The sequence below is a fragment of the Macaca mulatta genome, chromosome 1 (genome assembly GCF_049350105.2).
Source record: "Macaca mulatta isolate MMU2019108-1 chromosome 1, T2T-MMU8v2.0, whole genome shotgun sequence".
Classification (NCBI taxonomy): domain Eukaryota; kingdom Metazoa; phylum Chordata; class Mammalia; order Primates; family Cercopithecidae; genus Macaca; species Macaca mulatta.
The window spans coordinates 120,916,282-120,977,229 of NC_133406.1; the positions used below are offsets into that span (position 1 = coordinate 120,916,282).

General features: G+C 41.3%; 2 protein-coding genes across 5 annotated transcripts; both read right to left on the reverse strand.

The window, feature by feature from the left end:
- Positions 1–6,574: 6,574 nt before the first annotated feature.
- On the reverse strand, positions 6,575–14,519 carry HSD3B2 (hydroxy-delta-5-steroid dehydrogenase, 3 beta- and steroid delta-isomerase 2). The gene is made up of 4 exons (XM_002801725.4): positions 14,396–14,519; positions 14,037–14,267; positions 9,923–10,087; positions 6,575–7,801 (listed from the first exon to the last, which is right to left on the reverse strand). Exons 2-4 carry the CDS (start codon positions 14,179–14,181, stop codon positions 6,990–6,992), a joined length of 1,122 nt encoding a protein of 373 aa, XP_002801771.4. The 5' UTR covers positions 14,182–14,267; positions 14,396–14,519; the 3' UTR covers positions 6,575–6,989.
- Positions 14,520–31,938: 17,419 nt separating this feature from the next.
- Positions 31,939–59,056, reverse strand: HAO2 (hydroxyacid oxidase 2). 4 transcript variants are annotated; one of them, XM_015149239.3, is made up of 8 exons: positions 58,908–59,056; positions 46,606–46,744; positions 44,756–44,907; positions 42,775–43,052; positions 40,992–41,201; positions 33,807–33,965; positions 33,386–33,455; positions 31,939–32,285 (listed from the first exon to the last, which is right to left on the reverse strand). In XM_015149239.3, the coding sequence occupies exons 1-8, from the start codon at positions 58,918–58,920 to the stop codon at positions 32,230–32,232; spliced, it is 1,077 nt and encodes a 358-aa protein (XP_015004725.2). In that variant the 5' UTR covers positions 58,921–59,056; the 3' UTR covers positions 31,939–32,229. The 4 variants fall into 4 exon arrangements, with proteins under 4 accessions (XP_015004725.2, XP_015004729.2, XP_015004715.2 ...); XM_015149243.3 differs by lacking the exon at positions 58,908–59,056 and adding an exon at positions 47,200–47,323; XM_015149229.3 differs by lacking the exon at positions 58,908–59,056 and adding an exon at positions 47,101–47,319.
- Between the last annotated feature and the right edge of the window lie 1,892 nt (positions 59,057–60,948).

A 60,948-nucleotide genomic window follows, 5' to 3' on the forward strand; every position in this document is an offset into this window, starting at 1 on the left:
TCCGGAGTAGCTGGGACTACACGCACCCGCCACCTCGCCTGGCTAGTTTTTTGTATTTTTTAGTAGAGACGGGGTTTCACCGTGTTAGCCAGGATGGTCTCCATCTCCTGACCGCGTGATCCGCCCATCTCGGCCTCCCAATAAAAAAAGAAAAAAAAAAAAAAAGAGCTTAAAACTGTTTTGACAAAGGCATGACTATTCCTTTGATAAATCCCAACTTATTTAGAAACCCCATTCCTTAAAGTAATAAAAGATTTAACATGGTGGGTGTGTCTAATAAAACAGTCCCATGTTTAAGTTCAGACCTACCCCTTACCTTTTCGTCGGCTTCAGCTTCCCCTCCACAGGCTCTAAGCATGACACGCTCAATACGTCCCATATGTTCTTATATGCCCTCGGGCCCCTGTCAATCATCTGGGCCATGATCTCCTCAACATCCATAATGCTCATATCCTTTTTTTTTTTTTAATCAAAAGGTGAACTCTTTTTAGAATTGGAGCCAGGTGAGCAAAAATACCAAATTAAAAAACGTCCTGACAATGTACCACAATTTTGCATTAGTAATGTTAAAATGTCAGCTTGTGACTGGGAAAATAAAATGGAGGCAGGGGAAGAAATATTAAGGGAGAAGAGTAAACATCGGAATAAAGAGCAGGAAGCAATAAAACTCCTTTTAGCTTCCTCAATCTTCCTGCTAACACCAGAAGCGGAGTACTTGTTCAAGATGTCCCCTCCCACTTATGGCCTCAGTCTAATACAGGTATGGGAAAAATACCCTCAACCACTTTAATAAAGGTCGAGGTAAACCCAAAGAAACCCCTATCCAACTTTAAACAATATCCTCCATGACAGGAAGCCATAGACGGAATTGCCCCTATCATACAAGATTATCTGGAAAAAAAAAAAAAAAAGCTCATTATTCCCTGCATAAGCCCCTGCAACAGCCATTGGATGCTTTCCTGTAAAACATCCAAGCAGGAGAGGATAAAGATTTGTGCGTGACTTGGGGGCAATTAACAATATTGTAATACCCAGGCACTCAGTAGTTCCCGAACCACATACCCTTCTATCAGCAGTAGCCACTACCAGCCAGTATTTCTCAGCTGTGGATTTCCACCGTGCCTTTTTTTTTTTTTTTTTTTTTAGTATTCCTGCAGATCCAGACAGCCAGCATTTGTTTGCCTTTACTTGGAAAAAATGGCAATATATGTGGACTACAATGCCCCAAGCGTATACAGAAAGTCCCACTTACTTTTCCCAAATATTAAAAGCTGATTAAGAGGATTTAATTTTTCCCCAGGGCTCAACCTTCACCCAGTACATGGAGGACCTTCTCCTTTGTTCAGGCATACTATCTTCCTCCCAGGAAGATAGTCTGTATTTACTCAAACAGCCACCAAAGGACACAAAGTGTCCAAAGACAAATTTCAGCTATGCTTACCACACATTAAGTATTTGGGGCATATTATCTCAAAGGACGGAGTATTAACCCTGACAGAGTGAGAGGAATTTTAGCTTTTCCAATGCCCATCACTATGAAGCAACTTAGAGGATTTTTGGGCCTGCCAACCTGTTGTAGAAACTGGATACCAAATTTCTCCCTTATGGCGTAACCTCTGTATGCATACCTAAAAAATGAACAACCTGATCCCATCATGTGGACTTCAGAGGGACAATCAGCTGTACAACAAATAAAGGAAATTCTAACTAATGCCCCAGCATTAGGATACCCAAACTATTGCCTTTCTCCCTTTTCGTACACGAAACTGGAGGTACTGCATGCAGGATACTGATCCCAGAAACATGGTGATCATCAGAGACCTATAGGCTATTATAGCCAATAGCTGGACCCTGTGGCTTGAGGGCTGCCTCCTGTGTGAGAGCAATAGCAGCCATGGCCCTTCTGTACAACTCTGTTGAAGAAATAATTATGGGTTCCCCCATTACCATTTTTGTGCCACATTCTCTTAAGACCCTTCTCAACTCTCATCATACTCAACATCTGTCAACTGGTTAGCCTCTTATGAAATTTTGCTTTTATCATTTCCCAATATTACTATTTCCCTCTGTAATAATCTGAATGCAACTACTTCCTTGACAGGCTCTTCCAATAAAACCCCTAATGACTATGTTCTGATGATTGACCAACTTCTCACCCCCAGAACAGACTTATAAGAGACCCCACTGGATAATACTGAGATAGAATCAGATACAGATGGGTGTTATTTAAGAGGGGAGGAAGGAAATTTTAGAGGAGGATATGCTGTGGTTTCCGTAGCAGAGGTAATTGAAGCCAGTCTTCTTCCCCAAGCCAGATCAGCTCAAGTGGCCGAATTGATTTCCCTGATCCAAGTTTGTCAATTGGCAAAAGACAAGGCTGCAAACATTTACACTGACAGCCACTATGCTTTTGGGGTTGCTCATGACTTTGGGATGCTATGGAAAGAGAGAGGATATTGAACCTCCTCAGGAAAACCCATAAAATAATGGACACCAATTATGAGAGCTGTTAGAAGCTATTTTAAAACCCAAATGTTTGGCAATTATAAAAATCCCAGGTCACTCAAAATTAGACGCCACAGAAAGTCAGGTAACCAATTGGCTGACACTACAGCTAAAAGAGCAGCATCCAAGCCACAAGCCCCAGTACAAGAAATGGCCATAAAACCCCAAAACACTTAGAAACATGTTGAAAGAAACCCAGAGCATAGCTCCTACAAGAGAGAAATCTACTTGGAAACAGGCAGGGGAATACTTGTCTCCCAAAACTGAAATATGATGTGGACCTAATAATAAATCCACTATTCTAATTGGATGTCAGGTGCCCCTTATGGAATATGTTCATAATCTAAGCCATTGGAATCCAGATAAAATAATATCCTAATGTAAACAATATTACTGGAAACCATCCTTCACAGTGGCACAAAAAGTTTACTCTTGTTATTTGTCCCAAATGTAACCCACGAAAGCCCCTCCATGGGGCCCAGGGTCATTTTTCCTTTCTCACTGGACCTCTTGACGTATGGCACCTTGATTTTATCCAGCTGCCATCATCTCAAGGTTACAGGTATGTTTTAGTAATAGTCTGCATGTTTTCCCATTGGGTTGAATCTTTTCCCTGCAGGCAAGCAACAGCCATGGCAGTTGGAAAAATCCTACTAGAAAAAAGTATCCCACTGTGGGGAGTCCCTGGTGAACTTCACAATGACAGGGGAACTCACTTTACTGGCCAGGTTATTCAAAGCATTTGTAAAATTTGGCCCATATTTCAACATTTCCATTGTGCCTACCATCCCCAATCCTCAGGCCTGGTGGAAAGGACCAATGGAATAATTAAAACCCAATCCGCTAAGTTCACAGAAGCATTTTTCCTCCCCTGGTCCAAAGCACTCCTGCTTACACTCTGATCAGCCCCTTTTGGAAAACATCAATTGTCCCCTTAAGAAATTATAGTGGGAAGGCCCATGTGTACGGGAACAAACATAACGAATCCAACTTTTCTCAAGGGAGATAGATTGCAATAATGTGAGGGACTTTTTTTCATCCACCTTAAAAAATGCCAAGATTTGGTAAGGAATTCCTTTCATAGTGTGCTCCCTGAAGATAAGATGCCTGGTCACAATCTGCAACTCAGAAATTTTGTCTATTGGAAAAGACATCTAATAAATAATTCCTTTCAACCCTGATGGAAGGGCCCATACCAGGTACTATTGACTAATCCATGTGCCACAAAATTAGAGGGTATAGACTTTTGGATTCACATCACTCATTTTAAAAAGGCACAATCTCCTGAGCGGACTGTAACTTCCACCAAAGACCTTCACCTCCAGTTCACTAAACATTGACCTTCAACCCAAAATTAGAAGCAGATGACAGCTATTGTGGACTGCTTAAACCCAAGATACAGGACCAGGCCTGTATACAAAGAAATGTCTATGTTCATTGTACAATAACCATTACAATGATTGTCCTAGATATACTGGCAACTACTGTCTTATGCAGAACAGGGCACTTGCTTTTGTCTAATTTAACTAACATCTGTTAGTAACTAAAATGAATTTCACAACCTTGCTATTATTAATTATATATCCCTACGTCTTCTTGCTACTGATGCCCATGAAACAAACCTATTTCTACAATAGGCTCAGGATTATGCAGACAGATTACAGAAGGACACCTGCTGGATATGTGGGCTCATGCCTCTCTCCAGTGGCTCTGGCCTGCCATGGTGAGTATCCCCCTTCCAAGGTCAGGACTAGATACAATACCAAAAATGTATTGCATCACAGAAACAGTCTGGTATTCTTAGTGCTACCATAACAAAATACAATATATATATATAGTTGGCCCATTAAAAACACTCTTAAGAGTGAGGGACATAGGAAAAGTTTTTCAGTGGAAAAGACCAGCTCATTTGCTCTCACTTTAGCATCTCCCAAACTGAAAGAGAAGGTGGTAACCATGCCTCAAACAATGACCCATTTTCAGAATGGAATAATACAAATTTGGGATGGATTTATATGGCTCACCCATTCGTTGGCCAACTTAACAAAACAGTACGAGAGATATGGGGTGGATACCTGGAGAACATTGAGACCACATTATCATATTATAAGACGCTGACTGGCATGCCAACAATTGGGTGCAGCAACCAGATATTTATTGGCTAGCTCCAAATGGGACATATTGGCTATGTGGCACTAACTTATGGCCATAGTTACCTCCAAGGTGGTTGGGATGATGTTCCCGAGGTTATGCTTGGGCACAAGGACAAGTAATTCAGACCCTGCCAAAACCAGCAAACCTTTTTCATTTACACTCTCATTGGATGTGTTCAGTATTCCAATGGCATGATCATTTAGCTTCAATCTTTATACCACAGATAGGTATTGAAGATGTTATATGGCATAGAGAGGCCTTTATGAATTACACCCAAAAGGCCCTGAATGATAGCTGCATGTGTATCCCCTTGCTAAACAATGAGGTTATGCTTATGAGGAAAGCTGTGCTGCAAAATCATGACTTTAGATACTCATGACAGCACAAGAGGGGACCTGTGTCATCATAAAAACTAAATGTTGTGTGTATATTCCAGATGAATCAAAGAACATAATGCAACATATGACTGATATGAAAACCCAGGTAACCAACATGTCAGATCCAAAACCCTCACTAATCGATTGGTTGAGTGGTTGGCTTGGATCCTGGGGAACATGGTGGTAGAAACTATTGTTTATAATAGGAATAATAGTAATAATTTGTGTTCCATCCTGTTTTTGCTTACAATGTTGTTGTGGTATGTGCTTACATATAAGTCAACATGCAACTAAAAGGCCTAAAGAATTGCTCTAATTGAGGAGGCAGTGATATACTCTGACCCAGCTTCCAGGTTTGCTTTACTTTTGTTGCTGTAAATCTGGCCTATGTCCCTATGTATTTTCTTTTTTTTTTCTCTCTCTCTTTCTGGTTTCCTCTCATGTTCCCTTCTTCCATTTTTTTTTTTTTTTTTTTTGTATCTTCATGGGACAAGACTTCCCAGGAATAAGCCTTCCTAGCAAGGTGAGACATAACCTCCCAGGAACGAGCCTTCCTAGTGACGTGGGACCTGAACTTCTAGGAATAAACCATCCTAGCCATGAGAAACCAGCAAAAAAAAAAAAAAAAGAAAAAAGAAAAAGAAAAAGAAAAAGCAACCAGAGGCCAGGAACGCATATTTCTTTCAAAATGCAATACTTTGAAAGAGTTTAGAGAAAAAAAGGGGGAAAATGTGAAAAAAAATTAAATTATGGGACCCCAAACTCATTTAGCCAAAGGGAAAAATCAAGCTGGGAACTGGGTAATGCAAACCTGCCTACCCCTTTTGGTGCCTAAATAAGATGGCTACAAGATAAAAAGCTACACGCTTCACCCATATTTTGCCCACAAGGAATTTCCTAGTGAGCTGTTAAAACTTCACCACAGCAATGCAAATTGATAGCTTATCACTACAGGTGCAGTCACCCCAGACATGAATGCCTATCTGATTGTTCCCCTACCCCATCTTGTCTGTGTTATTTTATGTACAATGCAGATTCCCTGCATTTTCCCTCTGCCCCTACTGTTCATGTCATCTTATGTAAACAATGCAGATTCACTGAGCCGAAGGCATGAATGCCTATTTTTTTCCTACTATCCCCTTACATAAAAACTGTGTGCTTCTCAATATCCCTCTCTTTTCCCCCTTTGAATTGGAGCCCTCCAAATCATCTTTGGAGAAAGGAATAGGCCTGTCTCCTGGGCACATCTTCAAATAAATCTCCTAAAATGATTGAGACTTGTCATTTTCCTCAATTGACAGGTTTCTGATGAGTATTAAATGAGATAATATAAGTCATATGTAGGTCATTTCATACATGCCTAAAACATAGTAGAGCTTATTCAGTATTCATCTGCCCTTTCTGTACCTCCCACTACTCTGCCCACTCCGCAACCCCGGTTTCATGCTACTCTTCTAAGTTGGAGACGGTGATAGTTGCAAATGAAAGGAAAAGGATGAAAGTATGTATTAACAGAAACCATGCCTCTCTCCAGGTTAAGCATTAAAACATTTATTGCTCTTTACATTGAACTGTGTGAAGTAATAGGAGATTAAAGAGAAAAGAAATGCTTTCTCATTTAAGAGGGGAAATGGAGCTCAATTAGCTCCATTAGTCAAAAGAGAACCTCAAGTTAAAAGTGACCACAGTCATTCAGAATCAGCCACTGAGATTGGGTAACAGCAAATCATATTGTCTGTCCTCTGGCGTATGATTAGGACAGAAAGCTTCTGGTTGGGCCAGTGACTGTGCAGATTTTGATGACATGAAGAAGACAATAAGTTGGGCATTGTGTGAAAGGGAGGCAGCAGAACCTGGGCTTGTGCCCTTGTCACCTTCTGTATGAAGCCAGGAGGGTGGAGCTTGATGACATCTCCTATCAACACCCACATGCACATCTCTGTCATCCTTAAATCACTGAGTCTTGGACTTCAGGGTCTCCTTGTGCCGGTCCACAAGGGAACCAACCCACTCCACAGTTTTCTGCTTGGCTTCCTCCCAGCTGTAGAGCGGCTTATATGCCAGATCTCGCTGAGCCTTCTTATAAGAGAAGGTGAACACGCTATTTGACAATGTCACCGTGTGGCGGTTGAAGGGCGGTTGATAGGAGTAAACTGGGCTGAGTAGGAAGCTCACTACTTCCAGCAGGAAGCCAATCCAGTACATCAGGGCTAAAGGAAGGCTCCATCTGGAATCAAGGCAGAGGCCAAACTCTTTGCTCAGGATGTAATTAAGGTTATCATAGCTTTGGTGAGGTGTGTCATCTGAGATGTAATAGAACTGTCCTTGGACACTTGGGGCCTTCTTGGGGTCCCGCAGGGCCCTCAAGGCCAGAATGTGAGCCCAGGCCACGTTGCCAACATAGACTGGGTTGACAGTGGAGAACTTGCCAACACTTGACAGGATCCCATTGTTGTTCAGGGCCTCATTTATACTGGCAGAAAGGAATGGGCCTCCTTCCCCATAGATATACATGGGTCTTAAGGCACAAGTGTACAAGGTGCCACCATTTTTCAGAGTCCACCCATTGGCTGCCAGCACAGCCTTCTCAGCAAGCTTTTTGCTGTATGGGTATGGAGCAGGCCATGTGTTCTCCAGAGGCTCTTGTTCATGGCCATTCTGGATGATTTCCTTGTAGGAGTTGGGCCCGGCTACCTCTAGGGTACTGGTGTAGATGAAGACTGGCACACTGGCTTGGACACAGGCCTCCAACAGGAGCTGGGTACCTGCCCAGGAAGAGCATGATGTCAGTGTCAGGAAATATCCCAAAGAAGCTCCAACCACATGCACAGATCCATGTGCCCCACTCCCCACTCCCAAGTGCAGTGGTTATAACAGACTCAGGGTGCATTCTTCTGTGGCTCTGACTGAGATTGGGTCATGATACAGCCATAGGAAAAACACAAAAATAAAAAGAAACTGACATTTGGGTTCTAGAAAGCAAGAATTTCTAAACTTTTGGGTTTCATAGACCTATGTTTGTGTGGTGTGTGTGTGTGTGTATATATATATATATATACGCATATATACATATACGCATATATATATATACTTTAATTTTGGAAAAGGACCTAGGGTAATCACTTTATATTTTGCCAAGTAAGAATATTGAAAAAGTATGATTTGTCATCAATAAAATTAAAGACAGATCATTTAAAGTCTAAAAATCAGGAGACTATACTCTGAGAATATGAACAGTCCCAGTCAGTCCTTAGGCAAGAAAGGACAGTGAAAGAATTTGCATTACACACACAAACTCACAGTTGAATATAGGCAATATACATTCTTAGATATACATAGAATTGATGGTATTTTTCTCATTTTGCAATGGATTAATAAAACTTTGTTACAAAGACCATCTCTGGAGTCATTGAGCAAAGAGTGGGCTGTGGGGAGATGCTGGAAACCCACACTCTTTTTCCTGATTGTGCGTTCCCTGGGAAAGCAGCTTCCAATTCTGGCAATGACTCTGTTTACCCAGTTATGTAAAGTGGGGGTGATAAACCTTCCTTTAAACCCTGCCCTGGCATTTGCTGTGGAGCCTGGTGGAGGACTGTGGAGAGGAGTGTGCCCTCTTCTGGTAACACCTGCACTGGGAGGACCTGTCAGCGTGCCCTGAGCTGTGTGGAAGCAAAGCTCATGGAGGTATCTGGAGTGCTTTCCCTTGAAGAAGGAAGAGATTTCCTAGGCAAATGATCATTTTTTATTTACTTATTTTTGTATTCTTAGCCATTTTTAAAGTCTCTGTGCAATTTGATTTTCTGGAGAGACAGCCTCATGAAATGGCCATCATTGTGAAGCATTTTCTAAGCCTGGGAGTGATAATGGTTTTAAGAAACAGATGCCTCTAACACTCCCCCTGTCATTTCTTATCCCCTGTTTTTGGGAGCTGTGGAAAGTCAACATTAAAACAAAAAACTCTTTACTCTTAGCACACTCCTTGAACTGTAGTGGTACTTAGGGGTATGGCTATGTAGAAACTGGTAAGGGTTTTTTTTTTTTTTTTTTTTTTTTTAGGTAGTGCTGGAGACTCAAAAGCAATTAGTTGCTTTATAAGAATTTGAGTAGACTGAATGTGGAGGGCCAGGCCAGCGGTGGGGTGCTGTGGTTTGAAGAGAACTGGGCTCTGGGAGTCAGAGGGTGAGACTGCATGGCAAGATTCCTTAAAAAAATGTGGATCAAATGAGGGTGCACTTTGGGCACCTGGCTGGAAATGGCTCTGTAATAGTAGGCCCTGTGCTGAGCTGAAGAGATTGTATTCTTGATACTGGGAAACTCTTATTGTTAAGAAAATATTGTGGGGAGGCATGTGCTGGATAATTCTGTCCTGACAGACCTCTGTGAACCAGCTTCGCTAGTTCTCTCGAGAGGACTTCTTCTTTGAGGTGGGCAGGAGGGCTCTGAATGTTCTCATCAGCCTGCACACAAGGTTCAAAATGATGACTACGGTGGCACCTGGAAGGTCTGATTCTGGCCCAGGGAGCCAAGGAGTAGCTGGATATCATGAGTTTGAAGTTGGAGTTTAGTTGACTTTTGATTGGGGCCACAGTAGAAAGAGCTTCCACAGCCTTTGGAGTCACACAAGAGTGACTTTAAAGTCTAACGCTCCTACTTACTTACTTAACTGTGGGGCCTTGGAAAAGTTACTTGCTGTCTCTCAGCCCTAGTTTTCTCATCTAAAAAACTGAGGATACCAGCCTTGAACTCCCCAGTCAGTAGTGATCAGCAAAGGCACTTGGCCCAGAGCTCAGCAGGTGTTCAATGGAGTGACTTCTCTTCCCTTTCTTGTCCTTCTTTCTGAACCTCATTTAACCAACTTGCTTTATCTCCTCCCCAGGCTACCGTACCTTTCACATTGACGTTCATGATGGACTCTCTGTGAGTGACACCAAAGACATCAATGATACAGGCGGTGTGGATGACGACCGAGACGTCCTGGCAGGCTCTCTTCAGGAATGGCTCATCCAGAATGTCTCCTTCCAGTACAGTCAGCTTGGTCTTATTCTGGAGCTCTGTGTGAACACAGGTCAGGTTATTGGAAAGCTTTCTGGATCTGGTTGGGAAGTTTTCTGATAAAGGTGATGTTTCATAGGTGTTCAAGGATGGTTAGAGTGGGGGTGTTAGAGTGGAGGGTGTACATTCCATAAAAGGAACAAGCAAACAAAAGCACAGAAATCAGCATGTGTAGCAGTTTATTGGGAAAGAGCAAACATCTGTTTCTACCCCATCTTATTCCAGAAAAGTAATGTGAGAAGTGAACTGTCACACGTCCCTGGAATATAAGCATTGCTAGAGTCATGGGAGACTCACCAAATTTTTTATGGAGAATAGAGTGATTGTGGAGAGTTGGGTATAAGAGGGAAAGTTTGAATTTAATTCTGTAGGTAATGAGGAATCATATATAGAATTATGATTTTGGGTCTCCAGCACCATGTCAAAGAAAAACCCTTATTTATGTTGGAATCAGTAGAGAAACAGGCTGGGCGCAGTGGCTCATGCCTGTAATTCCAGCTCTTTGGGACTCTGAGGTGGTGAATCACTTGATTTCTGGAGGTGGGGGTCAGGTTGCAAAACGTGGCAAAACTCTGTCTTTACTAAAATTACAAAAATTAGCCTGGCATGATGGCACATGCCTATAGTCCCAGGTAATCACAAACCTGAAGCGGGAGGATGGATGGAGTCCGGGAGGCAGAGGTTGCAGTGAATTGAGATCATGCCACTGCACACCAGACTCGGTGGCACAGAAAGACCCTGTCTCAAAATATTAATAATAATAATAATACAAGAGAAACAGACGCAGAGTGGTGGCATAGGAAGTTTACCTTGACTTGAGGATATAAAACGGACTGGTATAGGGTATATGAGAAATCCAGGTGATCAAGAGATTAATCAGAATGTCTGTGCCAAAGTTTAGACGAGGGCTGGAGGCAGGGTCCAGCAGTGGAAGCAGAGGAGGGGAGAGATACACCAGGTTTGAATTTCAGACCTTACCTTGAAGGTCCTGATACCTACTGGATCTGGGCTGAGAGGAAAAGGAGACAAAATCACCCCTATGGTTTCCTGCTTGGGCAATTGGGAGGAGAGTGGAGCCATTACTCAGGAACTGCAGATGGGCTTAAATGATGAATTTCATTGAGAAATTTTTATCAGTTATCATAAAAAGCAGATAGCAATGCGGAAAATGAGTTAGCCACTGATGAACTAACATCTCAGCTGTCTAGTGTCTAGCCAAGGGCAGCAGATATAACATCCATATCTTCAGGCTCCTCTGAAATCTCCAGGCAGTAACGCTGCCAGTAAAGTTGTCACCTGGAATTAGCCCCAAAATGAACACCATGCTACATGGAGCTCAGATAAATACTCTACTCTCATTTGTGCTTTATAATCTGCATACAGCCCACAGCTTGCTTCTTTCCTTTTACAGCTATCTTGTGAGGTAGCTATTCTGAGTCCTACTTTATTGGTGAGGAAACTTAGGCTCAGAGAGGTTAAGGGACAGATCTAAAGTCAATTTTCTAGTGAAGGCTCAAATCTGCCCATCCCACCTGCCATTTTTAGACCCTGTACCCCAGGTGCAGGAATAGCTGTTTAGAATCCACTTTTCTGAGAGAGTAAGAATAAGCCAGTTTAACTGAAATTGCCAACAAAGGTCAAAGAACAGTGAGAACAAAATTCGGAATGAAAAATTATAGGCTGGAGAAATTCCTTCCTGGGGTACAGGCAGGACCATTTGCTGTCCTGATGCTTCTGCCATGTTTTGTCTACTCCCAGCCCCTTCCCACTGTCAGGCAACTCCAAGAAGGCCCTGCAATGGTGGAGTCAGGGAAGAGGCTGCTGGGAAGGAGGTGGATGTGAGCCCGAGACCGGAATTTTCTCTGGTTGTATTTCCACCTCTACCTTTTCTACTCCCTTTCTCTGCTTCTCCTTTACTGCCGACTTTAGACAGACTGGCTCAAAGGAATTACCATCTCAAAGCGGAAGAAGTCCAAAGCTGATAGAAAATGACTCTTCCCCAGTGAGTCCCCAGGGATCTAGAGAGACCAGAAAAGGGAACTTTTTTGATGGAGCCGTAGCTCCCTCCTTCTCCAAGGCACTGTGGACTTGGCAAGCGTTTCATGTAGACTAAATGCAGTTGCTTTTGTGGTGTGTGTTGGGCTGGAGGGAGGCTCAGAGAAGCTGCTAGACAAACTACTGCTTAAGGGCACCGACGCTGCACTAGACTGCCTGGGTTCAAATCCAGCTTCGCCATAATCTAACTGTAGGACCTTGGACAAGTTGGTTAACCTCTCTGTGCTTGTCTCCTCACCTATAAAAAAGGAGGATAATAATATTACTGATCTCATAGGGTTGTTATGAGGAGTAATGAGTCTGCACATACAAAACGTTTAGCACAGTGCCTGGGCACAGAAAGAACACTGAAAGGATTCTCTGTTTTTATCTTCATACAGACCTCTGCCCATCCATTATATCCCCTGCATTTTCACCATAGGAAAACTGTTCCTCTAGGCTGAGCATTGCTTTTTCCTGGTATCAGATGTTAGATTGCAAATATTGCTGAGACATAAGGAGTACAAACATTTAATATTTGTCATTGGTTAATATTTGTTTTTCAAAGACACCATTAGAACAGAGAGTGGTGGAAACTGGACATTTGAAGAGGTCAGGGAAGAGTGAAAGAAGAATAGAGTGTCAAGGGCAGCTTCTGTGTGAACAGGGAAGGACCTTCTAGGCAGCCAGAACCTGCATGAAGACACATAGTTCACCCAGTCCCCTGGATAGACGGTTAGAGTGGGGGTGTTAGAGTGGAGGGTGTACATTCCATAAAAGGAACAAGTAAACAAAAGCACAGAAATCAGAATGTGTAGCAGTTTATTGGGAAAGAGCAAACATCTGGAAGGAGGACAGGGAATTGGTTTGGGGCACACAGAGAGGCAAAGGGAGAGACTGAAAACCTACTTTGCCAAGGATTAGCCCCAGGGTCAAGTGATGAAGCCTCTGGAATGAAGCTCCGGTCTGAGCTCTGCTACACATTAATTAGCTGTTTTTGGCAAGTTACTTTATATTTCCAGAACTTGATGGGTTCATTGTCCAGTTGGAGGTGACCCCTTTTCTACCTTCCTCACAGGATTATTTGCACAAAGAGTTACTACAGCAAAATCTGCAGTCAATTTCTTTGGGGTATTGAGCAACAGAGACAAATGGTTTAAAAAAAAAGCTATATATGAGAAATATCAATGAGGCATGCTGGCCTCATACTGCCTCTTACTCTGTCTCTGCTCTGTGTTGTGCACCTGTGCACGCTCTCTTTCTCTCTTTCTCTCTCTCACTGATGATCTCTCTCACTCTCGCTCTCTCTCTCTTGCTGATGCTCTCTCTCCCTCACACTACCTTTCTCATTCATTCTCTTTCTCATTCTCTGTCTCTGATTTGCTTTCCCCCTCATTTTCTTTCTCTCTTTGACACACACATCCACTTACACACACATCTGTACCTTCACTTCCTTTTGTTTTGCCTTCACTAAAGATGCTAAAGAAGTTATAAAATGAAACAAAGCCTGGGGCAGTCTAGAGAGGCAGGGACCCACTGGTGAGGTCTCCAGGTAAATGGTGCCCTTTGTGAATGTTGCACAGCAATTGCCAAGACAAAAAGCTTCAGAATATAAGAGTTGTAGACAAGAAAGAGAACTCATGTGTGATTTTCGAGAAGAGAAGAAAAGAGGCCTTGAGGCTGACATGGCTGCCCCTCAAGTTCTGGGTCAGGGCCAGAATCCAGTCTCTGGACACCCTATCCAGTATCTTTCACACTATACCATTTTATACTGTTTCCTTTCTGATGACTTTAGATGTGCGATTGGCTTTCATTTGGCTACAACTTTCCTTAACTTGTTAGACAAGGTCCACCTCCCCACACCCGTGCGGAGTTTAAGATGGAGCCACAGATCCATGACTCAAGGTTACTTACTGGAAAATTCCTCCCTCAGTTCTGGTCTGAAGGCCTTGTCCAAGACCCTGATCTCCTTCAGCTCCTTCTCCTCCACCAAGAGGCGGACGATCCTCTGACCCAGAAACCCTCCTGCTCCTGTCACAAGGCAGCTCCAGCCTGTCATGGCCAATCCAAGGTAGCAGGAATCACTCGCCAGGAAACAGAAGATGCTGGGGAGCAGATCTGATTCTAGTGTGACCCAGAAGAGGGCTAAAAACAGAGGTAAAATGGTTATACACTCACACAGATGCCTTATTTTCCTCCACCCCATTTTTTACAAAAATTCCATGACCCCACTACTGCCAGGAGTAGTTGAAAGAAAAGGAAAAAGCTCTAACCGTAAGTTAGATTGTTAAAAACCGGACAGAGGAGTCGGAGTCCTCATTGCCTCATCCCTGGAGGAAGGACTGGAGCTTTATGCTCTGTGGCTTCTGGCTCAGCCCTTGTCACCTTGAACTCCTGCCACATACTCATTGCTCCCTCCTCCTCCAGGATCCCTTTTCTCAGAATAATAGTGACCTTTAGGTTATATCTCTAATTCTTCCCAGGAACAGGAAGAGAAATCCAATCTTAAGGCCACAGTGTGATAAAGAGTCTTGGGTTTAGCCTTAACAGAACACTGGTCAGTTGATACCAGCTGTCTGGGATCCGCAATCTGTGAACTTAAACCAAACTGGGAGATGTCACCAAGGGCAATGTAATTGTCCTTGTGCAGTAATTCCACCTGGAGGGACATCTACGTTAGCCCATTATCGCCTCTCTCAGAATGTCATTTGAAATGTTGCTGCTGTCTTGCAAAGTTTAGAAATTTACAACGGTGACAGCTCCAATCACTAAGTTTTATGTGAGGTGACTTTCTTTTCCACCCAATATATCCAAACCTCAATTGCAATTTTTCTCTGGAGAGCTCTGAGTTCCTAATGGAAGAACCTCATTGAAGGAAAGGTATCTAGTGATAACGAATTAATTATATGGCATGCCCAATGACTCTAATCATAGATATTTGCACTTATCTTATATTTTTGGCTGCAAAAACATTCTTAGCAAATTGTTGAACTGAAGATGCTGTGAATGCTTCTGAAACCTATGCCCCAGTCTGCCCAAACACCACTGCCATAAACCCCCCAAGACACCTTTCTCTACTTAAAAAAATAGAGATGTAGTTTACATGCATTACAAGGCCCAGATCTTAAGTGTTCAGTGTACACACTTAAGTGTTCAGTGTCAATGAACCTTGACAGTTATATATGTCCATGTAAGTACCACCAAAAAGAAGATATAAGCCATTTCCTTCACTCCAGAAAGTTTTTTTCTGCCTGTTCTTAGTCAATTCCCTGCCCTCCCCCCAATTTACCTGGTGGGCAATTACTTTCGGATTTTTATTCCCACAGAGTTCCCATTGTATTCCTATATTTTCCTAATTTTTATTCTAAGATCTCTGTGGTTCTGGATATATATTTAAATATAAAATCATTCTGAACTGAATTTTTGTGCATGGAGCACAGAAAAATTGACCACTGATCGTCTCTATTGTTTGTTCATTTTTCCATTTCATGTTTTCACTATTTTTATTATTGGCTTATATTTATTAACTTTGGGTTTATTTTACTCTTCTTTTTCAGGGTTCTTATGATAAAAGCATAGATAATTGACTTTACTCCTTTGCTCATTTCCACTATAGGCATTTAAAGTTGTAAAATTCTCGGCCGGGCGCGGTGGCTCACGCCTGTAATCCCAGCACTTTGGGAGGCCGAGACGGGCGGATCACGAGGTCAGGAGATCGAGACCATCCTGGCTAACATGGTGAAACCCCGTCTCTACTAAAAAATACAAAAAACTAGCCGGGCGAGGTGGCGGGCGCCTATAGTCCCAGCTACTCGGGAGGCTGAGGCAGGAGAATGGCGTGAACCCGGGAGGCGGAGCTTGCAGTGAGCTGAGATCCGGCCACCGCACTCCAGCCTGGGTGACAGAGCGAGACTCCGTCTCAAAAAAAAAAAAAAAATAAAAAAAAATAAAAAAAAATAAAAAAATAAAAATAAAGTTGTAAAATTCTCTCTAAACACTATGTTAGCTGTATCCAACATTTTGATTACTCAGTCACTGATGCTTTGGATTTTTTTCTTGTGATGTCTTCTTTGACCCAAGTGTTACTGAGAAGCATGTTGCATGTTTTCTAAAATTGATTTTCTAGATATCTTATTGTTATGGATTTCTAATTAAATACTATTGTGGCTGGAGCATATACTCTATGATTTTGATTCTTAGATATATACTGATATTTGTTTTATGGTCCAGCATATGGTCTATGTTGGTGAAAATGCCATAAGCACTTGAAAAGAATGCTTTCTGAAGTTGTTGGAAGTAATACTCTACAAATGATTTAGCTTGACACCGCACTCTGTGTCTTGTCTTTCTCCCGTGTTGTAGATATTCACCTTCTACTTGGAACCTGGCTACCAATGCTTCAAACATACTTGCCTAGGAAAGGTTGGCCCTGTGATGCAAGATGTAGCAGCTTGTCCTCTGAAGCTCTCAGAAATAGACACAGGCCCTGGGTCTTGCTGAGACTTGTGGAGTGCTATCTGAAACCATCCAGGTGCATCACACACCTTGCCTGCTGTATCAGAAGCTGAAGTGCACCTTACAGACCCCCATCACCTTCAGGGTGGGAACGAATGTTCCTTCAGCTGTTGAGAGTTCTGGAGGCTCTTAGATTTCAGCCAGTGTCTCTTGGAGTCTCTGAGTAAAAGCAATAACTGTAAGCTTTCTTTAAACCCATAAATATTTTGCTTTCTTTCGGAAAGTGAGCCGTAAGACAAAGAGCAAGGCCGATGGGGGCCACTCTACCAACTTTCTGTTTATAAACAGCTTTACTCTGGTATAATTGACATATTATAACATTCCGCTGTTTTAAGTGTACAGTTCAATTGTTTTCAGGAAAATTTTAGACTTGTGTGACCATTACCATGATCCTGTTTTGGAACATTTCTATCTTTCCTAAGAAATCCATCATGCTCATCAGTCGCCACTCCTTATTCCCAACGCCCCAGCTCTAGGCAGCCCCTATGACTTCCTGACTCCACAGATTTGATTTTCTGGACACCATATAACTGGAATCATGCAATATGTGGTCTTTTGCATCTGCCTTCTTTCACTTAGCTTAGCATACTCATGTGGGTCCTTTATGTTGTAGCGCATATCAATATTTCATTCCTTTTAGGTGGCAAATTCTATTAAATTGTATGGATGGCTGCCATCAGTTAATTGACTGATAGATATTTATGTGTTTCCCCCCTTTTTTTTTTTTTTTTGAGACGGAGTGTCGCTTTGTCACCAGGCTGGAGTGCAGTAGCACAATCTCGGCTCACTGCAACCTCTGCCTCCTGGGTTCAAGCGATTCTCCTGCCTCAGCCTGCTGAGTAGCTGGGACTACAGGTGCATGCCACATGCCCAGCTAATTTTTGTATTTTTAGGAGAGACAGGGTCTCACCATGTCCGCCAGGATGGTCTCAATCTCTTGACCTCATGAACCGCCCGCCTCGGCCTCCCAAAGTGCATTATGGATAAAGCTGCTATAAATATTCACAGTCATGTGTTGTGTAGAAATACATTTTAATTTCTTTGGGGTATTCAGGAGTAAAACTGCTGGGTCATATGGTAAGTGCATCTTTAATGTTTTAAGGAACTGCCAAAATGTTTTCGAACACGGTGGCCTGTCCCATCAACAATGCATGAATATTTAAATTTTCCCACATCATTGTGCTTTCACTTCCTCTAATTGTTATTGTCTTTTTTATTATTATTATTATAGCATTCTAGTGGATAAGAAGTGGTGTCACATTGTTGTTATAATTTGCATTTCCCTGCTGTCTGATGATGCTGACCATCTTTTCATGTACTTTATTGGCCATTCCTACACCTTTTTGGTGAAATGGTTATTCAAATATCTTGCTCATTTTAAAATTGGGTTATTTATCTTTTTGTTGTTTAGCTGTGAGTACATTTTACATTCTGGATATAAGTCCTTTATCAAATATATGATTTAAATTTTTTTCCTTCAGTCAAAAGTGGCTTATCTTTTCACTTTCTTATTGATATCTTTTAACATGAAAACATTTTTAGTTTTGATCATGTCTCATTTTTCAACTTTTTTCCTTCTACCAGGAAAATTTGGGCTTTTGCCTAATCCAATGTCATGAATATATTAATTTCTGTTTTCTTCAAGAAGTGTATAGTTTAGCCCTTACATTTAGGCCTATAATCCATGTTGAGGGAATTTTTGCTTATGTGTGAGTTAATGGCCTAAATTCGTATGACCAATTGATTTTGACAAAAGCAAATTCAATGGAAAAAAAAGACAGTCTTTTATACATGCGATCCTGAGACAACGAAATGGTCTGCATGCTCAGAGAAGGTCAGCATGCTGTGTAAAGTGATGCTCATCTGAGTTACCACCTACTGGCATCAGAATTTGTAAAGAATTTCTCAATACGATAATCATGGGTTAAATGATATTCTGTATTAGGGAAACTCACAAAGATTACTGATTAGCAAAAGAAGAGGCGGCATGATTTTCCCATCCTCTTATCTTATGCTGATGCATAAATTGTTAGGAAATTGCTGGGCCAACAATGTGAGTCTTCATTCAGTGTAGGAACACTAGTCTCCCTTATTATAACTTTTTATGATGTAAGAACAAGGACACAGTTTTATCAAGGGAGGAACACAGGCTGTTGGCGTGAAACAGTCTGGATTTATGTGCCAGCTATTCACAAGATTGTCTGGGAAAATCAACTGCCCAGCACCTAGAGTCCTTGGGACTCATGCAAAGAGTTTCCCTTTTCTTAGGGGAGAAAGCCACCCATTCTACAGGGAGCTATATTAGGCACAGTCCCTCATGCTGGGAAAAGGAAAATCCCTCTTCTTGGCCAGCTTATTAAAATTCTGTGTTACTTTAGGATAATTACACCCCTTGTGCTAGTCCTAGAGAGGTCAATTTGTACATGAGAAGCATAGAATAATTTTTAAAGGCACAGAACTAGATGAAATAAGCTAGGGTAATAATATTCATGGATAAAAGGAAAAGTTTCTGGACTGAATCCTGGAATAGACATATCAACATTTAGAGGTTGAAAAGAGGAGGAGGGGCCAGCAAAAGACACTGAGTAGAAGTGGGTGGCAGGAGGAAAATTAGGAGGGGATGGCATTGTAAAAGTCAACTGGAGAAAGTGTTTCAAGAGGAGCGTGGTCCACTATGATGGATGCTGCTGATGCATCAAATACAATAGGAAGAGAATTGACCATTGGTTTTGGCAACGTGCTAAGCAATTTGGTAAGAGCAATTTCCTCGAATATTTGGGTTGAAAGTTCAACTGGAAAGTACAACACACAATTCATCTGCGCACTGAGGAGTAGAAGGGAAAAGTGAAGAGAGTGACCATTAAAAAAAGTACCTATTCATCAAGAAGTTGTGCCATGATGATCTCAGTAGAAAGGTGCTACGGCCAGTGGAGTTGAGAGTTCATTTTTGTTGTGTTGTCTTAAAACTGGACTACTCTTTTATTGATCCTTAGTACCATGTACAGAGTAGATGCTCAAACATTGTTGAGTGTTTGACTAAATAAAATGTCTATGTCTCATACATCTTCTTATTACTATGAGAATTTTCACAACATCTGACATGTAATAGGAACTTAATAAATGTTTATTTAATAAATGAATGGAAAGATTAGTGAACAATCAAGGACTCTAGAATGTCTTAGTGCTTTTGAAACATAGTGCTTATGAACTAATACATAAAAGGAAATAGAAGAGAACAGTGACCACAAAAATGAAAATACTGGAAAGTTTATCATACTAATGACAGACTGGGACCATTGCCCAGGCCAAAGCTGTTTGCCAAGGAGAAGCAATTTTCTTCCCATTCAGAGGATGGATATGAATACGTTCCTATATATTTGAAGTGTATTGGAAGAGCCAGTTGTCAGAAGTAAGGAAGAATGGGCCATTCCCCATACAGGTAGAGCTGGGGCCAGAGCTTTTGGTTTATATGAGTTCAACTTTGCTGTCTTTCCCAGAAGGCCTTCGAAATGAGGAAGGAGAAGGGTTTAGTAAAATCTCATTTCCATTTGCTACTTACTATGCTGTCTGCCAATTATCTTGGTGGGGGAGGTCACATAGATGGCATTCAACCAGGTGCTCCAGAGGCTGACAATAATGGTATGATAGCCAGCCTCCAAGATGGCACCATTGATCTCTACCTCCTGGTATTCATACCCTTGATTTGTTCTTTTTGCTTAGTCTTACTTTGGCTATGCAGGCTCTTGTTTGATTTCATATGAATTTTAGGATTGTTTTCTCTAGTTCTGTGAACAATAATAGTGGTATCTTAATGAGAATTGCATTGAATTTGTGGATTGCTTTTGGCAGTTTACAATTTTTTCACAATGTTGATTCTACCCATTCATGAGCATGGGATGTGTTTCCATTTGTTTGTATTGTCTATGATTTCTTTCAGCAGTGTTTCATAGTTTTCCTTGTAGAGGTCTTCTGCCTACTTGGTTAGGTATATTCCTAAGTATTTTTTTATTATTATTATTATTTTGCAGCTATTGTAAAAGGGGTTGAGTTCTTGATTTGATTCTCAGTTTGGTAGGTGTTAATATATAGCCGAGCTACTGATTTGTGTACATTAATTTTGTATCCTGAAATTTTGCTGAATTCAGCAAATGATAAAAGGACAAGGCCTTTTATAATTTTCTTAAATTTATTTGAGATTTGTCAGTTCTAGGAGCTTTCTGGAGGAGTCTTTAGGGTTTTGTAGATATACAATCATATTGTCAGCAAACAGCAACAGTTTGACTTCCTCATTACCAATTTGAATGCCCTTTATTTCTTTCTTTTGTCTGATTGCTCTTTCTAGGACTTCCAGTACTATGTTGAATAGAAGTGGTGAGAGTGGGCATTCTTGTCCCAGCTCTCAGAGGGAATGCTTTCAACTTTTCCCCATTCAGTATTTTGTTGGCTGTGAATCTGTCATAGATGGCTTTTATTACAGTGAGGTATGTTTCTTGTATGCCAATTTTGCTGAGGGTTTTAGTCATAAAGGGATGTTGAAGTTTGTCAAATGCTTTTTTTGCATTTGTTGAAATGATCATGTGATTTTTTTGTTTTTAATTCTGTTTATCTGGTGTATCACATTTATTGACTTGTGTATGTTAAACCATCCCTGCATCCATGGTATGAAATGCACTTGACCGTGGCAGATTATCTTTTTGATATGCTCTTAGATTCAGTTAGCTAATATGTTGTGAAGGATTTTTGCTTCTATGTTCATCAGGGATATTGCTCTGTAGTTTTCTCTTTTTTGTCATATTCTTTCCTGGTTTTGGCATTAGCGTGATACTAGCTTCATAGAATCGTTTAGGGAGGATTAGCTCTTTCTCGATCTTGCGGAACAGTGTCAATAGGATTGGTACCAATTCTTCTTTGAATGTCTGGTAGAATTCATTGTGAATCCGTCTGGTCCTGGACTTTTTTTTGTTGTTGTTGATAATATTTTTTTTTACTCTGTCGCCCAGGCGGGAGTGCAGTGGCCTGATCTCAGTTCACTGCAAGTTCTGTCTCCTGGGTTTATGCCGTTCTCCTGCCTCAGCCTCCCGAGTAGCCAGGACTACAGGCACCTGCCACCTTGCCCGGCTAGTTTTTTTGTATTTTTTAGTAGAGACAGGGTTTCACCATGTTAGCCAGGATGGTCTCGATCTCCTGACCTCATGATCCACCTCTCTCGGTTACCTTTTCATTCTCACTGCTTATTATTGGTCTGTTCAGGGTTTCGAATTCTTCCTGATTTAAGCTAGAATGGTTGTATTTTTCCAGGAATTTATCCATCTCCTCTAGCTTTTTTTAGTTTATGCACATGAAAGTGTTCATAGTAGCCTTGAATAATCTTTTGTATTTCTGTGGTGTTGGTTGTCATATCTCCCATTTTGTTTCTAATTGAAATTATTTGGCTCTCTTCTTTTCCTGGTTAATGTTGCTAATGGTCTATCAATTTTATTTATCTTTTTAAATATCCACCTTTTTGTTTTATTTATCATTTCTATTTTTTGTTTCAATTTCATTTAGTTCTACTCTGATCTTGTTTTTTTTCTTTCTTCTGCTGGGTTTGGGTTTGGTTTGTTCTTGTTTCTCTGGTTCCTTAGGTATGACCTTAGATTATCTATTTGTGCTCTTTCAGATTTTTGATGTAGGCATTTAAGGCTGTGAACTTTCTTTTTTAGCACTGCCTTTGCTGTATCGCCAGAAGTTTTGATATGTTATGCCACTATTATCATTCAGTTTGAAGAATTTTTTATTTTTATCTTGATTTCATTGTTGCCCCAATGATCACTCAGGAGCAGGTTATTTAATTTCCATGTAGTTGCTTGGTTTTGAAGGTTCCTTTTGAAGTTTATTTCCAATTTTAGTCCACTGTGGTCTGAGAGTGTACTTGATATAATCTGAATTTTCTTAAATTTATTGAGATCTATTTTGTGGCCTATCATCTGGTCTGTCTTGGAGAAAGTTCCATGCACTGATGAATAGAATGTATAGTCTGAAGTTGTTGGGTAGAATGCTCTGTAAATATATGTTAAGTCCATTTGTTCCAGGGTATAGTTAAATCTATTGTTTCTTTGTTGACTTTTGTTTTGATGACCTCTCTAGTTCTGTCAGTGGAGTATTGAAGTCCCCTACTATTATTGTGTTACTGTCTATCTCACTTCTTAGGTCTAGTAGTAATCGTTTTATAAATTTGGGAGCTCCAGTGTTAGGTGCATGTACATTTTAGATTGTGGTGTTTATCTGTTGGACAAGTCCTTTTATCATTATATAATGTCCCTCTTTGTCTTTTTTTAACTGCTGTTGCTTTAAAGTTTGTTTTGTCTGATATACAGATAGCTACTTTTGCTCACTTTTGGTGTCCATTTACATGGAATGTCTTTTTCCACCCCTTTATCCTAAGTTTATGTGAATCCTTATGTGTTAGGTATTTGAAGGCAGCAGATACTTGGTTGGTGAATTGTTATCCATTCTGCAATTCTGTATCTTTTTTTTTTTTTTTTTTTTTTTTGAGACGGAGTCTCACTCTGTCACCCGGACTGGAGTGCAGTGGCCGGATCTCAGCTCACTGCAAGCTCCGCCTTCCGGGTTCACGCCATTCTCCTGCCTCAGCCTCCCGAGTAGCTGGGACTACAGGCGCCCGCCACCTCGCCCGGCTAGTTTTTCTTTTTTTGTATTTTTTAGTAGAGACGGGGTTTCACCATGTTAGCCAGGATGGTCTTGATCTCCTGACCTCGTGATCTGCCCGTCTCGGCCTCCCAAAGTGCTGGGATTACAGGCTTGCGCCACTGCGCCCGGCCAATTCTGTATCTTTTAAGTGAAGCATTTAGGCCATTTATATTCAACATTAGCATTGATATTTGAGGTACTATTCCATTCATCATGCTATTTGTTGCCTGTATACCTTGGGGTTATTTGAGTTTCTTGTGTTTGAATGTCTAGGTCTCTAGCAAGACTAGGAAAGTTTTCCTCGATTATTCTCCCAAATAAATTTTCCAAACTTAAATTTCTCTTCTTTTCCAGGAATGCCAATTATTCTTAGGCTTGGTCATTTAATGTAATCACCAACTTTTTGGAGGCTTTGTTCATTTTCTAAATTCTTTTTTCTTTGTCTTTATTGGATGGGGTTAATTCTAAAACCTTGTCTTTGAGCTCTGAAATTCTTTCTTCTGCTTGTTCAGTTCTATTGCTGAGACTTTCCAGTACATTTTGCATTTCTCTAAGTGTGTCCTTTATTTCCTGAAGTTGTGATTGTTTTTTATTTATGCTATATATTTCATTGAAGACTTTTCCCCTCATATCTTATATCGCTTTTTAAAAAATTTCCTTAAATTGGACTTCATCTTTCTCTGGTGCCTCCTTGATTAGCTTAATAATCAAACTTCTGAATTCTTTTTCAGGTAAATCAGGGATTTCCTCTTGGTTCGGATCCATTGCTGATGAGCTGGTATGATTTTTTTCGGGGGCGGGGGTGGTGGCAGGTTGTTTAAAAACCTTGTTTTGTCATATTACCAGGACTGTTATTCTGGTTCCTTCTCATTTGGGTAGGCTATGTCAGAAGGAAGATCTGGGGCTCAAGGCTGCTGTTCAGATTCTCCGTCCCACAGAGTGTTCCCTTGATATATATTCTCCCCCTTTTCCTAGGGATGTGGTTTCCTGAAAGCTGAACTATAGTGACGGTTATTTCTCTTCTGGATCTAGGCTCTGGGCTAGTACTGGGGGTTGTTTGCACAGAGTCCTGTGATGTGAACCATCTTCAGATCTCTCAGCTGTGGATACCAGCACCTGCTCTGGTGGAGGGGGCAGGGGAGTGAAATGGACTTTGTGAGGGTTCTTAGTTTTAGTTATTTAATACACTGTTTTTGTGCTGGTTGGCCTCTTGCCAAGAGGTAGCACTTTCAAGAGAGCACCAGCTGTGGTAGTATAGGGAGAATCAGGCAGTGGGCAGGGCCCTAGAACTCTCAAGAAAATATGCCCTTTGTCTTCAACTACCAGGGTCAGTAGGGAAGGACCATCAGGTGGGGGCAGGGTTAGGCATGTCTGAGCTCGGACTCTCCTTGGGCGGACTTGTTGCAGCTGCTGGGCTATAGGGCTATGGTTCCCAGGTCAATGGAGTTACGTTCCCAGGAGAATTATGGCTGCCTGTGCTGTGTCATGCAGGTTGTCAGAGAAATGGAGGAAATCTAGCAGTCATAGGCCTCACCCAGCTCCCACACAACTCAAAAAGCTGGTCTCACTCCTAGAATGTTCCCACCCCAACATCACCGAGTTTGTTTCCAGGCAGTGTGTCAGCAGGGCTGACACCCTGCACCAGGCTACCAGCCTCCCAGGAGAAAGTAAGCCGAGCTTTCATACCTTCCCGCCTGTTGAGTCTGCATATCAGATTCACACCCTCCTCTGAGTTTCTTTGTTTGGAATTGTTACAAAAGTCAGCTGAAGGTTTCCTTCTCCCTGTGTTCTTTTCCCAGTTCCTCTGGCAGCCCTTCCCAAGGACCTTTGTGAGACAAGTCAGAAATGGCTTCCCTGGGGACCCAGAGAGTCCACAGGGCTTTTCCCACTGCTTTCTCTACCCCTGTATTTTGCTCAGCTCTCTAAATTGACTCAGCTCCAGGTAAGATCAAATCCTTCTCCCATGATCTAGATCTTCAGGTTCCCTACTGAGGGTGTGTGTTTGGGAGTGTACGATTACCCTTTTCTCACTTTCACACCTTGGGCATTCAGAGTGTTTGGGCTCTCTCCTGAGTTCCGCAGGAGCAATCTGCTTCCTTCAGAGAGTCTGTGGGTTCTCTCAGCTTTCCTGGTATACTCCTGCAGTAGTTCTGGAGCAGAAGTTCATGATGCAAGTTTCCACATGCTGTTCTGTCCGTCCAAGTGGGAGGAGCAATTTAGTCCTACCTCCTATTAGCCATTTTCCCTCCACTCCAGACATTTATTTTAAGGAAAAATTAGTTAATATCAGACCAAGAGGTCATATGGGATATCTCCTTGCACATAAGAAGCTCTACATATGAGATCTAATGTATTAATTGAACCCTTTATTATGTATCAGGAACTTTACTATATTATCTCACTTAATTTTTTAAATGGGCTTAATTTTCTATAATAGTTTTACCTTCACAACAAAACTGAGGGAAAGTGCAGAGAGTTCTCATGTACTTCCTACCCCCACAAATACATAGCCTCCCCCACTATCAACATCCTGCACCAGAATGGTACCTTTAGTACAATCAATTGACCTGTATTGTCACATCTTTGTCACTCAAAGTCCACAGTTTACTCTTGGTCTGGCACATTCTCTGAGTTTTGACAGATGTATAAAGACATGTAACCACTGTTATAGTATCATCTGCCCTAAAAATCCTCTGTGCTCTGCCTATTCATCTCTCTGTTCACCCTGACTCCAACAGCCATTGACCTTTGTACTGTCTCCAAGGTTTTTCCTTTTCCAGAATATATATATTTGGAATAACACTGCATGTAGCCCATTCATATTGGCTTCTTGCATTTAGTAAAATACATTTAAATTTCCTCCATGTCTTTTTATGGGTTGATGGCATTTTTCTTTTTTTAAGCACTGAATAATATTCCATTGTCTGGATGTACCATAGTTTATTTATTCATTCACCTACTGAAGGACAATTTGGCTGCTTCCAAGTTTTGACAATCATGAATAAAACTTTTATAAAGACCTACTCTAAAAGTAGGCTTTGGTGTGGAAATAGATTTCCAAATTATTTGTGTAAATGCAATGGAGTATGATTGCTGGATCATATGGTAAGAATATATTTAGTTTTATAAGAAACTGCCAAACTGCCTTACAAAGTGTCTGTACCATTTTGCATCCCACTAGCAATGGATGAGCATTGTTGATGCTCCACATTCTTGCTAGTGTTTGGTGTTGTCAGTGTTGTGGATTTTGCCATTCTAATGGGTGTGCAGTGGTATCTCATTTTTGTTTTAGTTTGCAATTCTCTAATAACATACGATGTTGAGTATCTTTTCATACGTTTTTTGTAATCAATATATATTCTTTTGTTAGGTGTCTGTTGAAGTCTTTTGCCAAACTTTTTATCAGATTGCATTCCAAATGTAAGACATTTTTAGGAGTTAAGAGATTGCTTCTGAGATTTCATATGCATCTCTTCAGTTTACTGTGGGCATTCCTTTTTCCATGTTTCTGAGCAATAGAGAGCAGCCTTTTGGCATTATCTTGATAATATTCTGGCTCATTTCCCTTATAATTTTGGATCTAGCCCTCTAAGCCCAGACAAACTTAAAAAATTACACACTTGTCTCTGGGAGCACAGCTATCACCAGGTAGATTTATACAGAAAGCTTCTACTACTTTCTCTTATAAAGTAAGCTAACATCATTGTCTGTATACCACATTGCTTTAATACCATATGCTCATGTGATTTGTTTCACTCTTATCCCAAAACTCTCTGTAATGTCTCCCACAAGTCCTCAGCTGATGATTTCAGGGTTGAAAAGATGACCTTAAGTAGACAATTATGCCTGCATTAAAAAGTACCTGTAATAAAAGAAACTGGGAAATTTTGCAACATGATCACTAGCCAACATGAAAGCATGATAAAAAATTGATTTATGAGACTGCGATTGGGTGTTTGGAGGGGTGGATATTATCCTACTTACGTTTTCTATAATGTCAAGTTTTATCTTCAAGGCTTTATTTATTTGTTTACTTAACCACAAAAAAAATTTAGTACTGAGATGTTCTTATCTTTTTCTGATGTGAGGAGAATCATGAGATGGTAGTTATAAACTTAACACAAATGTAACGAGGCTGAGAAACTGATATCTGACAAAGAGTTCTATGGTCTAGAAGTGAAATTCCAGAGAGTAAAGTTTTAGAAAGGGCACCAAGTCCCACTGTCTCTGTGGCTGATTTCTGGTGGAGGACAAAGGTATGAGGGCTGGAGAACAGGCCAGAGAGCAAAGTTTGTCTAGGTTTGGTCATATGCTAGTGAGACAGCTCTTTCATGAGTTTGCCCACTGTCTGAGGCAAACTTGGGGACCCCTGGGTAAGAGAAGATTTCTTAGACTTAAATCTCTGCCATTAGTTTAGCTCTTTAGTACTTTATTGAGAAAGCCTCCATCTATCCACATCTATCCAGTGTGACCAGAATAAAGGTTTCACCTTTCTAATTTACTGTGGAAGAACTGGACTAGTCAATATTACTTTGTTTCCAGCGTCCCTGAATCTCTTATCTGAAAACTCTCTTTCTGCTACTTTTCTTGGAAGTCAGTGCATTGCACAGAATAACATTAGTCAATGGGTCATAAAATCCTGTAACATCCTAGTTCATGAGAATGAATATTTTAGGCTTTCCTTTGCTCCTCTGTTCTGTCTTGTCTCTGGCCTTGGCAGTGTGACTCAAAGTAAAAAAAATATTCCCAAAGTCCATTGCAGCAGTGCATGAGTTAGGTTACACCAAGATGACCTTTGCCCCATATTCTTTCTTGATCTCGTGAAACTGTATGGTCTGAAGGTGTTACCTCCAAATTCATATGTTGAAACTTAATTGCCAATGTGATAGTATTTAGAGCTGGGGTCATTAGGAAGTTATTAACATATGAGGACAAGGCCCTCGTGAATGGGATTAGTGACCTTATAAAAGGGCTTGAGGGAACTAGGTGGCCCCTTCCATTCCTCTGCCACATGAGGACACAGTGTTCATCTCCTGCAGAGGATGCAGCAACAAAAATCCATCTTGGAAGGAGACTCTGGGCTGTTACCAGACTTACCAGCCTCCAGAACATGAGACATAAGTTTCTGTTGTTTATAAATGATCTGATCTCATCTATTTTGTCATACTAGCACAAACAGACTAAATCATGAAGCTTCCATTTTTTACAAGTCACATATTGCTATGCAAATCAGGGTTTGAAGGTCATCTACAAGGCCCACGATCATCTAGGTCTCCTGTCCCATAATGCAACTGTGACTTACTGTGTCATCCAGATAGTCATCCCTAGATATGTGCTTTCTTAGTATGTCCCTAAACTTTCAGCACAAGCACTCCACCCTGGCTGCCAGATTAAAGACCCCTCCTTGACCTCAAATTATCAGCCCACCAGTGCAGCAGCCAATTTGACACCTGAGTAAAAAGTCAAGGCCTAACACTGGGATCATGGTCAATTTCCCTTTTCTTTTTATCAACCCACTAACAATTACATCTAATTTAGCCTTCTGAGCCCCTTTGCAATGACCATGATTCTCGAAAGTATCCGCTGCTCTTCCAAGTATTCTAACAACATCTGCTTTTTTTCCTTTTCGTCTGGTTTCTCTATGCTGCACTATTTAATAGTATGATTTTTCTTGCGGCATATTTTATAAGTATAGTTCTTCTGTCCAGAGTGCAAAATTCCACAGTTATTTCATAGAGATATATAGGATGTGCAAAATTTTATAATCCACTGGCTGTTTCAGTCATTTCTGATCTGCCCTTTTAAGATCTTTTTTTCTGAGAAGAATCAAAGGGTCTTCTTTGAGTCACACACTTTATGAACTTTTTTTTAAAGGGACTGCTGATTTGAAAGTTTGGGTGTTCACTTCTCTTGAATTATGGGTTCTGAATTGCAGTTATAGGCAAACAGGTTGTATGACCTTACTTCATTTTCCCTTTTCTAAATATGTGGGTGGTTGACATTCTGTACATATATTTGGGTTAAGCAAATAATCCTTAAAAGTTATTACCAGGGGCCGGGCGCGGTGGCTCAAGCCTGTAATCCCAGCACTCTGGGAGGCCGAGGCGGGCGGATCATGAGGTCAGGAGATCGAGACCATCCTGGCTAACACGGTGAAACCCCGTCTCTACTAAAAAAAAAAAAAAATACAAAAAACTAGCCGGGCGAGATGGCGGGCGCCTGTAGTCCCAGCTATTCGGGAGGCTGAGGCAGGAGAATGGAGTAAACCCGGGAGGCGGAGCTTGCAGTGAGCTGAGATCCGGCCACTGCACTCTAGCCCGGGCGACAGAGCGAGACTCCGTCTCAAAAAAAAAAAAAAAAAAAAAAAAAAAAAAAAAAAAAGTTATTACCAGGGAGACTGCTGTGGGACTGCATTCTCTTTTGGTGTTTTCCATGCTAATGTTCCTTTGACCCAGCCCTTGGCTCTGTGGGTTAATCTGGGCAAAAGTGGACCTGTACTATGGCGTTGTTTCATGCAGGAAAGTGTCCAGTCAAGGAATGATAGAAGACTTTTCAGGTCTGTTGGCTTAGGTAGTGAACCATTCTGCTGGATTCCATCCTAACTCACTGTTTTCCTCCTCTGACTGCTGTAATTCTCCAGATGTGCTGATGTAGTTTGATCTAACTTTGCCTTCATGGATTAATTTATTTAATAAATACATATGGGCCCTCTATGACATTGGACATGATTCTAGGCTTTTGGGAATGTAGCAGGAAGCAAGACGGTCTAAGGTCCCTATGCAGGTACAGATAAACAATAAAGTAGACAACTCATACGTTAGTTGCAGGTTGTGGTAACAGCTAGGAGGGGAGAAACAGTGTGATGTGATGAGTGAAGCAGAGTGTTTTCAGAAGAGGATGGTCAGGGATGTCTCACGTCATCAGGGCGGTGACAGTTCAGCTGAGATCTACATGTCAACAGACAGCCAACCATGAGAAGGTGAGGAACACCATTTTATGTAAAGGGAATGATAAATGTGAAGATCCAGAGGCAAGAAAGTTTTGATTGTTTATGGAATAGAAGGGAGGCCAATCTGTCTGTGGCATTGTGAGTAGAAAGGAGAGTGATGAGGAAATGCATTGGAAGGATGAGCAGATCACGCAGTGCCCGAGAGAGTTGGAGATCAGTTTCAAGTGTATAGCAAGTGGAATGGGAAGCTATAGAAAGGATTTGATTTTACTTTTAAAAACTCTCTAGGCTGTTGTGAGGGAATAGAGTGTGGCAAGCAGCAGGAGAGATGATGGGGAACCCATTGCTGAAGTTATTAGTTTAGACATAGATATTTTTTCTTTAACCTTCTTCTTCTTCTTTTTTTTTTTTTTTTTTTTGGTTTTGTTGTTGTAGTTTTGAGATGGGGTCTTGCACTGTCACTCAGAACACTGGAGTGCAGTGGCATGATCTTCAACTTCCCAGACCAAGTGATTCTTCTACCTCAGCCTCCTGAGTGGCTGGGACCACAGCTGCACACCAGCACACCTGGCTAGGTTTTTAACAAAGTTTTAAATTTTGTAGAGGTATCCCTATGTTGCCCACGGAGGTCTCAAAATTCTAGGCTCAAGTGATCCTCCTGCCTCAGCCTCCCAGAGTACTGGGATTATAGGCATGAGCCTTCATGCCCAGCCATCTCTAACCTTCTTGCTGTCTTCAAGTGCCAGATCTTATTCAGCTGGGTATCCCTGCTCTAGAAATCTATTCAAGCTGACTACTGGTCTCAGGAGATTTTGTTCTGATAGGTCATTTATATATTTTCCAACTCTCCTTTATCTATCCCTCCATCCTTCCATCCATCCATCCAACCATCCATCCCAGAATTGTTCACTGAGATGTTCCTATATGCCAAGCCCAGAATAAAGCAGAGTTTCTTGTTTGGAGTCATTCATAGTCTATTTATGGAGAGAGACATGCAAATAAAGAAATATGATAGGGTTTAATAAGGGTTGTAATACTGGAATGTGCAAAGTACAATAGGAAGGACAGAGCAAATAGCCTGGGTTAATATTCTATGATAGTTGAAAGTTGAACAAAGCCTTAAAAAGTTAATAGAAATTTTCCAAGCAATAAGTGTGTGTGTATATATATATATATATATATATACTCATTAAGTATGAGTATATATATATACACGCTCATTAAGTATGAGTATATATATATATACACGCTCATTAAGTATGAGTATATATATATACACGCTCATTAAGTATGAGTATATATATATATACACGCTCATTAAGTATGAGTGTTATGAACTTCAAATACATCATCGTACTCAAACTTTTTCCCAACCTACTGACTGAGGGAGTATAATCCCCATTTTACAGACCAGGACTCAGAAACACAGAAAGATCAGAAAACTTGCCCAAGTCACATAGCTTGCGGTAGTCCTGACTGTCAAACCCGCATCTGTGTGGCTCCAAAGCCTATGTCCTTAACTATTTCCCTATTTCTTTAGATAGGAGTATGTTTTTGTTGGGAAAATGCCTTGTATATACAGCTCCTCTGTCCAGAGTACAAAGTTAAATAGTCATTTCATAGAGTTGTATAGAGTATGCAAAAAATATAACCCACTAGTGGTTCCAGTCATTAATGATCTGTCCTTTTGACATCTTTTACTTCAGAGGAAGATTTTAGGCAAGAAAGCAACATATAACAGTCAGTGATACAAAGAAGGGCATGGAACATTTGGGGAACACAGGGGTTTGGAGGGCCTGAAGCACAGGGGTGGAGGGATTGGAAATATGGGAAATATGGGGCATAAGCCTCCGGGCGGGATGGGGTCCAGGCAGGACAGCATCACACACCATGCTGTGAGTTTGTGATCCTCCTGTGGGCAACCTCAGCAGTCTGGTTATTGGCCCTTTTTTCTTACAGCCTGGAAAATTGGATCAAGTTTCGATTGATCTCAGCAACCGACCGGCAGCCTAAAAGAACAATGAGGTTACAAGCTCATTTCTCTCAAATACCAGCAATTCACCTCATCATGGGTAAGGGGTCATGAAGGGGAACAAGTCTGACTTGATCTTTGTGCTCACTCTTATAAATGGTTTACATACAGAATGAATAATGTAATTCTGTTTGCATTGGGAATTATTCTGTGAACCTGAGCCCATGTCATCTCTGAACACAGCTATGTCAAAATGTCAGGGTAAACATGTAAAAACCCTATTTTAGCATTTTCTAAATCAACTCTTGTGTGCAATAGATGTCTTTGATCTTTATCTTGGTTTTGATAAGGCTCAGGGATATAGGAAGTATCTGTTAGGGAGGACTATGACACACAGATAGCAAAAGAGATGGGGTGAGTATTCCACATAACAATTGCCGTCTAAAGGAAAGTTCTGTCAAAGGAAAAGACTCTTCTTTAGAAGAAGATATTAATTAATATGTAAAATTATGACTGTAGCTCAGATTGGCCATAAGGATTGAAGAGAGTAACTCCAGATAAGTAAAAGAAGGGAGAAAGAGAAGCTGGCATGATGTTATGGGGCTGGGGAGTTGTGGGCTTGAGTAGGCAATGAGAAGTCCCTGGTGATAAGAAGGCTGAAAGAATTCAATAACAGACTGCATAATGTTTAACTGGGAGTTCTTTCCATATTTATGATGTATGCACCATAACTTTGGCAAAATGTATTATTCACAAAAATGTACTAATGAGAGAGTCTTTTCCTAAAAATAGAAGCATAGAAAAGAGTTGAGTTTCATGCCTGGGTTGATTGGAGTGGACAGAAACAGCAGGCATGGGATATGTCAATGGTCCACAAATTGAATGAATTCAACAGAAGCAAGAATTCAGAGCCAGAGGTGACACTCCCCAGAACTGACAATGATCTTGAGGAGTGCTCTGGTCTCCACTGGGCAGAGAATACTGCTTAATCTTTGTCTTGAATGTTGCCTGCCTGTCCTATGTTTTGAACAGCTACCATGTCAGGAAAGGGTCAGCTAGAGGGAAGGACTGCTATTCCTATTCTTTCGCCATCCTGCTTTAAGTTCCAAATCAGAGAAAAAAATGTTTTTAACTTACCTGTAAGGGCCATGGAAGTGTGGAACTCATTTGTTAAAATGTTCAAAACTTCCTTAACACCATGTTCACCCTGCTCCCGAGGCAGACAGACAGAGACACAAAGAGACATAAAGGAACATTCTGACCATTCACTGAATATAAATTCTAGATGTAGTCAGAGCTATGATGGCAAAGATGGGAAATATCTGTGAAGTAAGAATTACCTCGGGAATAAAGGAAAGGACAGAGATAAAGATAGGGGATGAGAGCTATTGAATATTTTGCAATAGGCTTCAGAGGAAGCATGGAGATGCAGCTTAGGTGTAACTATCCTTTAGGAATCGTTTTGAAAAGGGCTAAGCTTGGAAAATGAACCACAGGAGAGCACAGAAATGAATGAGAAGCTCTGTATCTTCTTGCTGGTTCGCTTTGCCACTCTCACCTTGTAGGCAAGACCCCATAAGATTGGTCTCCCAAGAAAAATGCACCTAGCCCCAAGGGCCAGAGCCTTCAGCACATCATTGCCAGTTCGGACCCCGCCATCAAGGTAGACTTCAATTTTCCCCTTTACAGCAGCCACCACTTCTGTCAAAGCATCAATCTGAAAAGGAGATACACATGGGCTGGAGGGCTTTCTATTTTGACTCTCAGACTTGATCTTCCTGGCATACGACCAGGCAAACCAAGCTGAGGAGATGCCCTTGACAATTTCTTCCCCTCCCATGCTTGAGGCTGCCGGTGCTGATCAACTGCAGCGGCAGTCACATTCCTGAGGCCCTCCTGCCTTGACTTTCTGCTTTGACTCCAGTCTAGCTTCTCTCTGACCCCCTTAACTTTCTTACAGATTGGAAGAACTGCTTGGTTGCTCTTTCCATCCCAAAAGGGGCAATTTCCATTTATAATGTTCACTTTAACCTTCTTCTTTTCAAACAACATTTTGACTTTTGATTTTCTTCTACTCTCTCTGTTTCTAGGGTGGCAAAAATAGAAAGTCTCTCCACTGTGAAGGCACTAAGTCTTTTTGGCAAGACAAGTGTACTCGGCCATGGCCTGCATGTCTGGATTGCAGCTTGACTTGGGAAACTGGGCTGCACACTATTTCTCATGCACCACTTGGCCAACTTGTCCCTGACTCCCTCATGGCGTATCTGAGAAAATGAGATAGGACTAAAGTACAACATGGTAAAACTAAATTTTGAGATTTTGATAGACACAATAAAAACATCTTATCACCTTGGCCTGATTTTTCTAAGGAGCTTTGTCTCTTATGTCGCCTCTTTAATTCCAGGGAACAGGCCAATAGGCCTTGACCACACAAGGTGCCCCAGGCCAATCTTTGCTTCTAGGCACCTACAAGTCTGTAAAGAGGAGTGACAGCAGGCCCCTTATGGATCAAGGGGGAAGATCCTTGGGGAGGGAGTTCTGGAACTCCCTTGGGGTTCTAGCTATGCTTCTCTGAGAGATAGCCTGAGAAGAGGAGTCAAAAGTTGGCCCTATGAGGCCATCTGCTGCCAAAGGAATCCATCAGCATTCTATCTGAATGGGATCCTTTGGCCAAGACTGAACAGTATAAGAAACTAGTGAGGAAATAATTTTCTACTTTAATTTATAGGTGAGGGGGTGGAATTGAATATGTTTGGAACTTACATGTAATAACTAGAGAGAATTCACATTCTAATAAGAGGCAATTTTTTTTCCTAGGAAACGAATATCAGTATTTGCATTTAATAAACATTTACCTTCTCAGAAAAATGGATTTTTCTCTCTGCAGAAGAGATTTACGCCAAGCTAGAGGGTACTATTAAAGCAACTTTCTTGAGATGTTTTTTGACTGGCGCCTGTCTATGTACGTATGACTATAACATACATCAGTGTTTTTATTGAAATATATACAGTGAGGCATGAAAACCAGGATGCACCCAAGTAAAGCATATTCCATCCCCAAAATATAAGCTGTATAAGGAATTAATATCTATAGGGACTATATGAATACTTCTGGTTTAAAAACTCATCTGATCTATAGACATTGTGAAAATTGTGTTTGAGGCATACTTTCAAAAGGATTACATTGGAAATGAAATAACTGATTCTGTTTATCCATTTCAAAGTTAAGGAAAGGTTCTTAAGACAGAACTGATTCTTTTCTTTGCATGTTAAGTCCAAAACAAGTTGTGGAGGTTTTAGGAACTGAATATAGCCTAACAGTGCCAGGATCACTTTAAGTTCTCAGGCAGTGGAGGTATATATGGCTGTATAGATCTAAAAGATTTTATTATTATTATTATTATTATTATTATTATACTTTAAGTTCTACGGTACATGTGCATAACGTGCAGGTTTGTTACATATGTATACTTGTGCCATGTTGGCATGCTGCACCCATCAACTCGTCAGCACCCATCAACTCGTCATTTACATCAGATATAATTCCCAGTGCAATCCCTCCCCCCACCCCCTTCCCCCCTCCCCATGATAGGCCCCGGTGTATGATGTTTCCCTTCCTGAGTCCAAGTGATCTCATCGTTCAGTTCCCACCTATGAGTGAGAACATGCGGTGTTTGGTTTTCTGTTCTTGCGATAGTTTGCTGAGAATGATGGTTTCCAGCTGCATCCATGTCCCTACAAAGGACACAAACTCATCCTTTTTTATGGCTGCATAGTATTCCATGGTGTATATGTGCCACATTTTCTTAATCCAGTCTGTCACTGATGGACATTTGGGTTGATTCCAAGTCTTTGCTATTGTGAATAGTGCCGCAATAAACATACGTGTGCATGTGTCTTTATAGCAGCATGATTTATAATCCTTTGGGTATATACCCAGTAATGGGATGGCTGGGTCATATGGTACTTCTAGTTCTAGATCCTTGAGGAATTGCCATACTGTTTTCCATAATGGTTGAACTAGTTTACAATCCCACCAACAGTGTAAAAATGTTCCTATTTCTCCACATCGTCTCCAGCACCTGTTGTTTCCTGACTTTTTAATGATTGCCATTCTAACTGGTGTGAGATGGTATCTCATTGTAGTTTTGATTTGCATTTCATAAGAGGCATTTTTATAGTCCCAGCATGGTATTATTTGGAATATTTTTATACCGTTGTGAAAGAGGTGGAACTTCTATGAGGAACTTCGAGATCATCTGATTTCGAACTATAGTATCTGAGTTTTTGGCACCCCCTTAGATTCTGTGCCTGAGGTCAGTGTCCCACTCCCTGCAGTATGTTGCCAGTGCTATAAAAGGTGAGGATTTTGAGAAAAGTTCCCACCTCTATGAGGTTTCATATCTAACATTGTCCTTGTACTTCCTCCTGGGACCAGGGGAAAGGATAAGTCAGCTGTTATCCCCAGAAGACTCTAATGAATGCCCTGTTCTGTTCTATTAAAAATTAACTCTAAAGCCTCACTGCACCCTAAGGTGAAATTCACTCCCTGTTTTATTTCACAATTATTATCAACTCCACTGCATAGTATGGCTCACTAGAAGAGTTTGTACAAACATGTTTTTCTTTCACGACATCATACAAATATTCCAGTTGGGCACAGTGGTCCATGCCTATAATCCCAGCACTTTGAGAGGTGGAGGCAGGTGAACCACCTGAGGTTAGGAGTTCGAGACCTGCCTGGCCAACATGGTGAAACCCCATCTCAACTAAAAATACAAATAGCCAGGCGTGGTGGCCAGTGCCTGTAATCCCAGCTACTTGAGAGGCTGAGGCAGGAGAATTGCTTGAACCTAGGAGGCAGAGGTTGTAGTGAGCTGAGACTGCACCATTGCCCTCCAGCGTGGGTGACAGGAGCGAACTCCAACTCAAAAAAAGAAAAGAAAAGAAAAGAAAAGAAAAAAATCCAAATAATACCATGCTGGGACTATAAAAATGTCTTTTATTTGGACATGAATTCTCTCTCGTTACTAATAGTCACCAAAACTGCATGGTACTGGCATAAAAATAGGCACATAGACCAATGGAACAGAAGAGAGAACCCAGAAATAAACCCAAATACTTACAGCCAACTGATCTTTGGTGAAGCAAACAAAAACATAATGTGGGGAAAAGATACTATATTTAACAAATGGTGCTGGGATAATTGGCTAGCCACATGTAGGAGAACGAGAATGAAACTGAATCATTGTGTCTCACCTTATACAAAAATCAACTCAAGATGGATCAAGGACTTAATTCTAAGATCTGAAACTATAAAAATTCTAGAATATAACAGGAAAAACCCTTCTGGATACTGGCTTAGGAAAGGATTTTATGACCAAGAACCCAAAAGTAAGTACTATAAAAACAAATAAAGAGCAGGCATTTAATTAAACTAAGGAGCTTTTGTACGGCAAAGGAACAGTCTGCAGAGTAAACAGACAACCCACAGAGTGGAAGAAAACCTTCACAATCTATGTATCTGACAAAAGTCTAACATGGAGAATCTATGAGGAACTCAAACAAGAAAAAAAAAACTCATCAAAAAGTGAGCTAAGGACATGAACAGATAATTCTCAAAAGAAAATACACAAATAGCCAACAAACATATGAAAAAGTGCTCAACATCACTAATGATTAGGGAAATGCAAATCAAAATTACAATGCAATACCTCCTTACTCCTAGAAGAATGGCCATAATCAAAAAATCAAAAATAATAGATGTTCATGTGGATGCAGTGAACAGGGAACACTTCTACACTGCCGGTGGGAATGTAAGCTAGTACAACTACTATGGAAAACACTGTGGAGATTCCTTATAGAACTAAAAGTAGAACTACCATTTGATCCAGCAATCCCATTACTGGCTATCTACCCAGAGGAAAAGAAGTCATTATATGAAAAATATACTTGCATACCTGTTTATAGCAGTAGAATTAACAATTGCAAAAATGTAGAACCAACCCAAATGCCCATCAATCAATGAGTGGATAAAGAAACTGTGGTATAGGCTGGGTGTGGTGGCTCATGGCTGTAATTCTAGCACTTTGGGAGGCTGAGGTGGGTGGATCACAAGGTCGGGAGATCGAGACCATCCTGGCTAACACAGTGAAACCCCATCTCTACTAAAAATACAAAAAAAAAAAAAAAAAATTAGCCGGGCGTGGTGGCGGGTGCCTGTAGTCCCAGCTACTCAGGAGGCTGCGGCAGGAGAATGGCGTGAACCTGGGAGGCGGAGTTTCCAGTGAGCTGAGATTGTGCCACTATACTCCAGCCTGGGAGACAGAGTGAGATTCCATATCAAAAAAAAAAAAAAAAAAAGGAAAGGAAAGAAAAGAAACTGTGGTGTGTGTATAGATAGATAGATAGATAGATAGATAGATAGATAGATAGATAATGAAATACTACTCAGCCATTATAAGAAGGAGTGAATTAATGGCATTTGCAGCAACCTGGATGAGGCTGGAGATTGTTATTCTAAGTGAAGTAACTCAGGAAAGGAAAACCAAACATCACATGTTCTCACTCATATGTGGGAGCTAAGCTATGAGGATGCAAAGGCGTAAGAGTGACACAATGTAGTTTGGGGACTAAGGGAGAAAGGGTGTGAAGGGGGTGAGGAATAAAAGACTACAAATAGGGTGCAGTGTATACTGCTCAGGTGATGGTTGCACCAAAATCTCACAAATCACCACTAAAGAACTTACTCATGTAACAGACACCACCTGTTCCTTAATAACCTATGGAAATAAACTTAAAAAAACTCAGATAAATGATATTTGAATACAATGTTTTAAAAAACCAAATGGCAAACTCTGACCTGTGAGCTGGAAGTTTGTTTTTATAAATAAATAGATATCAGGCCAGGATTAAGGTGAGGTGAGTGAGGTAGGGTTACGCAAGTGCAGAGTCAGGCTTCACCTGAAGCAAAACCCTCACTAGGCTCACAATGATATTGGTGCTGTCTCTGAGTGACGTTGGGTTTGGATGTGAAGCCAAATGGCTTGGGAGAATAACAAGTTGATCAGCACAATAAGATAGGAGAAATTCTCCTCTCCCTGGCCCTTGCCTTAGCCAATACTCATTCTCTAGTGGGGAAGCACAATGGGAGAATTAGTCTCCCTCTTTCTCTACTCATTACTCAGTTCTTCCAAAGGAACAAGACCAGCTAAGTTGATTAATGAGAGCTTGACACCTATGGTATGATGTATTTTATTAGTTTTCTTTCAAAAGCCTATATTCTAATGTTTGCTGCTTGTTGGTGATGGGCTCTTCATTGTCTTCTGTTCCTATTTAGGCATAGTTGGGATGACTCAGGGCATGCCATACTCTTTTGCTTTCTCTGTTTTGCTAAATACTGGATGGCTTGTAGGCATCCTGGCAGGGGTTGGGTGAGAGAGCTCACTGTGTGCTCTGCCCAACCACTTTCTCCTAAGGTTGCAGGTCAACAGGTGGGATGGAAAGTAGGAGGCCCGACCGCTTCAGTTCAACTCTTACCAGAGAGCCACAGTGAAGAGTGGCCCCCACTCTCCATGTGGGCTTGCCATTCCTCTGCCTCTACCAGTTAGAGCTGGTGCAGAGGAGGAGGTGAGTGGCTGGCTCTTAGGCTTCCCAGCATCATGTGTCTTGGAATGTACCAACCAGCTAGTGCAAATTTCTAATTCAATTTTATCTTAAAGAAGTACTTGAGAATGTGCTATGGATTCAATCACTGATGTGTTGTTTAAAATAGGGAAAGATTAGAGGCAATACAGATGTTCTCCAATGGATGTCGGTTATATAGTTGTCTGTTCATACTACATACCAGTAAAAATAAGAGGATCATATATACTGAAACAAAAAGTTGCTCTTAATATAATGCTAAGTAAAAGAAAAATATAACAAAATAGTATTTATACTTTTCTTAAACACAAAAAGTTGTATTTGCATTAAGAAGATGTTAACAATGACCAAAATATTGATGTTAGTGAAAGTGATAAAATTAGTGTTAATTTTTATCTTTTGCTTATGCATATTTTCTAATGTATCTGCAGTGAACATGTTTTATTTATGTAAGTGTCAATGAAACTGAAGAAGAAAAAAATCTCATTTCTCTTTCTTAAAACAAGTCAAGCAGCAACAGAACATTTGAAAAAAATATAACTCAATGAAAACAAATCAACAACAAATTCCCACGTAAAGATTCTTTCCCTGCCTTCCTTTCCCTCTCTTTCTTGCCCTCAAACTTCATCTATAATGGACATAAGTTTATGAGTTAAGCAAAAAAATTATGGACTTTTTTAGATTTTAGCAAAAGACTCATTAGGGTGTTTTTAGAGTTTTGCCATGAAAGGTGTTTACTTTAGAACATCTGTCTAATGAAATTCCATATTAACTATTTATTATCTATGTGAACTAAAGATAAGTTACTTAACATCACTAAACTACAGAATCCCCATTGGCAAAACAGGGATAATACCCATCTTGCAGCATTGGCATGATACTTAGAGATGCTATATGTAAAGGTTGAAAAAACAGCCTAGCACACAGTAGGCTACTAATAATAATTAACAGTCCTTAAAATTCACAGCTACATACCAACACATGTGGTATGGAGGAGTGAAATATGCTCAGATTGCACAGAGTCCCTTGATGTGGACACACTCACACATACACACACAGCACTCACAAACACACCCCTCTCGGAAGTAATCCTACTTACTGAAGCGAGAACCTCATCAAGCTGCCTCCCACCATGGTTGGAAACAATGATGCCCTGGACATTGTGCTTCACAGCTAACTCTGCATCCTCTTTCGTCAGAATCCCTTTAAGGATGATGGGCAATCGAGTTATGCTCTGAAACCAGGAGAGATCATTCCAGCAGAGAGAAGTGCTGATAGGAGTCATCTGGAAATAAGGTATTGAGTTTCCCTATAGGAAATAAAAAGGGAACTTAGTGCTGAACTCTCACAAGGCTACTTGATGCATTCCAAAGATGAGACACATTTGGAGAGCTGCCATTTATAAACTGGAAGGAGGAAGAACAGGTCTGGGCATGGTGGCTCTTGCCTGTAATCCTAGCACTTTGTGGGGCTGAGGTGGAAGGATCTCTCTTGAGCCCAGGAGTTTGAGACCAGCATGGGCAACACAGAGAGAGCCTGCTTCTGCTCCTCTAAAAAAAATAAATAGTGGTGCACGTCTGTAGTCCCAGCTACTCGGGAGGCTAAAGTGGGAGGATCACTTGGGCTCAGGAGGTCTAGACTGCAGTGAGTCGTGATGGCGCCACCACATACTAGCCTGGCTGATAGAGTGAGACCTTGTCTCAAACACAAACAAACAGACAAACAAACAAACAACAAAGAAACAAAAAGAAACAGGAGCAACAAAACCCAACAATATTTCTAGCTCCTTTTTCTAACAAAATTAGTATAAAAGAATTTCTACTTTAATTGCTTATCATTGACCATGAATCATATTGCTGCTCAATAATTGTGCTAGGATCTGGTGACACAAAGACAAATAAGGCAAAATTTCTACTTTAAAAAAATTCAGAGTTTAGTATATGAGATGGATAAGCAAAAGCATTTATAGGTCAATGTGATATGTTATGGTTGAGACATACCCAGGATAAGAACTAAGCAATACCAAATCAGTTATTACCCAATATTTACTCTTGGCTCACCATGTACATCAAATATTTATAAATCTCGTGCTTCTGGAATTTGAATAAGGATTTTGGAGCACCTCAAGGCCAATCTGTGATTAATGAGAACCGTTGAGTTAGTTGGCTGGATGTCACAGCCGCCCACTGGGTGAAAAGGCTGGCTTTAGTATCTCTACTATAGCCAGGGATTCCCACTTTATCATGGCTGTCTCTCTCTGAGGTACTCCTTGCCATTTAATTGCAGGATTTTAATGGGGAAGGTGTCCTTTGTAGTCACCTGGTTCAGAGATTACAAACAAATGTGCTATAACATCCTGGTGCTCCACAAATGAGTTCTATGTGTGCAGAGATATTGATTCCTCAGTTTCAAGGCAGTAGGGTAGAACCTGGCCTGTCTAGACTGTCTGGCCAGTCACCTTGGCCATGAACATCCCCTTTGGAGAGTCAGTTTGTCTATGTATGCCAACCAAAATTAGCATTTTCTGAGTGTGTCATAAAGTAGAAAATGTTGGATGAACTTTTTTAGTTTACTCTCCTGTTCACGTGAAAATCTTTTCTGTGGCTTTCCTATTTCTCAGCATCCAGCTCTGGTCAGAACACTTCTGGTGACAGGTTGGGCAGCTCCAAGGGTGAGAACATTTGGTCTTACATTCTGCTTGTCTGGAAACTCTAAGGAGCAGGAACCATATCTGCTTTTTCGAACTGCTGTATCCCCAGTGTCTGGCACAGAGCAGGCATTCAATAAAAGGTTGTGGAAAGAAAGAATGGAGGAAAGGGGAAAAGAGGGAAGGAAATTTGCCTCCTGTAATGCTTGTCCATTGAATTTGGTATCTTTCCTACCTTTTTAGGTGACTGAAGATCTGTTAGTGTTAAGTTCCTCCTCAATTGGTTTCGAATGTCATGTCGCCTATTGCCACATACAGGTGTATCCAAAGTAATTACCAAAGCTTTGAAACCTAGGGATTCTACCCTCTGGATCAACTGTTTGTTCAGCTGCAGGTCTGGATGCACATAGAGTTGGAACCATCGGAGGCCTTCGGGAGCTGCGATAACAATGTCTTCAAGGCTACAGCTGGCAAATGTGCTGGTGATGTAGCAGATACCAGCTGCTTGGGCAGCTGCAAAGCAAAGGACATGACTCAGGCTGGAGGACGGAGGCCTCTGGACTAGGCTAAAAAGCCTTGGGAGTCTGTGTAGCCTCTGGCCATCTTGCCCCATGAATGCAGATAAAACTTAATTTCATTCTGCTTCCTTATAAGAAAGGGATGGAAGGCAATTTGATGAGACTGAGAGACCTAAAGCTGTTTGGGTTCTCCTCTGTATAACCTGTCTTACAAACCCTCTACTCGATAACAAAATATTTCCAGCTAAAGATGTCATGCAATCTCCAGAATCATGTTGGTTGTGTTATAGCCTTCAGACAGGAAACTGGGCTTCTTATGAACTCCTTAATGAAGCAGAAGAGAATTAGAGAGGACAGAGGATGAGGGAATGTAATCCCAGTGGAGAATCTTGAACTTCATGGTGGAAAAAGCATAACATATGAAATTAGAAGAATGTTAGTTCTACTCCTTCTTTGCTGGGTGGCCTTGAGTCTCTCATTTTCTTTATCTGTAAAATGGGGAAAATAATACATCTCTTTAGGGTTGTTGGGAGACTGAATAAGATACTAGCTATGGGAGCATTCTTTACATTGCAAAGTGGCGTACTGCATAGATACCAGTGCTAATGAAGTTGATGGTGATGACATTCATACTGCTGCTGTTGACTGGCAGATTTCCCATTTCCTACTCTATTCATTTCAGTGAAATCTCCAACAGGTTAACGTCACTGTCCCACTATAACTCATGGGCAGAGAATTTAGGCTAGTCAAAAATGAACACTTTCAATTTTTCATGTCAACAGGAGATACCCCATTCTTTCATCCTACCCCCAAACAACACATTCAACCATGACGACTTAGTAAACTAGTCATATTCATATAGGATATTAATGTTTCAACCTAGCTAAACCTGGTCCCTAAACCCCATCAAGATGGATGTCACATTCAGCTCTAGAATCCTTGAATCTATAGCTTCCTGTATCATGGAGTCAAAGGAAAAGACCTCAGGGAAGCCCTGAGCAATTCACAAAAAGAGATGTGACTTAGAGTGAAGATTATGAAGGAGTCCCAAGAGCATTTTCAGCCCCATCTCTCCTTTTCTATTTATTATTATTATTATTATTGGTGGTGGTGGTGATGGTGGTGGTGGTGGAGGATGTGGGATGAGAATCAGGTTGACTGGGAAGGAGATGTAACCCAACAAGAAAATCTTTGTCAAACAAGATGACAGGGTCAATTGAAGAGAGGGAAAATGGAATATTTGGGCAACAGCAGGTTCCAGGGCCTTATGTTAGGACCTAATGTCATGATTCTCTCCTCATCCTAAATTCAAAGACTGCCATTCAGCCCTAGTCCTGGCCCATCAGGGGCCAAAGAGAGCCCTAGCCTTGGGGCTGCATTAAGCATCCCTTTTGCTGCAGATGGTGTGAGCCTGAAGGGCCAGCATCCCTCTTCTGAGGGATGACTTGGTTGGCTTTTAGCACCTTCTTATTCATCTTAACCCCCCTTGCACTCTAACTATTCTCTATTATGGAAAATGAATGTTTTCTCAATCTTAGGTTACACAGACATAGCTTAAAGCATTCCCTTTCCTGCTTTCCTAGTGTTAACCAGATTGTGTTCCCAAAGCCCTTCTAGAGAGAATCTTGGAGCACTCTGCCACTGCTCTGAGGGACCCCTCCTCTGGGAAGGGAACCTCAAGGTGGGGACGGTTCATACCTCTTGCTGTGCTCATTTCCCCATCAGGCCAGACAAGGCAGTGGAACCCTGTGGGTGCGATGCAAATAGGGGCACTGATCTCCTCCCCTTGGATTGTGGTTCTGGTGTCCACCTCAGACACATCTCTCAGGTACCGGGGACGGAGGCGAATTCTGTGCCAGACAACAAAGAGATCTTCTGTTGGTGCGATGATTCTGCAGCAGGGAGGTGCTGCCTGGGGTGGATCCCCCTGATTCCTGATACAAGTCTAAACCAGACTGGGTCCTGTGGAACCTTGGTGGGTTCAGTTGGCTGGGAGCTGAGTAACCTGTGTTGATCCAGAAAAAGGCTCATCTCCAGAAAGCCATTCCCAACACCTCATTTCCCATTACCCAACCTTCTCTGAACCACTCTGTGCACACCAAGTCCACACTATACACTATACCTGCTTTGCTCTGTCAGAGGTCTGTGTCTTTGAGCCATGCCTCCCTGACTACACTGCAGCACTTGGATGGTTTGGTTCATCACAACAAAGACTAAAAGGAAAAGCATAGGCAGGAAGAAGTTCCAGGCTCTTTTCCTCGCAGGTTAGGAACAAGTCTCCAGAAAGTAAGAAAAGGCCACTGAATGAGAACAAATCCCAGGGAGTGATTGAGGTTTTTGTGATAAAGCTAGTTAGTTTGAAGATTTGACTTAAACACTGCTTTAGGAGAAAGTAGGAGAATTTACAAATAATAAATATGCAAAACACACATTTTAGATAAATGTTTACTTAGCCTCAGGAGTCTAAAGTTTTCATTGTTTACACAATATCAGTATTTCTGCACACGAACTTAGAAAAATTTTCTGAAAATTCTAATTGTGCAAATTTGAGTAAGATAACCTCAGTCACTTCATCTGAAATAGGAATAATAATCCAAATTTCCTAATAGTTTTGTGAAGACAGACTGAAATAAACGATGTAAGGTGCTTAGTATAGTGCTAAGTATGAAAATACAAAACATAGGGCTCCCTTTTATACCATTTTTCAGTTTTCTCCTGACCTCTCTATCACAGGAATCAGCAAGCTTTTTCTATAAAGGGCCAGAGAGTAAATATTTTAGGCTTTGTGGACCATGTGGTCTTTGTCACAAGTATTCAGCACTGCTGTTGAAGTGCAAAAGCAGCCATAAACAATAGTAAATGGCTGAGCATCGATGTGTTAAAATAAAACTTTATTTATGGGCACCAAAATTTGAATTTCATATAATTTTTAAGTATTACAAATTATTCTTCTTTTGACTCACCACCCTGCAGTCATTCAAAAATGAAAAACGATCGTTAGCTCATGGACCATACAAAAATAAGTGGCGGGTCAGCCTCTGCCTGCGGACTGATGTTGGTTGACCGATGCTCCATCTCCTACTTTTTCAGACCAACTCTTCTCCGCTGACTCAATCTCTTATCTCTAAGGCTCCTTGGATCTCCGTATTTTCTCCAAACCTGAGTGTTCTCTCCTGTCTTCCATTTTCTTCTCCAAGCCAGAGTTTAGGAACTCAGGAGATCTAGGCCGCCCAACAGGCCCATCCTCCCTGACCAGGGAACTGGTCATTCTGAGACTCTTGTTCTATCTTGTCAGGTTGCAGAGTTGCTGAGATGAAGGAGAATGACTTCCTTATGCTAGTTATAAGAGAAATTCTCTCTTTTTCCATCTTCCCATAACCCTCCCTCCCCTGCCCCCAACAAACAAAAACAACAAAAAAAATCATCCACCTTATTAGGTCTTGAGTGGTCTGTGTTTTCTGGAGGCAGAAACCAGGACTACTACTGTCCAAGGAGCTCTCCACCAGTGCACCTCAACCTAACAATAGACAGGCTGCAGAAGACCAAACCTTTTAAATGCTGCAATGTTGTCATCCCGCGTGACACTGTCATCAGCTCCACCTTCAATAAAATCCCGAGTTGACTTAGACAGATGCTCTCGCGCGTGGGCCTGAAAGTCTGTCAGACACACCAAGGACATTTCTGGACCTTCCGAGGAGAAAACAAAACCAAACCCAACCCAGTGAGAACACTTCAGATGCAGAAAAGAAAATGAAGGGGAAGCTGCAGTATGAAATTGTTTGGATTCAACATTAGTCTCCCTGTATTCTTTATCTTAACGGAGTTATTGCCAAAGCCAATGATCCCTAAACCAGAAGGCAGAGAGTAATGGTCCACCCCTCCATTCTCCCATTCCCATTCCCAAATCCTGATTATTTGGCCTTCTGAGTATTTCTCATATTTTCTCCTCCACTCTACACACACCACCTTAGACCTAGTTCAGTCTCCACCACCTCTTAAAACCTCATTACAAATTTTTTTTTGTAATTTTTTTTTTATCTTGCCTTCACATTCACTCCCCATCTTGTCTTCCATCAGCTGCCTGGGATCTTCCTAAAGTTCAAGGTTGATCATGCCTGCCTCTTGCTTTTCAATGTACCCACATCATGGCATTCCCAGCTTTCTAGGCCCTGGCTCTTCACTGCCTCACAAGCTTCATTCCTTGGTGAATGTATGCTACCATCTGAGAGTTCCCAGGAACCTCAGTGTTTGAATTGCTGGGGCTGTGGATTACAGAGAGCGGAAAGAACAAAAGAAAGTTTACTTTGTAATTCTTGGCTGGGTCGCTGAACATGTTGCTTAATATTAGCAGGAGGCTTAAGGGTCACCATCTACGTCTTTGCTATTTTTGCTAATTTGGGGACCTGAGAAACAATGTGTGTTGCCTCCATTTATTCCCATCTTCAATTTGAGCCCTATAAACCCAGAGCTTGGTACTTTTGATACAATACCTCTGAAAGAGAAAAGAGGACAAGGCTTGGGGGTAATCAATAAATCTCTCCAGTAGAAACAGGGCAGTAGGAACAGCAGCAGCAGCGGAGATGCTGAAGACACTAGCTGCTTTCAGTTACAGCATGTAGAGCTCCTGCATGAGAGGATTCCAGAAGGAAAAACAGAGAAACGTGAAGTTCTAAGCTCCAGCCAACTCCCAGGCAGTTGGCAGCCGTGTGAAAATTAACCAAAGGTTGTGGGTAGAAACTGAATGGCTTTTAAGTCATTATCTAAAGGAAGAGAATATTTCCCAGTAACTAGGGCTTCAACTAGGAATGGGTTAGTTCCTCTAATGGACAAAGGGGACAGAGAGGCCAGATGGGATGTGAGGTGCTGGGAATCTTGGCTGGAGCAGGGATGGGGCAGAACTTGCTTGAGGATACCTCAAGTCAAGCCAGAATCTGGTCAAGCCAGATTCTGTTGAAGTCAAACAGAGAAGTAGCCCTTAGCACTTACTTAAAGGTCTAAGCAGGAAGAAATTATATGACAGACAGGAAACGGAGCCCCCAGGAAGTGCACTGGGCTCTAGATGAAAGCTATGAGGAGTAATTTGGAGCCCAGTCATAGCACTTTTTATAGAAGAAGTACTCTTCCAGTGAGTGAGGAGAGAACATTGAGGTATGGAGTTGAGTCTGACAAAGTACTACAACCATATCTAATTTAGCTCATTCTTACTCCACCCTTCAAGGGGTTAATAAACCTTAGTCAAATGAATTAATCATTGCAAGTAACCAATTATATCACAATTGCTTATTTATATCTCTGTGTGCATGAAATAATTAACATACTAGGCCTGGGAATGTTATTCTTTCAGAGGTCTGCTTGCAAGATTGGACCTTGATTGGTGTCTGGGAACTTGGACTTCAACAGGGTTCCCAGTGTTCCCTGATAAGAGTACCTCCCCATGTGTAAACTGTTTGTATAAACAATGTGGTTTATGATGAACATTTGCTTTTCCTCTTGGTATGGGCTAGGCAGAGGGTGACCACATGATTAGCCCCCAACGTGAAACTCTGGGCATTGAATCGCTACTGACCTGCTCAGGTAGGTAACATTTTACATGTGTCATCACATGTAATTCCCCCATGCTGGGGGAATTAACTGCATCCTGCATGAGTCCACTGGCAGAGGACTCGTGGAAGCTTATACCTGGTTTCCTCCAGATTTTGCTGCAAGAGCCATTTTTCCCTTTGCTAATTTTGCTTTCAGTAATAAAGCATAGCCTCAACTATTTGTTCTTCCTAATGAAGAACTGAACCTAGGATCCCCAACACACTTTGTATTCCCAGGCATTAGGATAGTACATGGCACTGAGTTGCTGCTTACAGTGTTCCTTACTTGAATTTAACATTCCCCTGCCTGTCATTTATCTTCACTATTGGATGAGAATTCTCCACCAGGTTTCAACTCCTGATATCTCAATAAATCCACATATCCTATACATTACACACTCATAGAAATGCTGTTCTACACAATTCTAGCATAAAGATTGTGTCTAATCCAGATGAAATATGCTCACAATTATGGCAGAGTCATATGCCTAGAATAGTGTCAATTATGTGATTTGAAACCTGCTTGGACACAAAGAATCAACCCTAGCATCTTATATATAACAAACACTATTTTTTCTCATTTCTATACCTCTTCTAATTTTTCCTTAGACTCTTTTCTATCTACAGCTTTTTCTTAATGTCCCTGTGAAGAAGACAGAGAAGGTATTAGTGGACTGTGAATTTTTGAGTTTTGCATTTAAAGAGACTGAGGCCTCAGAAATAAAATAACTTGTGAAAGATCTGTGATATGGTTTATCTGTTTCCCCACCCAAATCTCTTCTTGAACTGTAGCTCCCATAATCCCCACATGTCATGGGAGGAGCCTGGTGGGAGGTAATTTAATCATGGGAGTGGGTTTCCCAGTGCTGTTCTTGTGAGAGTGAATGAGTCTCATGAGATCTGACGGGTTTATTTATTTATTTACTTATTATTTATTTTGGGACGGAGTCTCACTCTGTCACCCAGACTGGAGTGCAGTTTGTTCTAGACTCATGTGTTCTGGTAGCTTCTAAAGATAGACATTCTCTATTTTCAATTTCATGTAAAGAACAAAATAGTTGGTTCTCATAAATTGCTTGTTATATTTAAGAGCATTTGTAGGTTTAAAAATACAATTATGCATTTTTTTCTTTTTATAATGTATGTAAAGCTTAGTATGGTCTCGGCTCACTGTAATTTCTGTCTCCCCAATTCAAACAATTCTTCTGCCTCAGCCTCCCGAGTAGCTGGGATTATAGGCATGTACCACCACATCCAGCTCATTTTTGTATTTTTAGTAGAAACAGGGTTTCATCATGTTGGCCAAGCTGGTCTCAAACTCCTGACCTCGGGTGATCCACCCACCTTGGCCTCCCAAAGTGCTGGGATTACAGCCATGAGCCACCATGCCTGGCGGATCTGATGGTTTTATAAAGGGCAGTTCCCTGCATGTGCTCTCTTACCTGCTGCCACTTAAAACATGTCTTTGCTCCTCCTTCACCTTCCACCATAATTGTGAGGCCTCCCCAACCACGTGGAACTGGGAGTCCATTAAACCTGTTTTTCTTTATAAATTATCCAGTCTCAAGTATTTCTTTTACAGTATGAAAATGGACTAATACAGTAAATTGGTACCTGGTAGTGGGACGCTGCTATAAAGATACCCGAAAAAAAAAAATGTGGAAGTGACTTTGGAACTGAATAATAGGCAGAGGTTGGAACAGTTTGGAGGGCTTAGAAGAAGATAGGAAGATGTGGGAAGGTTTGGAACTTCCTAGATACTTCTTGAATGGCTTTGACTAAAATTTTGATAGTAATATGGACAATGAAGTCCAGGCTGAGGTGGTCTCAAATGGAGATGGGGAACTTGTTGACAACTAGAATGATGGTGACTCTTGCTATGTTTTAGCAAAGAGACTGGCAGTATTCTGCCCCTTCTCTAGAGATCTGTGGAACTTTGAGCTTGAGAAAGATGATTTAGGGTATCTGGCAGAAGAAATTTCTAAGCAGCAAAACATTCAAGAGGTGACTTGGAGGCTGTTAAAAGCATTCAGTTTTATGTATTCACAAATATATGGTTTAGAATTGGAACTTATTTTTAAAAGGGGAACAGAGCATAATAAAAGTCTGGAAAATTTGCAACCTGATGATTTGATGATAGAAAAGAAAAACCAATTTTCTGAGGAGAAATTCAAGCCGGCTGCAGAAATGTGCATACGTAATGAGGAATCAAATATTAATTGCCAAGACAATGGGGAAAATGTCTCCAGGGCACATCAGACATCTTCACTGCAGACCCTCCCATCATAGGACTGGAGGCCTAGGATGCAAGGCACCAGAGCCTTGCTGCTTTGTGCAGTCTCAGGACTGGGTGCCGTGTTCCAGCGGTGGCTAAAACCAAAAGTACAGCTCAGATTGTAGTTTCAGAGGGTGCAAGCCCCAAAGCTTGGCAGCTTCCACATGGTGTTGGGCCTGTGGATGTGCAGAAGACAAGAACTGAGGTTTGTGAAGCTTTCCTAGATTTCAGAGGATGTATAGAAGCACTTAGATGTCTAGGCAGAAATCTGCTTAAAGCAGAGCCCTCATGGAGAACCTCTGCTAGGGCAGTGCAGGAGGAAAATGTAGGGTTGGAGACTTCATACAGAATCCCCATTGGGGCACTGCCTAGTGGGAGCTCTGAGAAGAGGGCCATTATCCTCCAGACTCCAGAATTGTAGATACACTGACAACTTGCACTGTGTACCTGGAAAAGCCATAGACACTCAACACTAGCCTGTGAAAGCAGCCAGAAGAGAGGCTGTACCCTGAAAAGTCACAGAGGCAGAGCTGCCCAAGACCATGGGAACCCACCTCTTGCATCAGTGTGACCTGGATGTGAGACATAGAGTCAAAGAGATCATTTTGGAGCTTTAAGATTTGACTGTCCTGCTGGATTTTAGGCTTGCATGGGGCCGTAGCACCTTCAATTTGTCTAATTTCTCCCATTTGGAATGGCTGTATTTACCCAATGCCTATACCCCCATTGTATCCAGGAAGTAACTAACTTGCTTTTGACTTTACAGGCTCATAGGTAAAAGGGACTTGCCTTGTCTCAGATAAGGCTTTGGACTGTGAATTTTTGAGTTAATGCTGAAATTAGTTATGACTTTGAGGGACTGTTGGGAAGGCATGATTCGTTTTGAAATGTGAGGACATGAGATTTGGGAGAGACCAGGAGTGGAATGATATGGTTTGGCTGTGTCCCCAGCAAAACCTCATCTTGAATTTTAGCTCCCATAATCCACACGTGTCATGGGAGAGGCCCGGTGGGAGGTAATTGAATCATGGGGGGTGGGTTTCACCATGCTGTTCTCATGATAGTAAATAAGTCTCATGAGCTCCGATGGTCTAATAAAGGGCAGTTCCCTTGCACATGCTCTCTTGCCTGCCACCACGTAAGACATGCCTTTGCTCCTCCTTTGCCTTCTGCCATAATTGTGAGGCCCCTTCAGTTATGTGGAACTGAGACTCCATTAAACCTTTTTTTAATTTATAAATTACCCAGTCTCAGGTATTTCTTCATAGCAGTATGAAAATGAACTAATACAATCAGGTAGTAAGTTATTATGAGAGATGGTTCTGAAGTCGTGTGTCCTGGTAGCTTCTAAAGGTAGACTTTCTCTATTTTCAATTTCAGGTAAAGAACAAAGTAGTTGGTTCTCATAAATGACTTGTTACATTGAACTTGAGAGAATTTTGTAGGTTGAAAAATACAATTATACATTTTTTAATATAATATACGTAAATCTCTATTATTTTTATTAGAGGTTTAATATAAGGTTTATAATTAAAGAAAAGGATAACTTCATTGTTCAAAGCTTTTCCTAAATTTGGAAATGAAGAAATTAGCATAATATATTTGTATATACTTTAATTCAATTTGATCCCTACCAGTCTTGAAGCTACCAGGAATTAAAGGGAAGATTCAAGTTATCTAATGGTTTTCTTGTATTCTCATTTTATTTTGTCCTCTTGTATTCCCATTTTATTTTGTCTCCATTTCAATGTTGTTTTCTTTTTTCCTTTTTTATTCCTACTGCCCAAGAAGAAGAGACACAGGAGAAAAGAATAAAACTGCAAACTGACCAATTGCCAGCTATTGTTCTAGAAACTTTAGCTCCTTTTAGCTCCTTGAACCTCTTTAGGCTTTTTGTCTGATAATGAAAACAGTGAGGTACAATTAGCAGACCAGTGACAAGAAGGAGGAAATCTAAGGGCAAGGACATTCAGGAGTACCTGTTGCTAACAATCTGAAGTTCAAACTGTCCTGACTGAGGGAAGGAGGAAGGAAGTAGAGAAGCTGGCAGGCTTTTCAAGGAAGACTTGGCTTTCTTCAATATTGCAATCTGATTTAACACCAGACAGATAACAAGTTGTCTTCCTTTGAAGATTCTGTATGATTCATATGATTCATGTTGGTGTTGCTTTAGGAACTCAGGGTTATCACAGCTTATATTTTTATGGAACCCCCCTACACAGTCTGTGGGAAATCTCAGTGTGAAAATTGCAGGGTAGGCTGTGGAGATACAATGGGGGAGAAAAGTCAGCCTCTGATGACTCACTTTAAGGTACACTTGCTTGGTGCTATAGGATGGTGTCCTTCCAGAACCTCTGGCCTAATTCTTTAGGAACTTATGCCAAGTTTCCCAATGGAATGTCAGATAATATCAAGGCTACATTTTACGGGCCTAGTTTGAGAGATTAGACTGTTCAAAGTTGGCTGAAAATGCTTTCATCAGTCTTGCCCTCAAGGATAGTGGATACAAAGGGTATAGCCATTACCATAGCATTGTCAACAACAGCATTCTCAGGGGAGAGGCTGAAGCTAGAGGAGACCCTGAGAATGAAGAGGTGACGGGAGAGGAGAAGGGTGGCAGAGCTGATGGAGACTAGGAGAGCCATGTGCAGATGGCAGTGTTGGGTTCAGGGAAGACATGAATCAATGGCATTGGAAAATGCTCCTGTGACTGAAGCGATGAGCCCCAAGCATGGGGAGGAGAGGGAAGGAAGAAGAATTTGGATACCCAGGAACAGCAGGTCAGCCCTCAGTGTATAAAGGGAACCAAGTGTTTCTAGCATTGCAGTGACCTGAGGAATCAAGGGTGGCATTTGTATGGGAGTGAGGGGAAAAGGAGCCAGTCCAGTTAAGATGTGGCAAGGATTAATTCCTGGTGGCTGTCAGCCCAGAATCAGTTCTAGCTTCTTCCCTGAGCTCTCATACATTGTGAATCAAGGATGCAGGAGCCTTCTGAAACATAATGGCCCTTTTTTTTTTGTTTTTTTCTGATTTGTATAATAATAATGTCTCCTCCTTAGACTGCCACTCCTCGCCCATTCTCATTAGCCTTTTTTCCTTTCTACTAATGAAAATTCCCTTCTTGACCTGTAAGCGTGTTCTACCATGAGGAGTATGATGCTTGAGTTCTTCAGAACAGCTTCTTTAGTCATGATAGGAGAGTGACTCATATCTTTGCTTTACTCTAGGAGCTTTGTGTGTCATGGATTGAAAGAGTTTTTGAGGTTTGCGGTGGTGGGCACGTTTATGTTAAGGACATGCTCACTCTGAAGCTATAGTGACCTAATTAGGCAATTACCTACCACTGTCCTGCCTCCCACACATCCTGCCTATTGAGGACTGGAAGACTATGAGAACAGTCTTGCTTGATGGAGCCAAGGGGGACCCTAGAGAGACAGAGAGATGTGCACAAGTTTGGTAGCACAGTTAATAAATGAACTCAGGTCTTCTGTCTCCACATTTAGGGTTCTTTCTGAAATACAATATGACTCTTGCAATTGCTTGTGGATAGCCTGGGAAAACCTAGAATTAGCTTCTCCTTACTTGAGAATTAGCTTCTCAGCACAGACCTAAGATTTCTAGAGACTCAACTCATCTACACTAGATTTTATCATTCCACCTTCACCTCTACTCCTTCTGACCCTGCTTAGTCACGCCAGCAAAAGGAGCTCCACTTGAAGTTGGAGGTATAGAATAAACTTTTGCTTCATCCAGTCAGTGGAGCTGTGCGTGTGGCAGCCTGAGAGGCAGGCTGCTTCAAGGGAGATCGTTACTAACACTTATGTGTTATTTGAACAGTGGCAGGCTACATGTCTTCTCTCCAAGTCTCAGTTTCCTCATTTGAGAAAATATACATTTTTGTATATTTCAGCTTAATCCATGATAGATTTGAAGCCACCTGAAATTAAAAGCTGAGCTGAGGTCCTTCAAGTACTCATATTCTGTGCTTTCTTGGCCCATAAATACAAGGAGCTATTTAGATGAGTTCATATGAACATTCTAATTCAACATTTACTTCATGGCAATAAAGTATAGAACAGGGAACCAGCACAATATTTAGACATATTTGCCAACACCAAACAGCTGGATGCTCAAGCCTGCCTTTGCTCCTCCTCCCAGCCTGGAGGGCTTGCTTTTCATGAACTTTTCTGGTCCCATGGCACCACCTTATGGCTTCAGCGAATAACTACTTGACCAATCTTGTCACCATTCCCTTTTACAAGCGGATATGATCTGTCACGCCACCTGTTTTTCCTACTGTCAGACCAGGTAATTGAAATCCATTTTACTACATAGATGTGCCTCTTCCTCCTTTCTCAATTTCTCCAAACTATTGAGTGCCTTCTCAGAGAACTCTTTCTCACCCCTTCTTCTCTTTTCCTAATCTCTCCCATCTCCTTTCCTTTTTCATTTGCAAACCAAAAATAATTGTGCTATGTAGTCCCTTGTGTCAAGAAGAACAAAGTGAAACAATTTTGAAGGCGCATTAGACCTAGCAAAGAACTTCAAAAACCTTTGAAAGTACTCTCAGACATCTTAACATTTCTTACTGACATTTCCACTCCATTCTCTCTTCCTCTAATTAAGCCTGCTTTTCTTCATCAGCTGCATATACAAGAAAAATTTTTAAATGATTTAATACACAATTTTCTTAGTTTTCAGTTTTGGTTAATGACCAGCAATACAATAACATTGTTTCACGTTAATTTGCATTGCAAATATGCCAGATCTTCTGCTATTTTGCGAATCAAGTGGGTATTTCAGTCACCTGGGAATCCAACCGCTATTTTAATAGCATTCTTTCTATGGGAAAATCTGTTCTGAGTTTCAAACAAATGCCCTCCAAGTAGAGTTTTGGAACTCAGCCATGTTGTAAACTGTGTGCTGCCCATAGGGTGTTGAAAATAGTTTAGGGCATACTGGGAGACATTGATCCAAATGTTTATATGGTGTTTTGAAAGATTGAGGATTTTCTTATTATTTCAAACAGTGGAATAATTTGATTATGCAAAGAACCTTGGAGACAGCATGATGGCTCCTTAATATGAATAATAATAATAATGACAATAGTATTGCAACCATGTATCAAGTGCTTCATGTTGTGCCATGCACTGTGTAAATTGCATTACATGCATGACAGTTTTAATCCTTGTTGAAATGTTCAACACAAATATTATCATCCCCATTTCACGGGTGAGAAACTTGAAGTTCAGGAGGTTAAAATACTTTGTTCAATATTACATAACTAGTAATGGGTCACGATTCCAGTGGCCTGGCTCTGAAGCACCACAGAAAGAAGAAAATGGGCACAGCCAAGTGTGGTTTATGGAACGACAGAGTTGGCACAGACCTTAGAGGATTAAAATGTCATGGACATATGCAACTTTGCTTTCTTCCCTCAAAAAAAATCATAACTCAAATAGAAAAAATCTTCATTATTCAGCCAATCACTAAAAGATAACCTCTTATGTTTAAATCTGTCTTAACAGTCTACAGAGCACTCTTCTATATGCTATTCCATTTGGTGCTTACGACAATCCAGCGGGCAATCAGAGACTGTATGTATGAGCCCCATGTTATAGATGAAAACACTAAAGCTCGTAGAATCCATGTGAGTTATCCAAGCTCATGCAACAGAAATGGCAAAGCCTGATCTGGAATCTTTCTGACTTGTTTCCAATGTCTTTGAACTAGTATAGAGTGTTAGTGGTACGGAGGAGACATTTAAGTCTCTGTTCTGAATGGTCAGAGAGCTGCATAAAGTGAGCTTGGTCAATTCCCACAAAATCCAGACCATTGGGAAAGGAGTTCTATGTGATACTGTGAGATCACTGCCCCTGCCTTTTTATCTGCTCAACAAGGATAGAATGTGCAAAACAGACATCAGCATCCACACAAAGCTCCAAAACAGGCTCTGCCCTCCACTCTGTCCACTAGTGACTTCAGGTCTTACAGGTGTACCTGTATCTCACAGTGGCAATCACTGGGTGGTAGCAGGAGGAGAGGAGAAAGGCCAGAGCAGTTGGGGATGGAAGAGCCCAGCTATGAAGTGCAGTTTTTTCTCTCTTTGCCTTCCTCCTGGCATCTCTGTCTATGGCAACTACCCAGATTGTGTTTCTGAAGGCCATTGCTGTCCACCAATCGACTGTGCCCAAGGAACTATGCCTGAGGGAGTCAGTGGAGTAGAGAAGATAGAGTATATCATAACCTTTGGCACTTGGCAAACATAGGCTGAAATCTCAGCTCTACTACTTGCTCACCATGGTTCCGTGCAAAATTTATTTGTTAAAGGAGAATATTAACATCCATCCCATAGGGCTACCATGAGGACTAAGCACTATGGCCCCTTTGAAATTTCTAAAACAGTGCCTTGTATAGACTAGATTGTCAATAAAGGCAGCTCCATGTTCATTATTCCTCCTGTTGATGACATGTATGATTTCATCTGAGGCTCTGGAAGTGGAAAGCTGCTTCAGGATTTGAGTATTTCTGTCATAGTATAATTTAAACCCTCTGTCAGATTTACTCATTAGTTTATCCAAGAAGGTTTGTTGACACACACTCTCAGCCAGGATAGCAGAGGCATATACTGCTCCCCATGTGCTTAACATTTCCCTGCTGCTTAAATACAGGCACGGCTCTGTGACTAGTTCTTCTGGCCAGTGGGCTGGGAGTGGGAATAGCGGGTGTTAATTCTAGGCCAAGGATTGAAGAGCTGGCATGTGACCATCCAGCTTTGTTTCCTCCTCTACAGTGATCCTCCATCCTCAAGAAGACAGAGCTGCAAGAGAAAGGCCACTTGAATTCCCAAAACGCCATTCAGAAAAAAGTAGCCCTGGAGATCAGCTGATATTGTACGAGGGAGGAATATATATTTATGTGTTACCTCACTAAGTTGTCAAGGTTTATTCTTTACTATAACATAGCTTAATCTAACATAATATATCAAGGTATTATGCTAAACACTAGAGATATGGGGGGAAAAGCCTTTATCACATAAGTTTCTGCTCTCAAGAAGCTTACAGTCGAAGAAGACAGACTTGAATAGCTCGTCATTTGATAACTGATACGATGTAGAGTATAACAGAAGTCCCTTTGGTGGGGGAGTTACCTGGAAATTTGGCAATATTCCCATTACCTCTCAAATGATATGCCACAAATGATGTTCCACTCAATCTATTCTAGACAAGCTCCAATTCTCATCTATCTTTAAATTAGGATATTACTATCTGTCTCATAGTGATCTTGTGAGAATTGAAGGATCTTGCAAAATGCAGAATATAGTGGTAGTTAAGAATAAAAGTCTGGGGATTTTGCTTCCTACTAATGAACTCTCTATTCTGTTCCATTGATCTATTATCTGTCTTTATACCAATACCTCCCTATCTTCATTAGTGTTCTTGGTAGTTCTCTCCAGGTTGATCTGTAGATTCAATTTAACACAATCGGAGGCTCTTCATTAGAGGGACTTTGTAACCTATTTGTTCCAAATAAGCTTATTGCTCAAAGGAACTACATTGTTTGAGACACAGTGACTTCTTTGTTTTTTTAGGAGTCACTGTTTTCTTTTGCTTGTGGTGAGGAAGCAGTGGTCAAAATACTAAATATATCCCTGAAGGCAATCGCCATACCTTTTAGGTTTTCAGAACGCTGCCAAGTGAAAACATTTTAACCCATTTTTCCGCCTACAGACACCCACAGATATTCCTCCATACAATTCGAAGACTCAACTTCCTAGACTTAAGCTTCTCTGTCTGTATCCTCTTTGAAACCAAATCTTCCTTTGCCCATGCCCCCTGAGTTCCCTAACACCTGTCTCCCTAGGACTGTCTTTGCCAAGGTCCCTGCCTTGCAAACTCACACTTGGCTTCCACGATATCTCCCATTCCCATCCCACGTGGCACTTCATCTCCTTTCTCAGTTCCAAGCACACAGAACACACTCAATGACAAACCTGATTCTAACATCTTCCAGTCCTCAGGGAAAGCAGTGTTTAGACACAGTCACTCAAAGCCTGGATCACTGCCGGAGGTGTTAGGAAACACACATCACTACCCACAGTTCATGCTAAAGAAGAGGCTGAAGGCTCAAAGTTAATCTTTTAATGAAAACATCCAGCTTAGCAGTAAATAAGCAACTAGGCCTGAGCAAGGTTGACTTTGAAAGAATTTTGCTGGCTTTGCAAATTTACTTCAGAATTAAGTGAAGTTTATTACAAAATTAAACTTCAAAGTGAACAAATGGTTTCTTTTCTCTCAAACTTTATGTTGTCCTCTGCTCATCACAGATTGTTAGAGGTAGGGAGTGGGTGATTTCAGGTAGGAAATTACTTGGAGAAGGAGGGGCTTTCTGTGGTGATGGGGTTAGGGTGGGAGAAGAGCAAGCACAGCCTGGGAGCCAGTGGGCAGGACAGCAGTGGGGACCCAGGCCAGGACGGTCTGAGCTTTGGGGATTGGGATGGAGGATGCATAGTGTAGAGCCTTCCCTGCCCACAGAACTGTTCTGGGGAAATTAATTATTCTAGATTAATATGGGAGGCAGGGAGAACCAGTGAAATTTTTGAGTGGAAAATTATTCAGGAATATACAAGAAATGCTAGGAAAAGCGAACTTCAAAGTACCTGGAAAAATAGAATTAATTTCTCCAGAACAGTTCTGTAGGGGTCCCAGAAAGGTCACTAATTTGTCCAGGTCCGTTCGTCTCCACTCCTCCCCCAGCTCTTGCCACTGCTCCTTAGTATTGCTACAGCTCACGTGTGTGATGCGCTTATGACGTGCCAGGCACACTACACGTGTTACTTCATTTGATCTTCACGGAAGGTCAATCTTTTCAAGACTGTCTCTTTTTCAGAAGAGAAAATGAGATTAATTAACATGACCAAAGCCTTTCAGCAGTAATAAGCAGAATTGGGATTTGAGCCTAGCCTGTAGCCAACACACGGGGCGGGGGAGGCAGAAATCTTGAGCTGTACCAATGACCATAACAGTGGGGTTTGCCTTTCCTTTGGAATCTGTAGTTCGAGTGCAAAATGAGTTTCCCACTGACTTGTCATACCATCTCCACTCAAGGCTCATTGGCTATTTATTTGGAGGGTAATCACTACCTGCTACCTAGCCACTAGAGGACAGTATTACCTCAAAAGTGCTTTCAAAAGTAGCCATAATCTGGGTTCTGGAAATTTCTTTTCCATAGCAATTTTCACAACCTCCATAATCAGCCTCTAGGCCATATCCTCGGTCAGCTCTCACATAACCTGGCCTGCTCACAGTCCCCTGATCCAGACCCTCCCTTGCTGTTTTCCAGACTCCAACTCTGTCTCTCCCTTCCAGAAGGAAGCCTGGTGATGAACACACACTGGAACGTGGTGTTTAAGCTCCAAACTGCAGCCACTCACTCATTAACATCCACATGTTACTTAAATTCTCTGTGCCTCGGTTTCCTCATAACACCTCCCACACTGTAATGAGAAGTAAGCGAGTTAATACTTAAAAGGTGCTGGCAGTAGATAGAAAGAACAGTAGAGGTTCTCATGAGAGACTCTCAAGTTTGAAATAATGACCTTTTTGGAGACCTTTTAAATCTGAAACATTGCACTGAGTTAAAGAACATCTTCTCTCCAAGGTAACACACTGTAATATCAGCCTCTAATGTTTGCACCTAAGTGAACTGATCTCAAATGGGGGATATAGGGCCACAGGCAGAGCTTTTTGAGGCAGCATTTTTGCAGCACCTCTTGAATTCCAGGGAATGGGTCCATGGATAAGACAGGCCAGCTTTGGACCCACCAGCAGGCTTGGAGAGTGTTTCAGGATGAGGTTATGAAAAGATATTGGTTTTATTCAGGTGGTCATGGGGTACCCATTGAGCAATATGCCTGCTTATTTTGGATGAAGAGAAATGTCGAGTCATTCTTGAGCTGTCATAACCCAGTCTCTTAGAAAGCAAATATAGTTTCACAGTAGAATAGAATGCCAAAATTCTTCATAATGGAGGGG

What these genes read in the sequence shown, in the direction of transcription:
- HSD3B2 (XM_002801725.4), bottom strand. Translation starts at nt 14,181, where the DNA reads ATGACAGGCTGGAGCTGCCTTGTGACAGGAGCAGGAGGGTTTCTGGGT. An exon ending in ACTGAGGGAGGAATTTTCCA is followed by an intron (nt 10,088 to 14,036) that starts GTAAGTAACCTT and finishes GTGTTCACACAG; the next exon opens with AGCTCCAGAATAAGACCAAG. An exon ending in CATGAACGTCAATGTGAAAG is followed by an intron (nt 7,802 to 9,922) that starts GTACGGTAGCCT and finishes CTTCCTGGGCAG; the next exon opens with GTACCCAGCTCCTGTTGGAG.
- HAO2 (XM_015149229.3), bottom strand. Translation starts at nt 47,131, where the DNA reads ATGGAAGACAAGATGGGGAGTGAATGTGAAG. An exon ending in TTGATGAGGTTCTCGCTTCA is followed by an intron (nt 33,966 to 40,991) that starts GTAAGTAGGATT and finishes TCTCCTTTTCAG; the next exon opens with ATTGATGCTTTGACAGAAGT. An exon ending in CACTTCCATGGCCCTTACAG is followed by an intron (nt 32,286 to 33,385) that starts GTAAGTTAAAAA and finishes TTGTTCTTTTAG; the next exon opens with GCTGCCGGTCGGTTGCTGAG.